Source organism: Sus scrofa, chromosome 8 (assembly GCF_000003025.6).
Source record: "Sus scrofa isolate TJ Tabasco breed Duroc chromosome 8, Sscrofa11.1, whole genome shotgun sequence".
NCBI lineage: Eukaryota > Metazoa > Chordata > Mammalia > Artiodactyla > Suidae > Sus > Sus scrofa.
Window position 1 is genome coordinate 51,519,925 of NC_010450.4, and position 72,089 is coordinate 51,592,013.

General features: G+C 38.8%; 1 protein-coding gene across 1 annotated transcript; it reads left to right on the top strand.

Annotated features, from left to right (window-relative positions):
- On the top strand, window positions 14,896–56,699 carry LOC106504658. Its single transcript, XM_021100532.1, is given in 9 exon segments — window positions 14,896–14,922; window positions 15,612–15,734; window positions 15,912–16,416; window positions 51,479–51,698; window positions 51,766–52,495; window positions 52,598–53,017; window positions 53,348–54,056; window positions 54,059–56,274; window positions 56,583–56,699. Coding segments are annotated over 9 exon segments (5,067 nt in total).

Consider the following 72,089-nt stretch of genomic DNA (forward strand, 5'->3'; position numbering starts at 1 on the left):
GACTTGGTTTTAACAGGCAACACTATATATATGCTTTCTGTTATATCATGCTGATAATATAAAATTATGTATTCACTATGTTTTGGTTGATACTAAAGATATCTTCAGCTTTATTTCCAGCAATGCTGCTCTGAATTTTCCAGTTCACATCTCTTGGTGTTATACATGCAATAGATCCTATAGGACAGGGCTGCCAATTTTCTTTAAAAGGCCAGACAATAAATAGTTTGGGCTCTGCAGCCATGTTGTCTCTGCTGCAACGACTCAATTCAGTCATGGCTAGGAACAGCAACCCTAAAGAAACTGTAAATGGATAAGCATAGCCGTGTCCTCATGAAATGTTATTTATGAAAATAGACAGATGGATTAGGCAGGAAGTATCATGTTCTATGTATGTGGTGGATTAGAATTGTTGATTTGGAATATAAGTGCATCTGCGCTTTACTGCTTGAGGACAACCATTTTCTTTTTTTTGTCTTTTTTTTATTTTTTTTTTTTTTTTTGTCTTTTTGCCATTTGCATGGCTGCTCCCATGGCATATGGAGGTTCCCAGGCTAGAAGTGATATCAGAGCTGTAGCCGCCAGCCTATACCAGAGACACAGCAACACGGGATCTGAGCCACATCTGCAACCTACACCACAGCTCACGGCAACGCCAGATCCTTAACCCACTGAGCAAGGCCAGGGATCAAACCTGCAACCACATGGTTCCTAGTTGGATTCGTTAACCACTGAGCCACAACAGGAACTCTGGACAACCCTTTTCTAAATTGTTTCTACCAATTTACACTCTCTTCAATGGTCCATTTTAGTGGCACATATTTGCTTATAGTAGACTCATGATCCTTTGCATATCTGTAGTGTCAGTTGTTAACTTTTCCTTTTTCTTTTTAGTTTGATTGATTTGAACTCTCTCCCTTTTTTCTTGATGAGTCTGTCTAAAGGTTTATCTCCTTTGTTTATCTATGGAAAACAGTATGGAGTTTCCTTAGAAAATATAGCCAGCAATCCCACCCCTGGGCATATATCCAGCAAAACTATAACTCAAAAAGATACATGAACCTTTATGTTCATTGCAGCACTATCCACAGTAGCCAACATGGAAACAACATAAATGTCCACTGAAAGATGAATGGATTAAGAAAATGTAGTACATATACACAATGGAATACTATTCAGCCATAAAAAATAATGTCATTTGAAGCAACTAGAGATTCTCATACCAAGTGAAGTAAGTCAGAAAGAGAAATATAAATACCATATGATATCGCTTATATGTAGAATCCAAAATATGGCCCAAACAAACCTATCTACAAAACAGAAACAGACTTACAGACATAGAAAACAGGCTTGTATTTACCAAGGGGAAGGATGACAGAGTGGAATGGACAGGGAGTTTGGGGTTTGGAAGATGCAAACTATTACATTTAGAATGGATAAGCAATGAAGTCCTATTGTAGAGCACAGGGAACTCTATGTAATCTCTTGACAAAGAACATGATGGAAGATAGTATGGGGAAAAATATATATATATTAGACACACTATATATATGACTGGGTCACTAGGCCAAGGGGGAAAATACTATTCTTTTCTGATAGGTAATTGCTCTAGAAAGAAAATGAAGATAGGAAAATGAATTTAAACCATTTTAAAGTTGAAATGTTTATTAAGCATCCAAAAGGAACTGGCAGATGGATCAGGAAGAGGGCTAGAATGAAGCCTCATAACTGGGTATTCTCAGTATCTAAATCCTCTGAGCATGAAATCAGTCATCCACTGAGTGGATAAAAATTAGAATGGGATATGAACTGAGTGCTAATAATTTAAAGATAAGGAATATAAAAAGGAATAACTGAAGTAGAGAAAAAGAATCATCTTGACAAGAGGAAAACAGTTTTGCTACAGAGTATTTCTTTAAGTTAAGTGAATAAAGTGAAAGTAGTGATCAAATGGTATCCTTTGGTGCTGATAAGTCAGGAAAGATGACTGAGTAAATGACAACCTAGACAAGAGCTAAATGGACTGATGGGGAAAAAAAACTAAATAGACTGAACTAAGAGAAAATTGGATAATATAAATTGATGGCAGGTATAGGCAACATATTTTCGCCAGCTTTCTGAAAGATAAAGCAAAGAGGGTAGCTGAACAGAATGGTGGGTTTTATTTTTTATCTTATGTTGAGGTCTGTTACATAGTAATATCATGCTACAGAGAATGATTTAGTAGAAAATTGTTAGAGACATGAGCTTGGTTGGAAGAGAAGGCAGGGCTTCACTAGAATATGGAGAAATCTGGCTTGTAGTGGAGAAGGAAGAACATATGTGCTCAGGTTTGGTGTTAAAAGTCTGTGGACATCCTAGACTGATTTATTTTATTTTTCCCTAGTTATATTGAGTTATAATTGACATATAGCATTGTACTAACAAGATATATAACATAATTTAATATATGCATATGTTGCAAAACAATTACCACAACAAATTTATTTAACATGCATTACCTCACATAGTTACAATTTATTTTCCTCATGATAAGAATTTTTAAGATTTACTCTCTTAGCAATTTCCAAACTGTATAGGACCACATTGTTAATTATACTCATTATGTTGTACATGATACCCCATACCTAATTTATCTTACAACTGGAAGTCTGTAGCTTGTGACTTCCTTATCCTATTCCCCCACAACCCACCCCCTGCCTCTGCAACCATCAATCTGTTTTGTTTCTATGAGTTTTATTTTTTAAGTTTGACTTGATTTATTTTACTTTATAAGTGAAATAGGTAACAATATCAATAGCTGAACCAGGATCAAATACTGGATGTATGATAAAAGAGAAGAAATATAAAAGAGAGGAGGGAGAATGCCATGGTTACAAACTGCTAACATTGTTTGACAGGCATGCTGGGTAGATCTTGAAGATCTGGCTTGATTCTACCATTTTATTAAGTCAAAGAGAGAAAAGGTCCAGAGTACTATGGGTTCACTGTCCACTAAAAAAAAAAAATTAAACAAAGTAAAAAATAAAGCACAATCTGAAAGCTGAGAGTTCAGTTTTATTTGGGGCAAAATTTGGACTTAAGCCTGTGAGACAGCTTCTCAGGTAGCTCTGAGAAAACAAGTTGGGGAGCTAGGATATATAGGGAGGTAGCAGAAAGAAAGGATTACAGAAAACCAGATATCTCAAGTTAAGGAATTCAGCTTATTTTAATAAGCTGGGCTAATTGGAATTACTCCTTTGATACGTACCTTTCTTTTATTTTATTTTATTTTATTTTCCCACTGTACAGCAAGGGGGTCAGGTTATCCTTACATGTATACATTGCAATTACAGTTTTTCCCCCACCATTTGTTCTGTTGCAACATGAGTATCTAGACATAGTTCTCAATGCTATTCAGCAGGATCTCCTTGTGATACGTACCTTTCAATGGGGCTGATATATATTTTCTTCTTTCCTGAGTTCCCTCACTGGCTGACCCTTGAGAGTGGTTGCACTCCCAGATGATTGTGACATCTTTTTGTTTTTAAAAAGAGTAGCCCAGGTGGTGGTATTTCAGATAACTCTGAAATACTGCTCTAAAGAAGCAGGGGGAAATGTTATCAGTGTATATATGATAAAGGTAAAGGGGGAGTTGCATTCGGCCATGCACATTTTAAAAGATTGCTTCTGGTCTTGTAAGGTTACTACTAGTCACAAAGAGTAGACATTACCAGGGAGGATTTTAGTGTTTTTCTAGAAATGAGGAGATGCAAGAAGTGGGCTAAAAAAATCTTCTAAAAATCTCTCTCTGAAGACCTGTTCTTCCAGTTTTCTCAGAGCAAAGTGCCTCACTCCTGATCTCCACCCTAAGCTCTTTTCAGGGTGTATTGCAAGTTGGCAGATGCAATGGCTCATGATTTAATCCATGTAGAGGCTGATGGAAACTGCCAATCTCCATTTCACATCACAAAATGGAATAATAGGGTGCATGGCCAGCACCATCTAATCTCAATAATGAGGAGAATTGAGAACATGAAGAAGTGGAGATACAGTAGAACCATGGTAATGTTGCTGAAACATGGCCTCTGTCCACTGGTGCAGAAAAGAAACAGAGACAGAGTTTGGGTGAAGGAAAAAGGAGTAATTTTATTGCTTTTCCAGGCTAAGAAGGCCACAGCAGTCTCATGCCTTAAACTCTGTGTCCTCCTTGGGGAAAAACTGAGAGATGTTTATAATCTTAAAGGGGAAAAGCAAGTCTTTAGAAACAGGGTTGGAGCAGGCACAAATTCTTTCTTTTGGGGAATTCTATCATTAGGAGCTGACATCAGGTGATTTCAGCATAGCTCTGGTGTTCTTCTAGGTTATCATATTCTGACCTTTTCTAGAACAACTATACTTGCAAAAGAGTATGTTTTGGGGGGACTATGAAAAACTGGGAACATATCAGAAAACCATCAGGTGCTTAGCATAATCTTTAATTCACAAGCAATTGTGTTCAGAGTGCAATCTATCCAGGGAAAGGCAGAGGGGAGAGATTTAAGCTCTATGTTTCTAAATGTTATAAGGGATGTAGTTTCTCTATTTTAGGTGTATAAGTTGTCTGCATCAGTCCTGGGTTGTAGTGTGCTATAACAGTCAGGTGGCTGCACTAAGTTCAGCATAAGTAAGATAGAGAATCAGAGTTCCTAGGTGGATTGATAACTGTTGGTGTCAGAATATTGGAAGTTTGAATTATAAAATAAGATGGGACTGCAGGATGGAGAGTAACCAACTGGAAGATTGCATCATGGAGGAATTATCCTTACTGGTACTGATATATTAAGTCTGACTGTAGGGATAGGTGTCTGGGGTCGGCAGGGATGGCAAATGAAGGAGAGAAACTGAGCAACTAATACATTAGATTGTTTTGTGGATACAGAAACCCTCAAGAATTATGACAGCAAAGATGTGAGATCAAAGCTTCAAAGGCCAGGAGTTCCCATCGTGGTGCAGTGGTTAACGAATCCAACTAGGAACCATGAGGTTGCGGGTTCGGTCCCTGCCCTTGCTCAGTGGGTTAATGATCCGGCATTGCCGTGAGCTGTGGTGTAGGTTGCAGATGCGGCTCGGATCCTGTGTTGCTGTGGCTCTGGCATAGGCCAGTGGCTGCAGCTCCGATTCGACCCCTAGCCTGGGAATCTCCATATGCCATGGGAGCAGCCCAAAGAAATAGCAAAAAGACAAAAAAAAAAAAAAAAAAAAGCTTCAAAGGCCGGGATATTTTCTAAAGAAGAACTGGAAAAAGCCTCAAATCATCAAAGCAAAGCCAGAAGAAGCCTGCAACACCTCCAGATACAGGAATCTGGGGAGACAAAGCCATGTGGGTGAGCTTCAGAGGGAGAGGTACCCCCCAGAGTGGGACTGTTCTAATAAGAAAGTGGGAGGAATTTCCAGAAAGATGTGGGATAGAGGGAGTGTGTGGATGCAGGGCTTGAGGTCTGGGGTACGTAAAGAGAGGATAACACAGGGCAGGGTAGGAGATTACATAGAACTACAAAAGTGTTAGCAACCTAATGGAAAGAGGCTCAGGAGAGTGGCCTTCCCGAGGTGACCCAGATAAATAGAAGAAAATGACATAATGAGAATGTCTTAAGCAGATTAGGGTGATAATATTCCCCTATGAAAATTTTAATTGATGCCATAATCACAAAAAAATTAAATTGTACTTATGATAAAATATGTCAGTGTTAGAAGAAAATTTAATTGCATTGATATTACAAATTATATGCAAATGACCATGAATAACTAATGCTCTTAATTAATTCTAAATTGAAAAATAATGTATTGAAGATTTATTAAAAAACTACAATGGCCTAAAGCTTTCCAACTAAGAATTGAAATTTGCTACATTCAATTGTATCTAAAGATTTAGATTAGAAGGCCCGTATCCCGAAACTCACTTAAAACCAGAGTGTGTAAATAAGCTCCACTGAATTATTCAGTAACTAATGCAGTGTTGCAAGCTTTGGTGATCTTGATTCTATTTATTGTTAGAATCAAGGATTTGTAAGTGTCTTGGCTCATTCAGTTACAATAACATCTTAATATTTAATGAATGTTTGAGATTCTAGTTTAGACTAAGAGAGCTCATAATGGGAATGGAGCTACCTACTCAAAAAATGCTGTAACTATAATAACAATGAAAAATGTTAATATCTCAAGGAGTGTGTTGGATGTACGGCCCTCCAAGGAACTTCACACAAAAGAGAAGCCATCAAATTGTTACCATGTGGCAGAAATAAAAGTCCAACAAAAACAACTAGCTGTTAGTTCCTTAGTGGAGCTACTGTGAAGTGTGGACCCTGACCCCTTTGCCAGTTCACTAATCACACGTTCACTGTCCAGTGGATCTCTAAACACAGTGTGGACCTTCTACTCTAGATCATTTCCAGAATTCTGAGGAATTTTTGTTTCATCATTCTATTTCAATATACTTTGTAGAAGGAGTATCCACATTTCCAGGGGAGAAAATCAGACTATACTGTCAAAAGCATTTTCTAAAAGACTGTATATTTAACCTGAGAATGAAGGTAACATCAGTTACTGTGACTATATTTGAACAGGAAAAGTCAGGTTCTGATGGCCCCCTTTGCATTTCTCTCTAACACGTGTCAACATGTCCAAAATGGAACCATTTCTGCCCACTACCAAATCTCCATATTTTGTACTGTGATAATAGGGTGAAGCCTTCAATTAGTTGGCAATCATCAGTTGATCAAGGAAACTTACACTAATAGAAAATTCATTATTTAACTGCCTCAGGAGCTATTGGTATCCTCAGAGGAAAATAAAAGACAAAACACCAAACAAAGCCACAACAACAACAACAGCAAAAAGTACCTCTATGCTTCCAAAATATAAAGGAATAAACTCTTAAATACAGAATTTTCAAAATTCTGATGAGGAGTACCTCATATATAATTTATGATACTAAGTAAGATGTTTCTTGACTTTCCGAATCTTTGTGTCTTTTTGATCATGATGAATTCATCGAAAAAAATGCACGCTCACCTTTAATTTGAGTGATGATGGCTTTCTACAAATTTGAATCCTGTAAATAGAACAGTTTAGGCATATTAATTTAGTTCAGGGAATTTTCTCACCTAGAGCTCTCACTAGATGACACTGTTTTACCACCTAGAAGTGCTTCCAATTGTATGTACACAAGACTGCTTAGGTTTTTTTCTTCCTTTCTAATAAAGGAGCTGCATATTCATCTTTATAGGTTTCAGACTGTGCTAACCTTGAGTGAAAATGCTAGTCTTTTACAAATTGGGAGAAAGAATCTTGTTGGATATATTTGTTTGCTTGTGAGTTATGAAACTTTTGGGGCCTGTTTTCACATTCTTAAAATTAATATTCTAGGCAGTATTTAGTATTTAGATTGCTGGCACATCTCAATTATCACACACCAGATACTCTCCTAAATGCTTACATATACTAAATAATATAATCCTCACAAATCCTCCAGGTTAGAAAAAAAAAAATCCAACATCAGATATCTATTTTGTGGCAAAGACATCTAATCAAGGAGCCTAGCTTGTGTGTGCAGCCTGCCATACTCAATAACTACCTATAGATCAAGAAAACTCACCCCAAATTGATTTTCTCCCAGCATAAGGAACATAAGTTCAATAAACCATTTTTCTCTTTCTTTGGTTTTAGCATCAGAAAGAATTTTAAAATCAAGTCCCACATCAATGGCATGTATATGTTGAGGAAGGGGTCAGATTACCTAGATGCAAATCTCAGCTCTGTCATTTACCAGGCTTGTAAACATGAATAAATTATTTTTCAATTTAATTTATTGTTTTATTACAGTATAGTTGCTTTATAGTATTGTGCCAATTTCTGCTGTGCAGCAAAGTGACCAGGTCATACATATAAACACATTCCCTTTCTTATATTATCTTCCATCATGGTCTATGCCAGGAGATTGGATATATTTCCTTCTACTGTACAGTAGGATGTCATTTCTTATCTATTCTATTTGTAGTTTGCATCTATCAATCCTAAACTCCCTGTCCATGCTACTGCCTCCTTTCTCCCCCTTGGCAGTCACAAGTCTATTCTCTACATCTGTGAGTATGTTTCTGTTCTATAGATAGGTTCATCTGTGCCCCATTTTAGATTCCACATATAAAAATGATATCATATATTTGTCTTTCTCGTTCTGATTTACTTCACTTAGTATGAGAATCCATAGTTGTATCCTTGTTGCTGCAAATATCATTATTTCATTCTTTTTATGGCTGAGTACTATTCCCTTGCGTATATGTACCACATCTTCTTAATCCATTCATCTGACAATGGACATTTATATTGTTTCCATGACTTGGCAACTGTGAATAATGCTGCAATAAACATAGGGGTATGTTATCTGTTTGAATTGTAGTTTTGTCCAAAAAGATATTTAACCTCCTAAAGGCTTAAGTTTAAAATTTAGATAATACCCAACTCCAGTACTTATTGAGAGTCTTTTTTTTTTTTTGTTTGTCGTTTTGCCATTTCTTGGGCTGCTCCCATGGCATATGGAGTTTCCCAGGCTAGGAGTGATATCAGAGCTGTAGCCGCCGGCCTACACCAGAGCCACAGCAACTCAGGATCCGAGCTGCATCTGCAACCTACACCATAGCTCTTGGCAATGCTGGATCCTTAACTGACTGAGCAAGGCCAGGGATCGAACCTGCAACCTCATGGTTCCTAGTCAGATCCGTTAACCACTGAGCAACAACAGGAACTCCATTATTGAGTCTTAATTGAAATAATTGATCAGCTCCTGCAGCACAGTTTATGAGATGGGATTATTATTATTTGAAATTCAGTTCAATCCAAAAGAAATTCTTTCCATGTTCCCTCCCAGATTACCTGCAAGGGATATTTTATGAGTACAGAACGAGTCGATTTGATGGTAAAGTTATATTAATTAAAATCACTTTAAATTTTCATGGGCATTTATCCACAATGATAAAAGTAGTACCTTTAAAGGAACTGAATTCTTAGTATTTACTTATGCCTTGATTGAACAGATTTGTTGAGACTTCTTATAGGAAAATTTAAATCAATTCTTCTACATATAGTCATCAAAGAAAGAAAAATCCACTCTCTTCCAAGAGAGGATTAGGACAACAATGTAAATATAATCTATCTGGTCTACAGAACTTACCTTTTTTCCAATAACATTACCCAATACTCCTTACCTCTCCCAGTGACCTCTTTCCAATGGGTCCTCTAATTTCTGCTTCACTCTGAGTTGACCCTCCAAAAGTTCACAACTCTATTGTAGATATATAGTCTATATCCCAGAATTAACTAGACTCAAATTGTTACGGCAGATACCCAGCAGCCCTGCGCTGCAGCGTATCAGCTCTGGCGACAGCCCCGTGGCTGTAGCGTACCAGCTCCAGCAGCTTTGCGTCTGCAGTGGATCAGCTCTTTTACCCGGCGAGAAACCAAGCGAGCACTTGGAGAGTTGGAGAACTCAGGTTTATTACGCCGGCGGGCTCAGAGGAGATCGCTCTCCAGAGACTAAGCCCGGAAGAAGGGTTTCACAAGGCTTTTATGGGTTATGTCTTCCGGGTCCAAGCTTGGCTGGTTGGATTGGAGTGACATCAGGCAAGGTAGTAGATGTGGAAACAAATTTACAGAAGCAGATGCATGGGGGAGGACTGGTTGGGGCAGTTGGCTAGACTTTGCTTAGTCATCATGGCCGGGGTCTCCCCTTTCTACATTTTATTGGGACATTTTCTCCTACATTCCCCCCTCTTGATGCTTTTTCACATTCTTGGAGCAAGCATCAAGCTTCCTGGTCTTCTTGGCCCAGACAGAGGCTGATATAAGTGTGGCCGGGACACCATCACCGTTTGTAGCTTTATAGTTTCTAGGCCTGAGGAGACAAACTTGACAAGACAGTTCAGGATACAGGGGCCAAATGTGAGGGCCATGAAGAGCATGAAGAGGGGCCCAGCCAAAGGCATGAGCCATGCCACCCAACTCCAGTAGTTGCCCCAAATTAACCGGGAGTTATCTAATTCTTCCCTTCTCTTTGTTATGTGTTCTTTTAGTTGTTGGACCATGCTTCTGACTATTCCAGATCTGCTGGCATAAAGACAGAATTCTTCATCAGGCAAAGTCCCCCTCTCTCAGCAGTGAATAAGTGAATAAGTCCGGTGCTCTCCTGTCTTGAAGGGCCACTTCTGCCAGAGAGTCTACCTAATCCTGTAAGGCTACTAGGGAAGGGGCTACTTGTTCCAAGTCATCTGTGAATTCTTTAGATAATTGATGATAATAAGCAGTGGATAATCCTCTCACTCCTGCTCCTGTCCCTGCTGAAATTCCCAAACCAACTAAATAAGGGGATAATTTGCATTACTGTCTTGTTCTGCCATGTGCCTCTATGGGCACCATAAGAGACTGATTCCCAGGGACAATATCTATTTGAGGAGTGACAAAGGCTAGAGTGCAGGTCCCTGTCCAATTAGCAGGGAGACACTGGTAAGCATTTGTTAATCCTGTCCCATCCCATAGGTCATCGTCCCAGTCTGTTGCCCCTGGAGTGAGCAGCAGGGTGAGTGTTAACAGAACTATGATTCCCTTAATCCTTTCCACTGACCCATTATGAACAGGGATTCTAGTATACTGACAGTCAGAAGATACATCACACAGATGAGTAGCTGGGCTCCCTGTCCCCATTCTGAAGGGGATACTGCATATAGCCCCATTCCAAATATGAGGGCTATGGCAATTTCAATTACCAATATTCCCCACCAGAGCATGAGTTCAGTTTAAGTTTGCATGGATATCCTCTGGCCTCCACTTGTACAAACCAACCAACTTCCAGTATGTGGCTGGGGCAGGGCTGTAGATTCCTCAAGCTTCTGCTATGCATAGACTGGCCAGCTTCTGGGTGTGACCAGAGCAGGGCCTGCCATCCTCTGGTGCCAAATGTCTCTGGAACTTGATCATGAGAGGGGTTCTCAGGGTGCCAGACAGCTTCCCAGGTGTCTGTGTCAGTGGCGGTAGCAGCCTTCTTTATTCTGGTGTGATGGATCCATGGGGTAATACCTGTAACCTTTATAGCAGTTGGAGTTGCTATGAGACCCTTAATTTACAAATGTTAACCAATAGCCACATCAAAGAATGTATCGAAGCCCATGTTCCTACACTGACTACCTGAGTTAATATTCTGCCTCAATCCCCGCCGCGAGTTGGAGACTCTAACTGTGGGAAAAAGGGGCGATGACTGCTCTGACTTCTTCCTGCTGAAAAGGGGCATCATTAGGGAAAGCAGTTAGGTCTCCATTCATGGGATGGTCAAGTGGGCTTTGATACATTGCTTTGGGTACCCCTTCTATCAACATTTTAAGGTTGATAGCTTTTAATCAGGATGTAATGCAGCAAGAAATACAGTTAATTATACAGGGTCTGAATAAAAGGATATGGTGAAGAAATATTTTCACCAGGAGGAGGAGGTCATCTGGTTCCACAGGGCAGCTCCAAAAGCTGGATCTGGATAGGACAGCTCATGAATCTACTGTTGAAGATCTAGCAGGGAATTAGACACATTCTGTGAACAATCAAGAATACAACATTTAGATTTTATAATAGCACAGGTAACGTATGATTTTTCTGATTTCTCTGGCTGGTTATGAAACACTTGTATGCCTTGGTCAGCATGTAATTGAAAGCTACCTTATGTCCTTGTGAGCAGTGTGATTTATGGCACCACATTACTTTTAAAGTTAACTTACTCAAATATAGACAGTCCCCACCATGCACAAAATTCTCTTCTCAGTGTCCACTTCCCACACACCTTGTATCACTTTCTGTATCCATATTAGTCTTTCCCTTATTTTCCAACCAGAGCAATCAGCTGAAGACAGACTATCTTTCTTTTGCCTTAATAAAATGCAGTTCCATCCCTCATTCCTTCTATATTGAAAGCACACACATTCTACTTTTCTAAAGCAAACATGGACTGTACTTTATAATTTCTAAAAACACATGTTTTTCTTATGGAGACCATTCAGGGTGGCACTGATCATATTGATTAATTATTCTAAATACCTTTAGTTTCTGTTTAGTAACTGACGTCTCAGTGTCTCTTTTGACTTCTGTTAAACCTAGGTACGATAAAATATTAAACCTAATGTTGACAGCTCTAATGACATGTGTGTCAATTCTAATTTAAGATATTAATTTAATACTGAATATTTCCCAGTTTACTGGAACCTAAAATTAATTCTGGTCAGTCAGTTACCTTCCATATTTTGAGAATTTATATATGCAAAGCCTTAGTCAAGGAAATGCAGAATAAAGGCATCTTTTAAATCTGATACAGTAACCCATGCTGCTGTTTCTGGAATTTGTGAAAGAAGAGTGTAGAGATTGGGCACCACTGGATGTAATGAGACCAGTGTCTCATTTATTAGATGGAGGTCTTGTACTAGGAACCAATCCCTGTTAAGTTTTTGCACTCCCAATATAGGAGTGTTACAAGGGCTGTTACATTCAATTAATAATCTGTTCTCTTATGCTTCCTATAATTGAGATAAGTCCCTGTCATGCCTTGGGTCTCAGAGGATACTGCTTTTGGCAAAGAAATAAATTGCGGTCTTTAAGACTTATTTCCACCAGTTGAGTATTCTTTTCTCTTCCTATGTTTCCTCCTATGGCCCAGACTTCTGGGTCGGTATATACTTCCATCCAAGGCAGGCATAAACCTTGATTAGGCTCCATTGCCATGTGAATTGAGGCTTTAACCTCTTACAAAATATCTCTTTCTAAAAGAGGAGTTGGACTCTCTGGAGCAATCAGAAAGCCATGAGAGAAGAAAATGGATTCCCAGTCACAACTCAAAGGTTGTGTAAGAAATTTTGTAACCAGCTTGCCAGAAATATAAATGTGGCAGATTCATGAGGGAGGGGCCCAGGATTGGAGAGGAGGACTGAAAAGTGGCTCCCGTGTTCAGGAGGAAGTCAATAGGCTGTCTTCCTACATTTAGAGTCACCCAGGGCTCCCGAGTGGTGATAAGGTCAGGAGCCATTATAGAAATGTCCTCTCAGCCTAGATCCTGGGCCTGAGGGGTCAACCCCAGAGACCTTCATCTTCAGGGGCAGTCCCTCTTCCAGTGATCTCCCCAACATATGGGGCATGGCCTAGGTGCTGTGGTCTGAGTCTTGGGGCATTCCCATTTAAAGGGTCCCTCTTTTCCACAGAGGAAACAGGCTCCGGGCATAGGTCTCTGCCCTAGTCCTCTCACCTTGGAAACTCCCAGGTTGACTCCCTGTAGTGCCATAACTAGAGCCTCAGCCTTTTCTCTGTCTCGCCTCTCATTCTCCTTTTATTCTTCCTGGCCTGGATTATAACGTACTTGAGTTGCTACTCTGAGGAGGTGCTCCAAGTCCTGATCAGGGCCAAAAGCCAATTTTTGGAGCTTTCTCCATATATCTGGCACCCATTGAGCTATGAACTTATCCTTAAGAATTATTCGGCCCGCCATTGTTTCTGGGTTCCCTGATGTATGTTTTCTCAATGCCTGGCTGAGTCTTTTTAAGAGAGCTGATGGACTCGTGTTCCCCTAGTAAACCTCTGATAGTTTTTAACGGGCTTTACTCATGAGGCTTTTAATCCCTCAACTATACAAGTAATAAAATGATTTCTATGCCAATTGTTGTTCTCTCCCTCATCAGCAGACCAATTGGGATTGCTCATAGGAACTGCCTGACACCGTGTGGGGAATCTTGTTCATTCCTCTTCTAATCTGCCTCTGGCATTTATAGCATCATTCCATTCATCTTCCCCAGCTATGAGCAGTTTTGGAGACTTTGTTTATTTTTTTTCCCCTTATAGTCCATGTCTGTTTTCATAATAACATGACGTCCTTCCAGGCTAACTCAAAGGACTGCATGAGACCCTGAAAGACCTCAATATATCTGGGTCATCAGCAAATTTTCCCAAATCTGTTTTAATTTGCCTTAAGTCCTGAAGTGAAATAAGTGTATGGACCTGTATTTGGCCCCCATTCTCTGTTTGTTACTTCTTGTAAAGGGAGTAGAGAGAGATATAACTTTGGCACAGGCTTGGGGGGAGGAGGAGCCTTGAGCAGTATTGGAGAAGGCTGATAAACTTCTGGATAATTGGAGAATGGTATTATAAGCTAGTGAGCCTTCAGATGGCTGTCACTGTCCATCTGACAGATTATATAATGGCCAAGCTTTTGTTCAAAAGAAAATTAAATGTTTCTTTTTCAGAATCTCAGGGTCAAACTTTTTCCAGTTCTTCAAGGCACATGTCAGAGGGATTGCTATTGAGTCATGTACCAGGCTTGAGGGTGTGGCTCCCATCCGAAAAGAGAAAAAAACCCAGCATCCAGTGCCTATTGTCCTTCTTTGCTACATGAGGGCATCCCCTATCTCATATGGAGCAGCTAGATACTAGTGGTCAAATGTCCCATCTGACCTCAGGCTGACTGGAATTAACCACTCTTTACCAGTGTAACCTCTCTTCCCATCATCCCTGCCCATTATCTGTCTCTGGACAGAGGTGAAGAAAACCCAGGCATACAGGCCCTGCCCTGGGTTTTTGAATCCTAAGATGCTCACTCTGACATGCCCTGTTTTAACATTAGGAAAGTTTCTAAACCACAGTTAACAGGTAAATTGGATGAACCAGCCACCAATTACTCTGACCAGGGTGAAAGTAAACAGCAAAAAGCAAAACTGACTATGCCGAGGCTCTGAGGCTAAACACTTGGCCTAAGTTGGATGAATACTAGCTATTAACTCCTTTTCCCCCACAGACCAGGTAACAACTCAGGATGGTCTTATCATCTAGAGGTCTGTTTCCTTTGCCCCCACAGCTCTATTTGAGGTAATGGCAAAGGAAATGATGAAAGATCAGGTTAGTTTTATACCATAATCTTCAGAAAATCCCTTTTTGAAATCTTTGATCACACAGTCTACAACCACAGGTTTAGACTTGGGTGAATCCATGGTGTCTTTATGTGGATCTTTTCTATGGCCTGATATTATGAGACCTTCTCTGGCCTCGTGGGTGGTATCCCCAATAGCTTTGCCTCCACCACTCTTGAAAGCAAGACAGATCCCACTCAGCTTGCTCTATGACTGGGAAGAGCACCTGCTTTGTTGTAAGTATCTCCGATCCATGGGCCCCCAGTCTCAGGAAGGCACTCTCAGACAAGTTCTAATGTTTTGGGCAAAGGACAGGGGACCTTGTACCCAATCCTCCCTATACCCTGAAATGAGCCAGGGATGACATGCTTGTCTCCTTGATTCAGATCCTGGGCCTCCATGAACTGACAAAATGGGCAGTCCCATGGCTGGTTTAGAATCTGGGCAGGGAGTTCCTGGAGGCCCAGGGGCAAAGTCCAGTTAGATTATCTCCTTGGAGGAATTTATGGCCCAAGATGGCGGATGCACAGGGGTCTCTGGCTCGTGGGTTTCTGGGTTAGGTCCCACCTCATGTGGCCACCCTGTGCCAGTGTTGCAGAGGAAACAAGGGAGGGTGCCCCCTTCTTAGAAGGTGGCCATTCAGATGTCAGCCTGACCGCCCCCCTCTCGGGAGTTTAGGTGCCTCTTAGCAATTGGCTGGTTCGTATAAACCCTGAACTTGGATTGGACTCGCAGGGAGGGACGAGAACCCTCAGAGTCCGCTACAGCCATAAGCCATATGAGGTCACCACGGAAATGCAGGTTAGGACCCACTCGGACTCTGTAGCCACTAAGACCATGGAGCCACAAACTCGAACCTGAAGCGCAAGCGAATCAGGCCGCTGATTCACTTGCACACACACTCAGAGGTTATCACAATGCCTCCCACTCCCTGGGAGTCCCTAACTAGTAGCTCGATCAAGCACAACTTTCAATCAGCTACACCCGACAGTTGCTCCACCCAAGCAAGAGGTTCCTCTGCTTCCAATCTGGAGCACTAGGACTGCTACTCTGGTCAGGCACAGCTTCCGACCGGGAGAGTCTCCTTCAGGGGGTGATCAGTCCCCTCTTCTGCCCACTGGGGCAGGACCTGACTGGGGTTGGCCCCAGGGCCTTACCTTGTCTGGATGCCTTTCTGGTGAGTTGGTCCATCTCTCCACTGAGTCTGGTCAGGGTTCAGTCACCCAGGAGTCAGGAATGCGGCTTACGAAGGAGGACCCGGAATACCATCGGGTGGCGCACTGCCTCATTCAGTTTGAGGCTCCCCAGCTCCCGGGCGGCCTTACCTCTGTTCCGGTGGCTCAAGGGGCCAGAACGGTTGGAATCTCGCTGGGGACTCCAGAAATGTTACGGCAGATACCTAGCAGCCCTGCGCTGCAGCGTATCAGCTCTGGCGACAGCCCGTGCGCTGCAGTGTTCCAGCTCCAGCAGCTTTGCGGCTGCAGTGGATCAGCTCTTTTACCCGGTGAGAAACCAAGCGAGCACTCGGAGAGTTGGAGAACTCATGTTTATTATGCCGGCGGGCTCAGAGGAGATCGCTCTCCAGAGACTAAGCCCGGAAGAAGGGTTTCACAAGGCTTTTGTGGGCTACGTCTTCCGGGTCCAAGCTTGACTAGTTGGACTGGAGTGACATCAGGCTAGGTAGTAGATGTGGAAACAAATTTACAGAAGCAGATACATGGGGGAGGACTGGTTGGGGCAGCTGGCTAGACTTTGCTTAGTCATCATGGCCGGGGTCTCCCCTTTCTACATTTCATTGGGACATTTTCTCCTACAAAATGACCAATTTTTGTGCATACTTTTAAAGTTGAAGCTATTTTTTCTTTCCTCTCATGTCTTAAATACCTTAGATACTGGAATGGAATCACCATCTTCCTGTTCAGACAAGTTTTCCTTTTTTTCTATATTTAAAAATAAAGTCTTCTTCTTTGAAACTCAGGTTATTCCCTCCCTTAACTTGTTATTAAAAACAAATAGACTTCCTGTTTACTACATTTATAAAGATGAACTGTTGCGAGACATGTTTTTATAATATTTTCTTAGCCTCTTTGCTGAAAACTCCATCTTGTCCTTCCTTACTTTGTCCCATCTTCCTGCTTGAGAAACAGTCACAGTGATGGTAAATGACAAGCTTAAGAACAAAGACCTAAAGGCATGCCTTTTTGGGAAGCACAGTGAGGATTCTCTGAAATGCTATGCATAGATAGCTAACTCAAATGCTAATGATTCTTAAATGCCTAAAGTTTAGAGTAAAAGTTTAACCACCTACCAGCTAAGTGACTTTTAAAATAATAAAAGAACTTCTAAAATAATAAAAAAAAACCTATATCCTGTACCTACAACCCCCTTTTTGCTTGATGTAATCTTCAAGAGCACAATAAAAGCAGTGTGGTTTCTTGAGGCAGGGCTCTTGGTCCCTGAGACCTTGAATCCCCCTGTTCCTATCTTTACTTAAGATAAATGTCTCTGTGTCTTGTTTTATGTTAACATTTTTTTTCCCTTAAGTATCGTAGCACCTGTTCTTCAGCTCCATCCTGCTGAGCTGCTCTCAGTAATGCGCATACCTGGCTTTCAGCATACAATTCCATACATTTGTCTTCATTCTAGATTATTTAAAACTTATCCAACAGCCTGGCTTTTCTTTAGTCACAAGCTCCCACCTCAACCTTTTCTTCTCCATATCACATCCCAAGAGTGGCAAGAAATTGTCCCAACAAACGAATCACTAAATCATAAATCCTATTCCCCACCAACAACCTTTCCTGATAACTTACCTTTATGGGATTTCCATTGTTTTATAGAATTATACATCTCTGACTCTTCAATCCACTGATTCCTCCACTTTCCTCCTATATTTTCAACATTTTCCTACATTTCTTCATTTCTTACACAAATTAGATATTTGAGGTTTATCAGTCATTGCAAACAGTACCTATTCTCTGCTATATCCAAGCTACTACTATGGAGAAAGTGTCTTTTCCCTAAGATCAAAACCTCAGTATAGTATTTCATCTCTGTTCCTAAGAACTTCTCTATCAGCTTATATAGCTTCTGTCTCTCAGCCCTCTGCTTCCTTCTTTCTATTGTATCTTTTCCATCAGCATTCAAATGGTACAGAAATGTATTTTTAAATTTTAGATTTTGTGTGTTCATGCATTTTGAAAAATTAATGTCCTATAGAGTATAAACCATAAATTTCTCATTAATGGGAAATAATAAGAAGAATAAAGAGGGAAAAATTTATAATCTTCTATTTAGATTAAAGAAAACCAGAACACTGGAGATTAGCAAGCCTCAGAGAGGGATTAATACAGTGTAGAATAAGGTATTGGAGAGCCACTAAAAATAGGTGCATACTTGTGGGAAGTTGAAATTTGGAAGGAAGAACACTGGTGATTTTCCTGCCTGGCATGCCTATTCTGTCCCATGTATGAAGGCTAAAATTTCAGTGGAAAACTTACAAGCTTATTGGCTTGAAGATTAGAGGGCAGAGTTTGAAGTATCTACAAATTGATGGAAATTGAGATTTAAAAATCCTTGAAAATTCAGAGACTGCAGAAGAGACAGAAAGCCAAACTCAAAATTTCAGTCTATTCTCAGGCTGACTCCTTAACCATTCCTTCATAAGACAGGCTCCAAAAAACTACATTTAAACAAAGAGAACTGAATTTCTAGCTGCTACCTGCTAACCGGGAGATAGAATTTTTAGATTGAGTCTCTATAGGAATAGAATGGTTTCATTTAAGGTACAACATACTATCACAATGCCTAGTATGCAATCCAAAATTGCCCAACTGTAAAATAAGGTGTGACTAATGGTCAAGAGAAAAGGCAATCAAAGCCAATGACCCCAAATAACACACATGTTGAGATTATCAGATGAGAAATTTAAAGCAGATTGTATAGCTATTCTCACGTACATGAAGGAAAAGATAAACCATCTTGTCAGAGACAAAGAAACTGTAAAGCAATGGAAATTCTAGGACTAAATGTGTTTACGCATATCATTAAACTTTCAGAAACACAATTTTAATAGCTAATATAATTTATTGCATGGATGAACTGTAATTTTTAGTCTACTTTTAGTGTGATTTTAATGATAAATAATTATTGAAATCAACATTACAGTTAGTAAAAATTGAAAGGATTAGATTTAGATGGTAAATTGAATAGATTATACCCATTTTATTTTTCACCTCTTTTTTAAAGATGTAAACTGAGGTGGATAAGAGAAATCTATATCTTATTCTAGAAGTTGTAAAATTGATGGAGGCATTGAATTGAACCTAACTGAGAAGAGCTGAAGAAGCCAAATATTAAGCCAGCAGTGGGCATAGCCGATAACCATTTTGGTGATTTTAGAGTCTCCTTAGAAAACTTGGGCACCGGCAACAACTCTTGTCTCTGGAACTGAAGTGGAGGAGAAGGTGATCAAAACAAGAACTGGATTAAAACTCTTAAAATTGGATTAAAACAAAATAGATAAAAAAATGCAGACCTGAGAATTAGGGCACAAATGACTAGAAAATTAGAGGACCTACCAGAGATTCAAACTCCAAAAACTAAATTCTAGGAAGAGGAATAAAATAGAGTTGTCAATATCATTAAAAAATAATTAATTTTATTTTTATTTTTTAAATTATTTCCCCAATACATTTTTTTTTCTACTGTACAGCATGGTGACCCAGTTACACATATATGTACACATTATTTTTTCTCACATTATCATGTTCCATCATAAGTGACTAGACATAGTTCCCAGTGATACACAGCAGGATCTCATTGCTAATCCATTCCAAAGGCAATAGTTTGCATCCATTAACCCCAAGCTCCCCATCCACCCACTCCCTCCCCCTCCCCCTTGGTAACTACAAGTCTATTCTCCAAGTCCATGAGTTTCCAGATGGAAAAGTCCTGTTAAGTACCCAATACAATGGATAAAATGGCACAAATACCAATTTTTATGTATCACTGTGAAATTTCAGAATTCTGAGCAAAGAGAAAGAAGATCCCATAGAGAGACTAAGAAAAAAAAAAATGTCAAGGAATCATATTTGTCGTCAAATTGCAGAAAACCTTGAAATACCTATGCTTTAAAACTTGCAGAATATCTCCAGCCTAGACTTCTATACAGACTAAGACAACTAACTATGCAAAATGACAGAATAGAAATGTATAGACATGCCAAGATTAAAAGGCAAATGAAGAAAGTAAACTGCCCTTATACAGAATGCAACTATAGTATTCAGGAGTAAACAATGGGATGAGTGTACTTGGCACTTTAAAAAGAGGCTCCAACCCAGGAAAGAAGCAAAAACATTTCCTAAGATAATGGTGAAGAGAGCCAAAATCTAACTGCAATAGACAAGGCTGGGGGTGGGGAAGAAATAATTGTAGTTTGCAACAGAATTAAATATTTGGAATGCAGAACCTGGCAGGGCTTTATATATTCTGCAACCCCTCTTAGTTGATAAAAGTCTGCATCTTTCCATCATCTCTTTTATTGATTAAATTGCCATCTTGATGATCTACAGTTGACTCTGAATGATGAGAAAAATTAGTATGTTTATTTTTGAAGACTGGGGCCTCTTCTTTTTTTTTTTTTTTTTATTATTATTTTCCCACTGTACAGCAAGGGGGTCAGGTCATCCTTAGATGTATACATTGCAGTTACAGTTTTTTTCCCCCACCCTTTCTTCTGTTGCGACATGAGTATCTAGACATAGTTCTCAATGCTATTCAGCAGGATCTCCTTGTAAATCTATTCTAGGTTGTGTTGGGGCCTCTTCTTGAAGCAGTATCTTGATCCTTCCAGTCCAAAACACTTTCAAAGGGGAGAAAGACACATTTGTCCAAATGAGAGTATACATCTTTGCATATGTGTAATATAAGGGAATGATACATTATAAACTATTATCAACTGAATTTGAAGAGTGGCACTACAGAATTGAGATAAAAAGTGTCCTGAAGGAGACTCTTTTCATAATGCTTACTCTTCAATTCCTTTAGAATTTAATAATTTATAAATGTATTATCTATCAGAACCAAATAAAATAAAATATATATCCTCTTAAAAAGCATCTTTTAAATATTTTGAGTATATTATGTGCTCTGAGACTTTAAGTGAAAAGTGTCTATGATCATCAACATTGTCTCAGTCCTGACATTTTGCTTCTGTCTCTGTACCTGTGACTAATTCAATGTTAGTGTTTCCTTGAACTTCAGCAAAGTCATTGACAATGAAATGCTAGACTCATTTTTTACTTCTGCATTTATATAAGAATGTAAACCACGAACATCTACATAATTTTTGTATGGTTTGTAATGAACTCAAGGTTTCTGTCTAAACTGAAATAATCTTCTTTGATCAGAATATGTTGAGAAAAATCAGTCAGCCACTACAAAATTCAAAAGAGGCTCTCCAATTTTGTCTTGGTTTCAACTTAAATTTGTGGCTTCAAAGCACTGTCTGTTTTCTTTTCTCCTCCCTGATTAACTGACTTGCTTTTTGTTCTGAAATGAACCTCAGCTTCTCATACACACTCCCTTGATCCTTGATGTGCCTTTTTGATCTTCAGCATACATATGTTTCCTGTATCTGAAACTTTCTCTCAATTTTCTTCACTAATCTTTGGCTTGTCTATTTCAGTCCCAGTATCTCTGATCCACTCTTTCTTGGCTGAGAATAAAGCACACTGAATATTCAACTTCCTGTTCATACTACTTGAAATAAGAAAACACTATTATAGGTGTTTTCTATAGGTGAAAACACTATTAGAGCACTTTTCAATCTGTGATTTCCACACACTGATATTTTTTTTCCTTCTTTTTTCAGGGGAAATGTAAAATGTCTAACTATAATTAAAACAGACTAAATTAAGTCCTCATATTGTATCTGGATATTAGACATGGACACTTATGAGATAAGCTTTTGTCTAGGTCACTCTATCCTAAATTTATATGACAAATTGTGATGAAGTAAAAACATCTGTGGTACCAAAAAAATGAAAATCTACTTGCTGCTATATGCAGCTTCAGTGGAAGCAAATTACGCTCTGACACCAGAGCCTTATAATTTATGAAGAAGAAAAAACCCTGAATTTTCCAAGTGTCATGTCACAAGAAGAAAAATTTTTGAGTATTATGTAAATTTCTCTTTACAAAATTAAAATGAAAACTTACAATTATCTCAAAAATATTTAGTCTACCCAGTGGTTTGTGTTCACATTGTATTTCATCCTCAGATGTCATGGGACTACTGTCCTACTGTCCTTTTAATGTTTTCTATCATGATAATAATGAGAAAACCCTTGCAGAGTAAATATTTGTTTAATTAATGTGATGTAGCATGCTGCCTTAAGAAAGACTGCATGCACATTTTAACAATCAATTGTTATTCACATAGGAAGAGACATTATTTTGATGACATACATATTAGAAAAGAAATTTTGCTACAAGGATTGAACAAGAATCTGCAGGAATTGTTTTTTGTTGTGTTTGTTTATTACTTTTTATACTTGTTTATTTTTTAATCATGTAAGATAATGAATCAGAATGTTAATTTACATCAGTCAGTAAATAATAAATAGGATAATAAGATGTATTCCACAAAGCTATGGTTAGTATGAAATGTGATGATATTAAATGTGGATATTAAAAGTGGATAGAAAATGATATTTGTTAGATGAGCAGGAAAACAAATTTGTAAGGCAGTATGATAAAAGGTAAGTCAGCTAGCTTATGTTTGTGTTTCAGGATTATTAAACCTGAAAGGCAATAAGATCTTAAAACATGCCTCAATACTGAATTCAAGCCAATTCTAATGGCAGTGGAAACAGGTAGAAAGTTCAAAAAGTGACCAAGCAAGGAAAGGAACAACTTCTTAGAAGGCTTGGCAGAAAAAAAAACAAAAAATGGCACATGGATGGATGGCTAATCTTTTACTTATTTTTTTATTCTTATAGCCATACCCAAGACATATGGAAATTCCAGGGCCAGGGATAGAATCTGCACCTCCACTGCAAACCACTGCACCACAGTGGGAGCTCCTAAACTTAAGTAAAGATGCAAGATTTGTTCTTACAAATATTAGTTTATTAATGTGTATGAGGAGATTGTGATATTTAAAAATGTCTCTAACGAAATCAATTTTCACAGAAAAATTTAAGTAATACCCAATCAATTCTGCCACTATGATTTTCTTAATAATATATCTGCTTGGCCAATGCATATTCCTCATTATAAATGTTATGTTTATTTTCATTCTCTGTGCTCTGCATCATTAAGACATTAAATGAGATAATGTATGTAAATGTATTTAGTTGTTGATGGGATGATGAATTAATTTAGTTACAACAGAGAGCATTTAATTAAGTCACCATCATTAACCCAGTTTTGGAGATGGAAAATGAACAATTATTTGATTTAAGAGACCTGCCCAAGATCACTCATCAGGAGCAAGGGGAACCTACACTTAGAACTTCAGAGATTTTGTTCTCAACCACTATATGACATTGCCTTCTGTGCTTCATTCATATTTACACCCCTTGGGACACAAGGAAGAAGAGAGAAGATAATGTCTTGGTGAATACAGATATGATGTGTTCACATAGAAAGCATTTGGTCTAGCAAGGGTTAAGTTCTCTGGATACAAAATTCAACCCTGATCTAAAGAAATGCAGAGCCCAAAAGAAGAGACAGAGGTATAAATGGATAATTTCATAGAGGAAGAGTATCTGTGGCCATGAGAATACCTTGTAGACCTTCAACCACAGGGAACATGAGGATGGGATCCCAGAGGCTATATTCTGAAAGCCATCATGAGTTGGCCCTGAGGCCAAGCACTCTGCAGTCTGTGTCTAGCTAGGAAGTGAATGTGTATGAAACACTAAGGAGAGTCTTCCTAATTTTTGCTTGAGAATGCCTCAGACACTCTGGGAACCTTTCTAGGGCTAGTGGCACAGTTTCTACCCAACCCCCTCTTCCTCTCTCTTTCTCTTGGGTCAGTTTTCCATCCTTAATCAGCTCCACTCTAGTTCTTTCATATGGACATTTCACTCTCTATAACCTCATATTTGGTAGCACCTTGGTATCTGCTTCTCAGAATCTGGATCAATCTAGTATTCAACTGAGAAAAGATGGGTAGAGGTGGGCTTTCTGAAGACATATGTGCCAACATTTAGGAAATATTATAACTAAACTAGAATCATCAGAGTACTTTTAGGCTCTGTAGAGCTATTATTGATAGTGGGGCTGGCCTTTGCTTAGCCTTTTCTCCCTCAATTTCTTGTATCTACAATTCCATAATCAAAGATTAATCTTGGGTTGAGAGTTGAGATTATTTTTTTAGGGCCACACCTGTGGCATATGGAAATTCCCATGCTAGGGGTCAAACTGGAGCCATTGTTACCTGCCTTCACCACAGCCATAGCAATAGCAGATCTGAGCCCCATCGGTGACCTATGCAGAGATCATGGCAATGCTGGATCCTTAACCCACTGAGTGGAGTGAGAAGTTGAACCCCCATTCTCATGGATACTAGCTGGGTTCATAACCCACTGAGCTACAATGGCAGGTCAAGGATAGAGGAAGTACCATAACATCTAGAGCTATCATCCCCCCAAAATTGGTGCTGCTATAGCACTTCTTAGGTATAGAGATTAGCCAATTTGTTTATATTTCAAACCTTCCAGTTAAACACATTGTATGACAAATTATGTATGTCTTGACTCCCAGACTTCTGGAGAATAATAAGTTTTTGTAGACTCACTCCTCCATTTAGAACTTGCCATATAATGGTTACAGGTGTTTATTTTAACATTTATTAATTTATATATGCATTTAATAAATATAGAATAGTTATCCTGTAAGAATCAGGGACTATTCTAGAAGTTGATATATCAGCAGTGAATAAAACAAATCCCTTGATACCCTGAAGCTTGCATTCTAATACAAGCAAACAGTTAATAATGAATAAACAAATAAACATGAATTATGTTATATAGTAAATGCTATTAGAAAAATAAAGTAAGGTAAAGGCTCAACATTATCTGGGACCAGGGCAGGCTTCCAATTAAATAGGAAAGTATATCAAAAGGGACAACATTTGAGTAGAGGCCCAAATAAAGCCAAGGGAAATCACCATTAGGACAGTTGGGGGAAGACAGCTCCAAGTTGAGTTGTGATTGTAAAGACACTTGGAGTGTGTCTTGGAAAGCTTAACCAGAAGGGGCCAATGTGGCTGGTTTAGAACAGTATGTGTGAGGAGGAGCAGAAAGTGAGATTGTATCTATGGCCAGGTGAATGATCAGATGGGGTTTATAGGCAATCATACAGAAAATAAGGTTATTACAAAAATGCATCCTGGTAGTCATTAGCCAGAAATTGAAGTTAATGTTAAGAAGTTTCTAGAAAATGTACCTCTTTCCCAAGTGACTATTTTTAAATGAGACTTTCCACAGTCTGCATCTGAGGCTGTCACAGTAGTAATAAACAGGACTAATCTCTACCACCTGGAGCATTCAGCTGGACCAATGTAGTATATGACAATCTGGTTTAATGTAGTCAACAGCTGTGCTCACGGTAATATCTTACCCTTGAGACAGTCTGATATTTAAAGAGTTTTAGGACATTTTTTAACTTAATTATATCTAACAAATAATTCAATAGGTTCATTGAGAGTAAGCTGGCTATTGAAGCAAATAGACTCAATTTTCAGGAAAAAAAAATTTTATTGGAGGAATGAATATATTTAGTGGATAGCTTTTTAACTCAAAGATTATTGAGGTCTCATCTAGTAATTTATATAATTGCTGATATATGCACATACAAACAAGAGAGCCTATACAAATAATTTTAAAATTTTTCTCTGAATAAAAATGCATTTAATGAATTTGCAGTTTGAATAGTACATGAAAAAATAACACAGTATGTACACAAGAAAAAAGCTAAACATAAGATTAAATCCTAGTATATCAATACCTTCAATGTACTAAAACAAAAGATAAATAAATGACATCAAAGTGTCAACTTAGAATTCATTACCCAGAGGAAATATTTTAAAAATGAAGGTGAAAATTTTTCAGACCAGCAAAAGCTGAAAGAATTCAACAACAGATTTGCACTGTAAGAAGCATTAAGAAAATTCTTCAGGGAGTTCCCATAATGGCTTAGCCTGTTGAGAACCTGACATAGTGTCTGTGAGCATATGGGTTCGATCCCTGACCTCACCCAATGGGTTAAGGATCCAGCATTTCCTGCAGCTGCAGTGTACGTCACAGATGCAGCTTGGATCCAGTGTTGCCATGGCTGTAGCATAGGTGGGCAGCTGCAGCTCCAATTAGACTTCCAGCCTGAGAATTTCCATATACTGCAGGTGCAGCTGTAAAAAGAATAAAGAAAAAAAAAAGGAAGGAAAGAAGGAAAGAAAAAAGAAAGAAAGAGAGAAAGAAAGTAAAAGAATAATCCTGCAAGCAGAAGAAAAATGGTACCAGATGCAAATAAAGCTCTATGCAAAGTAATGAGGAGAATGGGAAATGTAATGATAGGGGAATTGTTTTTCATCATTTAAATTTCCTTAAAATAATATCATTACGGTTTGTTGCTTGTTGGATAACACACAATAACCAACATTCCTGGATGTAGAAAATTGCCTGTATTGAAATAATTAAGAAAGACTAATTTTATCTCAAAATTTCTTTAGACTTCCTCTTCACAAAACTTTCTAAAATTAGTGTCAGGATAGACAGAATGGTATAAATTTGAGTCCCATCTCTAGAATCTAAAAATCTCAAGTTAAAAGAGTACTTAAACATATTCTCCAGTGTTTAATATATTTTTCTCCACTATAGAAATTAAGAACATTTTGCACTGATATGAAATTCTTATTGGCCTATAGTTTTATTCCAATTTTATCCTCGTCCTTATGCACTACTCAGTAATATGATCTGTTTACTTCTAAGAACTCTATCTTCATTCACAATGATCCCAAGAGAGCTTGAGGCAACAACATATTCACACCTATTCTGCTGAATTTCAGAAGTACATCTGAATAACAAAATACAGTTTTACTTACAACTCAATGAAAATAGGATAAATTTAATTAATTTATATGATTTTCCAAAACCCATTAAGGCACAGGCAAGCCTATGCACAACCACATGCACAAAGTTGCCATAAATTTTCTTTTGTTTCTCTGCCTCATTCTTAGGGATTCCACTCAATTCCAGTTGTCTCCATGCATCAACACAATAGATATACACATAAGCAAACTATTTTACAAAATAAACACATGAATGAGCTCTGAGTATCTCTGGGAGATGTATGTTGTTATTTTGTTGGGCCTTGACTGAAGAACTAAGTTCTGACATTTTATTTATGCCTCATCACCCAAAGGTAATAGATGTGTCTTGGTTTGAGTGGTGGAGAGTACAGAAAAGGGGAAGGATACACAACATATATTGGGCATGTCATACTTATTCTCTAGGAGTTAAATCCTAAAACAAAGAGTTTACAGAATTTGCTAACTGAAGCATGTTAAAGGCTATCATTCAGAGCATAACTTCCCAAACTTTGATGTACTTACAAATCACGAGTGGATTTTGTTAGAATGCAGATTCAGATTCAGTTCATCCAAGGTGTGATCTGAGATGCTGCATTTCTAAGTAGCTCCCAACTACCCACTTTGTCCTCAGACCACACATAGGATAGCAGTGCTCTAGAAGTGATGGCCATCAATGGTTGAGATCTTGGAAGCAGCCTGCTTTCATACACAGCCAGAACTTGGATTACCCAATTATGACTGTTTTATCAAATGACCTAGCATGCACACACACAAACACACATACACACACACACCCCTACCTTCACCATTCAGGGTCTCAAGCTCAATAGCTATAGAGTAATATACATAATAGCTGGGAGATCTTTCATCTATAATATCAAAAATAAAGACACATTTTAGGGCAATTTCAGGTACAAAGCAAAATTGAGAGGAAGGTACAGAGGTTCCCCAACTACCATCTGCCAGTCATATGCACAGCCTCTCCCATTATGAACATCCCCCACCAGAGCAGTATATTATGTTACAATAGATGAACCTAAATTGACACATCATAACCAATCAAAGTCCACAGCTTCCATTATGGTTCATTCTTGGTGTTTATATTCAATGAGTTTGGACAAATACATAAGGACATATATTCACAATCATAGTATCAAGGAGAATATTTTCACTGCTCTAAAATTCCTCTGTGCTCTATTTATCTATCTTTCTCACCCAAAACCTGGCAACCACTGATCTTTTTATTTTCTCCATAGTTTTTCCTTTCCCAGAATGGCATACACATGGAATCATATAGCCTGTAGCCCCTTCACATTGGCTTATTTCACTTAGTAATATGCAATTTATGTGATTTTTTTTTTTTACTTTTACTCCCAAGACAACTTGAAATGCTAAAATAAATTTTTATTGATTCATTACAGAGTACAAAAATATAAAAAGGCAAATTGCAGGGATGTTAAATAAACTGGCAAGAAGTATTTCCTAGCAATCAATTGTGCTTACTAAATTTTAATAAAAGGCTATGCAGGCTCTAATTGGCAGAATCTATGTTCTTGGCAAAAATAAATGGCCCTGAACTTTATTGCTTTAGTATTTTCCTGATATTCTTTCAAATTTTAACTATCAGAAAACAATATGAAATAAAAATATGCTTCCTAAATTTAAAGAACCAAGGCTAACATAGGTGGCATTTTCCAAGAGATATGTTCCCATATTCTAGGGCTACAGTTCTCCCTTTTTAAATCCATGGCTTACTATTTTCAACATAAATGTACAGCCAAGATACTCCAGTCCAAAGGCAATTGTGAAGGAGAGCACTAAAGAGTCCCAGTAATCACTTCTTCATCTTGACCTTCTTACATAAAACCAATTCTAGAGAACAGTGAATTGGTACATGTATTGGGGGCTCGTTTTCATCATGTATGGTAAAGGTACAGACATGGGGACAACTGCCTTTGAAAGAAAATGTTATTCCTTACAATTACTGAGAGAAAGGAACATACCACACAACAAATGGCCACATGGTGAAGTACCAGGTCTCTTCCAGTGCCAGAAGGAGTGAAAGAGAAAGCACAGCACAAAACCTGTATGGTGCAGCACAGTAAATTTTGAGCAAGTTTGGGATGGATAGTTTGAATACTTTGAGTGCCCACTGGGTTATAGGCATGGTCTTTGGAGGTCTGATGTCTGGCCATAGAGTGATTTATGACACAGGAAATATTGACTTCCAGTGTGAATTAGATAAAAAGGCTGCTGGGTATTTGGGCTTGAATTGCTTCGTTTGCATATGAAAGGAATGCTGGCAAGCCAGATGTTTACCATATCTAGGAAATTGCTAACACTAGGAGGGGCTGCTGAGCCTTCCCAAGCTGGCCAGCAAGACCCCCCCAAAGTCAAAGTATCATAAAATATAGTAAATAAAAAACATAGGAGTTCCCTTCATGACTCAGTAGTTAGCAAATCCGACTAGGAACCATGAGGTTGCGTGTTCCATCCCTGGCCTTGCTTAGTGGGTTAAGGATCTGGTGTTGCTGTGAGCTGTGGTGTAGGTTGCAGACGCGGCTCAGATCCTGCGTTGCTGTGACCCTGGTGTAGGCTGGCAGCTACAGCTCTGATTAGACCCCTAGCCTGGGAACCTCCATATGCCACGGGAGCGGCCCTAGAAATGGCAAAAAGACAACAAACAAAAAAACAAAACAAAACAAAAACAAACAAGCAAAAACATAATTAAGAGAGACCCCATTGTGGCTCAGTGGATTAAGGACACAACATAGTCTCTGTGAGGATGTGAGTTCCATGCTTGGCCTCACTTTGTGGGCTAAGGATCTGGCATTGCTGTGGCTGTGGCAAAGGCTGGCAGCTGCAGCTCCAATTTGACCCCTAGCCTGGGAAATTCCATGTGCCACAGGTGCAGCTGTTAAATCTTGCCTAACCTTAGTTAATTTTGCCTGAATATCAGCAGAACTGATTGTGACCACAGAAACTCCTTCATTCAGCGGTTATTTTGCAGCTGTAAGACCCAACATTAACTTTCCCCATAGTAGGTTTTATCCCTTTATATCCTAAGCAAATTATTATTTTCTCTGAAAAAATAAAAATAAGAATCTGTGTTACTTTCCTAGCCCTTGTCTTCATATCTCTACCAGAATAGTAAATGGTACTTTTCAGCTTGTGTGACTATTTCCTAGAATAAACTTAAGTTCAAAAGATAGAAAGAAAAAATAGCCGTCCTTTAAAAAGCAATCCTTTTATTGTACCCCAAATGTTTTCATAGGAAAAATCTTTTGTGACCAGCACTAGATCCTAAAAGAAAATGTATCTTTGTTCCCTATTTGAGCTCTGAGTAACTCAAAAGAGACCAATGTTGATAGAAATGAAAGCTGCTTCAATCAGGAGGCCAGGAATCTGGGGAGATGGTGGACTCAGTGCCTCCAAAACCAACGCTGAAGATTCTGTTCAACCGTCAAAGTTTTTAAAGACAAAAGGGAAGTCATCTCAGTTAATCATGGAGATGGGGGGGTCAGAATCATCATCTTTCCCCCACTGCATGTCCAGTGATCTCTGTTAACCCTGCTAATCTGGTAAAAGATTTCCTTCCATAGGCTTAAGAAATCACCAGCAAAGAAGAAAAAAAAAATACGGCAACAAAAGGGGAATTTTGACCTCACCACCTCACAAATACGGTTTAGACCTAATTTTTAAAAAAGGCATAAAAATGCCTATACTGTCTGTTGAAGCACTATTGCTACTACTCCAACCTATATACTCTTTAACTCAGTGGCCTCCTGAAAAAAATGGTTTTATGGGGGAAACACCATTTTTGGAATGTTTCAGCTACAAAGGTTTAAAGGAAATATATTACATGATTGTCAGGGTCTTACTGAAAACTTAAAAGAAAAAAAAAAGAGGGTAACTAACTCCTTTCACAACAAGCTCCCAGAAGATGAAGCCCTGGAGGATCATGGATTACAACCTAGAGATTTTGCTCATTGGAAAGGACATCAAATAAAAGATGCTTTGCAGCCAGGATGGAAAGACCTTTATCAGGCTTTATTAACACTTCCATGTGCAGCCAAACTGAAAACTGTATATTTAAGGATTCATATTGCTCATTTAAAAAAGTCTCTTTGCCAGAATGGACTTCAAGAAACAGTTGGCTTCAACTAAGTCAAGTATCATCATTCTAGGATGAGAAGATGACAGCAGTAGTAGAGCTATAACCCAAGTGTCAGGACCCAGACTTTAAGACCCATTTTACTAGTTCAACTGTACTGATTACCAAATGAATCTAATATAATTGAAAATTATTGTTTTACTTCTAGGTATGTTTTTGCTGGAGTTTAAGATAAAAGGAAATTGCTTTGGTACAGTTCTCATGAAGTATATCTACTGGAGACACTTTAATTGATTCTGTAATATATTCCTTACTCAGTACAGGCCAATATAGGCATCTATCTATTCCTCCTATCACCGACTTTTCAGATACTCCTGAGGCGACCACTTACTTAGATCAACCTCCCTCTGGCCTAAAATTTAAGGTTCAAATTTTTCAATATATTAATACATCCATCCCTTTTCTGATAATGTGCCTGGTCCTTATAGGACAGAAGAAACCTACCCTTACTTTAGGGCCCCCATCCTCTATTCTTTACCTAATTAACAAATGTCTTGAAGAGGAAAACACAAATACCTTGTGCCAGCAACTCTACTAAGTCAAACACTATACAGTTGGCTTTTGTAAAGCTTTCAAGAGAAGTGACTCGTGGTTTAATATTTTGTTAACAAAACTTCCAAAAACTTTACTATGTTTTTGTTGTTGTTATTTGTCTTTTTATAGCTGCATCCATGGCTTATGGATGTTCCCAGGCTAGGGGTCAAATTGGAGCTGCAGCTGCCAGCTTATGACACAGCCACAGCAACACAGGATCCGAGCTGCATCTGCAACCTACACTGCAGCTTGTGGCAATGCCAGATCCTTAACCCACTTAGCAAGGCCAGGGATCAAACCTGTGTCCTCATGGCTACTAGTCAGGTTCATTACCACTGAGCCACAATAGGACCTCCCCAAAAGAGTTTAAATGTAAAATTTTGGAGTTGCCATCCTAGCTCAGCAGAAATGAATCTGACTAGTATCCACAAGGATGCAGGTTCAATCCCTGGCCTTGCTCAGTGGGTTAAGGATCTGGTGTTGCTGTGAACTGTGGTGTAAGTCGCAGATGCAGCTCAGATCCTGAGTTGCTGTGGCTGTGGCATAGGCCAACAGCCACAGCTCCAATTTGACCTCTAACCTGGGAAGCTCCATATGCCGTAAGTGCAGCCCTAAAAAGACAAAAAAAAAAAAAATAAAAATTCTTTGTGTCTTTTTGAGCCTCTACCTTCTCTCCCTAATGTAATATGCATCTGCATTACACATTAACCAGAGCTCCTCAAAGATGAGAATGCCTGCTTAACAGTAAAGATCTTATTTTTCCAACTTTTTTCTGACACTGGCAATGTAACTTCTTAGAAATGTAGTGTTCTTTCCCAGTGCTGTAGGGGGTTGTGGTGATGTGCTGTGGGCTTTGTATGTGATTAGCTGGACTATGTATTGCTGGTGAACTTTATGTAAAATGTCAGTATGTCATTTTGATGTACAATCCTTTGTCTTAAAAATGTATGTATCTGTGCCTTCAACTTCTACCAGGTGGAAGGATTCTCAAGCTTTCTCAGAGTCTGTCTCTTAGCTTACTATCCTCAGTTGGGCTTAAATAAAATTAAATAAAATATATATATATTCTTTTTAACTTAACTTGATTATTAATTGAATTTCCCCTGACAAATCACTAAAGGTAAATTCCCCAAATAATGCCTCTTAATATCTTCCAATAATTTCATTTTCTTTGTTCTGCTTATCACTGACACAAGTGGTTTTACATTTGCATTGCTAATAAGCATGCTTAATAAAATGACATTTTAAGGTATTTATTAATAGTACATCTCTCTGCTTCTATAAAGATTTATAAGATGAACTAAAGTTTGTTCTACAGAGCCTTTAACTAATTTTTGGTGTATTATTTCCATTAAAACTAAAACTCTAAATCATATGAATTCCAAGAGCAAAAATGGAAGAAAAATTGCAATTGACAATTGTTAAATGTAACAAATTAATAATATTGGCTTTTCCTATCCAAGAATTTGACATGCCTGTGCATTTATTGAAGTCATTTTTAAATACAAATCAGTAGAATTTCAATATTTTTATTTTATAGTTTTTTTGTTTATTTTATTCCTTTACTTACTTATTTTTATTATACTTATTTACTTTATATTGCTAATATAAATGGAGTCAATTCTTCCAAGTCATCATGGAACTAGTCATCAGGTAAAAGATTTCATTAAAATACAAATATTACAGAAGCTAATATTAATTATGTTATTTATGAATTAAAAGCTCCCAAACCTGAATGAGATCAGCATAAATTAAATGGAAATTTTTTTCATCTAAGGTGAATTTAGGTTGTTTCTTCTTATTATTATTAATAGTTTACTTGTTTTACTTACAAACTTTCTTATTTATAAAACAAATCTAGATAAATTTTCAGCATAAAATTAATGATTTCCTCTAACTTTATGGCTACATTAGCAATAGACAGTATTTTCAAAATAGCATAAAACATTCCACTTTATTACCTAATCATGGTGTCAACAGAGAAAATTGTTTTTAGTGTGTTTTTTTATGATCAAATTTCATGGAATTACACACAAACATAAAATGCAAAATCATTGTATGCTCTGTGAAGTATACCAACATTGATTTCCTAGTTTGGATGTTGTTCCATAGTTAAGCAAGATGTTACCATTGGGAAAAGCTGGATTAAGAGTAAACAGGATCTCCTTGTACTTTTTTAAAAAATATTTTTCTGTGAAGCTGTAATTACTTCAAATAAAAAAACTAAAAGTATTATACCAATTAAACAAATCTGTATTGTTTGAATAATTTTAGTTATGAGTAGGTTATAGTATTACTGAAGAAAATGTGTAAGTATAATTTAAGAGAAAAAACTAGGAAATGATTTCATTTTGCTTAGGGATTTTAGTTATCTCAATAATCTAGTGTTAGAACCATGGCTTTACAAGTTAACAATATGTAAAGCTGACAAAGACTTTCTCACCCGTACTTTCGAGTTTGGTAATGAGACCCAGCTTGACCACCATCAGTAGCTGAGGATTCTAAAGCAAGGAGAAATGAGACTCATCCACAGCACACAGAGAAATTTAGTCAAGGGGGGGATTACATGTTTGCAAACCCTATGTGAACAAACACTGCATACTCATGGAATAGGAAGAAAGTCAGAGCTATGTGGCTCAAATTTAGTAATCAATCTGAGAAAAGTACAAGATAAGGTAAACAAACAAGGTAGACTCAATTTACATAGAACCTTATTGTCCAAGAAAATGAAATGATCTGAAGAAAGAAAAAAAGAGCTAGAAGGTTTTAAAGCAGAATGAGTGTCATCTTGTTTATGTTTTAAACTATCACTCCACATACTCTGTGGAAAATGAGTTGCAAATGGCAAGAAAAGAAGAAGAGAAACAGAAGTGTAGACTCCTAATTCAGGAGAACAAAATTGCTGGATTAGGTGTGGTAGCAGTTAGGATGGAGAGAATTGGACAGATCAGGGGTACATTTTGAAGATGGAATTAGGAACACCAACCATCCTTGTTTGCCCAAGTCTAAAGAGCTTCCTGGGATATAGGATGTTAAAACCGGGAAAGACCTGGACAAACAGCAGAAGTGGATTCACTCTAGATGGAACAAAAGGGTCTTATATGAGAGGTTAATTGTAAAAAGGGGAATAAACAACAGATCCAAATGCATGGTATTTGCTCACATAAGTGTTGTCCAAGAGTGTGAAAGAAACAGGGATGGAGATTAAAATGGGATCAGATTTAAACACCAGCCACATTGAATTTTAGATTTATATTAGAAAAACAAACTCAGAAGTACATTAAGCATTTAGACCCATGACCATGGAACATAGTAAAGGAATCTCAGCTGGAGATGAAAATCATTGCCTTATGGATAACAAATCCATAGAGCTTACGTATTTTAGGGAACAGATTATGAAAATGTCACTGAAAAAAATGACTTAAAGAAAGACCAAAAGGACATAAAGTGAAAACTAAGAATACAAATAATATGTTAGGAGTTTTACCTTAAATGGGACAGAAAAAAGGGAAGAATCTGGAAGATGATATGGGGCCAAAGGAGGGCTTATTTTTGTGAGAATAACTATATTAAAGGCATTTTATGATAATCCAACTCAGTAAAGAGGAAAAGTAATGAAATATAAGTGTGGGGAATATAAGGAGCAAAGTGTTTGAGCAGAAGTAGATTTATGAGGAGAGAGGGCAAGTTATGAATAAGTTTGGACATTGGGAGAGTGGATTAATTATGGAATAAAACAGATTTGGCTAAAAGCTCTGAGTACACATTTGATGCCTTTGAACATAAATTTAAAATGATACCTATCATCATAGTTTCATGTTTTCCTCCAATAACATTCAGCTTTTTCAAATTAGTCACGGGGATGTGTGAATGAGTTGGCATGGAGGATAAATTCATTGAGATGATAAGATAAAGAACTAAAAATCAGGACTGCTAGCGAGATCACCTATAGGCATTTTATAATCACAAAGTATGGTGAGATGAATTCTTTAATGGTGGAGGGACAAAATATAATCCATAACATACAATTTTAAGAAGTAAATAAAATGCATAGATGAATGCATTGAAAAGTGATATGAAATGGTGAGTAGAAATTTTTTTTTTTTTACTTGGTAATGAATACTTTCTTTTTGTTTGTTTGATTTTTTCCCACTGTACAGCAAGGGGGTCAGGTTATCCTTACATGTATACATTACAATTACATTTTTTTCCCCACCCTTTGTTCTGTTGCAACAGGAGTATCTAGACAAAGTTCTCAATGCTACTCAGCAGGATCTCCTTGAAAATCTATTCTAAGTTGTGTCCGAAGCCCAAGCACCTGATCCCTCCCACTCCCTCCCTCTCCCATAAGGCAGCCACAAGTCTTTTCTCCAAGTCCATGATTTTCTTTTCTGAGGAGATGTTCATTTGTGCTGGATATTAGATTCCAGTTATAAGTGATATCATATGGTATTTGTCTTTGTCTTTCTGGCTCATTTCACTCAGGATGAGATTCTCTAGTTCCATCCATGTTGCTTCAAATGGCATTATGTCACTCTTTTTTATGGCTGAGTAGTATTCCATCGTGTATATATACCACTTCTTCTGAATCCAATCATCTGTTGATGGACATTTGGGTTGTGTCCATGTCGTGGCTATTGTGAATAATGCTGCAATGAACATGCGGGTGCATGTGTCTCTTTTAAGTAGAGTTTTGTCCGGATAGATGCCCAAGAGTGGGATTGCAGGGTCATATGGAAGTTCTATGTATAGATTTCTAAGGTATCTCCAAACTGTTCTCCATAGTGGCTGTACCAGTTTACATTCCCACCAGCAGTGCAGGAGGGTTCCCTTTTCTCCACACCCCCTCCAGCACTTGTTCTTTGTGGATTTATTAATGATGGCCATTCTGACTGGTGTGAGGTGGTATCTTGTGGTAGTTTTGATTTGCATTTCTCTTATAATCAGCAATGTTGAGCATTTTCTTATGGGTTTGCTGGCCATCTATATATCTTCTTTGGAGAACAGTCTATTCAGGTGTTTTGCCCATTTTTCCATTGATTGATTGGCTTTTTTGCTGTTGGGTTGTTTAAGTTGTTTATATATTCTAGAGATTAAGCCCTTGTCAGTTGCATCATTTGAAACTATTTTCTCCCATTCTGTAAGTTGTCTTTTTGTTTTCTTTTGGGTTTCCTTTGCTGTGCAAAAGCTTTGCAGTTTGATGAGGTCCCATGGGTTTATTTTTGCTCTAATTTCTATTGCTTTGGGAGACTGACCTGAGAAAATATTCATGATGTTGATGTCAGAGAGTGTTTTGCCTATGTTTTCTTCTAGGAGTTTGAGGGTGTCCTGTCGTATATTTAAGTCTTTCAGCCATTTTGAGTTTATTTTTGCACACGGTGTGAGGGTGTGTTCTATTTCATTGCTTTGCATGCAGCTGTCCAGGTTTCCCAGCAATGCTTGCTGAATAGACTTTCTTTTTCCCATTTTATGTTCTTGCCTCCCTTGTCAAAGATTAATTGACCATAGGTGTCAGGGTTTATTTCCGGGTTCTCTATTCTGTTCCATTGTTCTGTCTGTCTGTTTTGATACCAGTACCACACTGTTTCGATGACTGTGGCTTTGTAATATTGCTTGAAGTCTGGGAGAGTTATGCCTCCTGCTTGGTTTTTGTTCCTCAGGATTGCTTTGGCAATTCTGGGTCTTTTGTGTTCCATATAAATGTTTGGATTGTTTGTTCTAGTTCTGTGAAAAATGTCATGGGTATTTTGATAGGGATTGCATTGAATCTGTAGATTGCTTTGGGTAGTATGGCCATTTTCACAATATTGATTTTTTCCAATCCAGGTACATGGAATATCTTTCCATTTCTTTACATCTTCATTGATTTCTTTGATTAAAGTTTTATAGTTCTCGGCATATAGGTCCTTTACCTCTTTGGTCAGGTGTATTCCAAGCTATTTGATTTTGTGAGGTGCAATTTTAAAAGGTATCGTGTTTTTGTATTCCTTTTCTAATATTTCATTGTTAGTATACAGAAATGCAACTGACTTCTGAATGTTAATCCTATATCCTGCCACTTTGCTAAATTTATTAATCAGTTCAAGGAGTTTTGGGGTTGAGTCCTTAGGGTTTTCTAGGTATAGTATCATGTCATCTGCATACAGTTACAGTTTTATCTCTTCTCTTCCTAAATGGATGCCTTTTATTTCTCTTGTTTGTCTGATTGCTGTGGCTAGGACTTCCAAAACTATGTTGAAGAGCAGTGGTGAGAGTGGGCATCCCTGTCTTGTTCCAGATTTGAGTGAGAAGGCTTTCAGTTTTTCCCCATTGAGGATTATATTTGCTGTGGGTTTATCATAAAGGGCTTTGATTATATTCAGGAATGTTCCCTCTATACCCACTTTGGCGAGGGACTTGATCATGAATGGATGTTGGACTTTGTCAAATGCTTTTTCTGCGTCTATTGAGATGATCATATGATTTTTGACTTTTTTTGTTAATGTGGTGTATGATGTTGATTTATTTGCATATGTTGCACCATCCTTGTGAAACTGGGATGAACCCTACCTGGTCATGGTGTATGATTTTTTTGATATGTTGTTGGATTCGGTTGGGTAAGATTTTGTTGAGAATTTTTGCATCTATATTCATCAAAGATATTGGGCGATAGTTTTCTTTTTTGGTGGTATCTCTGTCTGGTTTTGGAATGAGGGTGATGGTGGCCTCATAGAATGTCTTTGGGAGTATTCCTTCTTCTTCAACCTTTTGAAAGAGTTTAAGGAGGATGGGCACCAATTCCTCTTTATATGTTTGATAGAATTCGCCTGTGAAGCCATCTGGTCTGGACTTTATTTGTAGGGAGTGTTTTTATGACATCTTCAATTTCATTTCTAGTGATCGGTCTGTTCAGTTGGTCTGTTTCTTCTTGATTCAGTTTTGGCAGGCTGTAAGATTCTAGAAAATTGTCCATTTCTTCCAGATTGTCAAACTTGTTGCCATATAGTTGTTCACAGTATTCTCTTATGGTTTTTTGTATTTCTGCAGTATCTGTTGTGCAGTATCTCCTTTTTCATTTATAATTTTGTTTATTTGAGTTCTTTCTCTCCTCTTTTTAGTGAGTCTGGCCAGGGGTTTGTCAATTTTGTTCACCTTTTCAAAGAACCAGCTCTTGGTTTTATTAATTTTCTCTATTGTTTTTTGAGTCTCTATTTTATTGATTTCTTCTTTGATCTTTATAATTTCCTTCCTTCTGCTGACTTTAGGACTTTTTTGTTCTTCTTTTTCTAGTTCGTTTAGGTGGAGGGTTAAATTATCAATTTGGGATCTTTCTTCTTTTTTGAGAAAGGCCTGTATTGCTATAAATTTCCCTCTGAGCACTGCTTTTGCAGCATCCCATAGATTTTGAGAGGTTGTGTCTTCATTATCATTTGTTTCATGGTATTTTTTAATTTTCTTCTTGATTTCCTCATTGACCCATTGGTTTTTTAGTAGCATGTTGCTTAGTCTCCATGTAGTAGGTTTTTTCTCTTTCCTTTTCCCTTGGTTGGTTTCTAATTTCATGTCATTGTGGTCAGAGAAGATACTTGAGATAATTTCTATTCTCCTAAATTTATTGAGGTTAGATTTGTGTCCCAATATGTGGTCAATTCTTGAGAATGTTCCATGTGCACTTGAGAAGAATGTGTATTCTCATTTTTTTGGATGTAGTGTCCTGAAGATATCAATTAAGTCTAACTTTTCTATTGTTTCCTTTAGGATCTCTGTTGCTTTATTGGTTTTCTGTCTAGAGGATCTGACCATTGATGTGAGGGGGTATTGAGGTCTCCTACTATGATTGTATTCTCATCAATATCTCCCTTTATGTCTGTTAATATTTGTTGTATGTATCTGGATGCTCCTATATTTGGGGCATATATGTTGACGATAGTAATATCCTCTCCTTGCATGTATCCCTTAAGCATTAAGTAGTGTCCTTCTTTGTCTTTCTTTATGTCTTTTGTTTTAAAGTCTATTTTGTCTGATATGAGTGTTGCAACACCTGCTTTTCTGTCATGTCTATTGGCATGAAATATTTTTCCCCACCCTTTCACTTTCAATCTATATGTATCCTTTGTTCTAAGGTGAGTTTCTTGTAGGCAGCATATTGAAAGTTTTTGCCTTTTTATCCACTCAGCCACTCTGTGTCTTTTGATTGGGGCGTTCAGTCCATTGACATTTAAGGTGATAATTGATAGATGATTATTTATTGCCATTTTGAACCTCATGTTCCAGTTGATTCTATGGTTCTCCATTCTTCCTTTCTTTTTCTTTTTTTTTTTTTTTGGTTGGACTGTCTGCTGTTATTACCTGCTTGAGTTTTTTTTTTTTTTTTCATTTTTTGCGAATGCAATAATTGGTTTTGGTTTGTGGTTGCCCTGTTTTTTAAGTATGCTAACCCCTTCCTATACTTGTGTTTTAGCCTGATGGTCCTGTAGGTTCAAACACTTCATTACTATATTAAAATTAAGAAGAGAAACATACAAACAAACAAAAAGGGTTATTTACCTCCTAACATCCCTTGCCCACATTTTATGATTTTGATGACACTTTCTTATTTTTTCTTTTTAATTTCATTTTGTTTGAAACATGTTCATGATTAAATCTGTATGCTGGCTTATTTGAGTGACTGCTCTCTGATTGCGGTTTCCTCAGTCCTAGTTCTTCCTCTTCTTTTTTTTTTTCTTTTCTTTTTTCTTCCCTTTCCTTCCTTTCTTTTTGGTTTAGAGAAGCCCTTTCTGTATTTCTTTTAGCCTGGTTTTTGTGTTGCTGTATTCTCTAAGTTTTTGTTTGTTGGAAAAAGTTTTCATTTCCCCTTCTATTTTAAATGATATTCTTGCTGGATAGAGTATTCTAGGTTGCATATTTTTTTTCCTTTTAGCACTTTAAATATCTCTTGACATTCCCCCCTGGCCTGTAGAGTTTCTGTGGAGAAATCAGCTGATAATCTTATGGGGGTTCCCTTGTAGGTAACATTCTGCTTTTCTCTTGCTGCCTTTAAGATCCTCTCTTTATCACTAACTTTTGCCATTTTTATTATAATGTGTCTTGGTGTGGGCCTATTTGGGTTCAATTTGTTTGGGGCCCTCTGTGCTTCCTGTATCTTGAGCTCAGTATCCTTTAGATTTGGGAAGTTTCCAGTAATAACTTCTTCAAATGTATTTTCCATTCCCTTATCTTTTTCTACTCCTTCTGGAATTCCTATTATGCATAGATTGGCTTGCTTTATATTATCCCATAGGTCTCTTATATTGCTTTCCAGTTTTTTGATTTGGTTTTCTGTCTGCTGACCTGATTGGGTGATTTCCATTATTTTATCTTGTATATCACTGATTCATTCTTCTGCATTATTCATTCTGGTTTTTACTGCCCTTAGTTCAGTTTGTATCTCTGCAAGTGAATGTTCTAGTTTTTCTTGGCTCTTCCTTATATTTTATAGTTCCTTTCTGAGGGTATCTGCATTACTGTTCATATCTTCTCTTAATTCCTTCAGTATTTTCACTATTTCTCTTTTGAACTCCAGGTCTGTCTGACTGCAGAGATCTATTTCATTGTTGACTATTTTGGGTGGGTTCTCCTGTTGGTTTGACTGGAGGTGGTTTCTCAGCTTCTTCATCTTGCTTGTTGTTTTCTTTCTCCTGAGGGAGTTGTAGTCTCTGTGACTGGACAGTGTTTGCCTTGTTACTGCCATGGAATATTTCCTGAGGGCTGGTGTTGTTGGTCAGTCTTTTTTGGGGCAGTGTGGTTTTTCTGGAGTGTTGATGAGGCTAACAGGGTCTCTTTGAAGCAAAGGAGGACTTCCTGAGGGCAGACAGGACTGGGAGGTCCACACCACGATGGTAGCAGATTTCACTCGGTCAGGCAAAGCTTGCTCTGGTGTTTTTAGGCTGTGGGGTTCTTGCAGGGGGTTGGTTGTGTTGGACAGCTTTTCCTCAGGAGTGCAGCACACCCTGAGGGCTGGAGCTGCTATCTGGGTCACTGAGAACCCAAGAGGCTCTTCTCTAGGGCAGCCCAATTCAGAAGGACGGGCTGAGAATGTCGGCAGATCTTTTCACAGTCAGGCCAAGCTTGTTGTAGCTTTTCTGGGCTGCAGGGGGTCCTGCAGGGAGCTGGCAGTCCTTACAGCTGTTCTGCAGGAGTGCGGCTCCCCCTGAGGGCTGGAGCAGCTAGCTGGGCTGCTGAAAACCCAAGAGGCTCTTCCCCAGGGCAGCCTGACTCAGAAAGACTGTCCAAGAATTAGGCTGATCTTTTCACGGCCCAGCAAGGCTTGTTGTAGCTTTTCTGGGCTTCAGAGGGTCCTGCCTGGAGCTGGCAGTCCTATGCAGCTGATCCACGAGAGCTCAGCACCCCCCTGAGGGCTTGGGCGGCTAGCTGGGCCACTGCCAACCCAAGAGGCTCTTCCCCAGGGCTAGACGACTCGAAAAGACTGTCCAAGAATTAGGCAGATCTTTCCATGGCCTGGCTAGGCTTGTTCTAGATTTTCTGGGCTGTAGGCCTTTTCTTGGGGGCTGGTGGTGTTTGGTGCTGTTCTGTGGAAGTGTAGCCTCTCCAAAGGGCAAGCAGGCCTGTGCAGGGACAGCCCCTGTGGTGGTAGGCTTCAGGCAATTGTTGAGGCCAGCCCTCCTGGATGGCAGGCAGCCCCAGGTCCGGTGAGAGCGTAGGGGGTGGCAGGGGTGGGGGGAAGGGATGCACTGGGAAGCACAGCTTTCAGCTAGCTAGCGGGCCAGTAAGCTTGCTGTGGTGTGGGGAGTATTCTATGGGGACCCACCCCTTCTTCTCTCCCCTCCCCAGCACAGGCGCAGACCAGGCTCTTCTCCCAGGTTCCCTCTGATGTGGCTTTCCACTTCCCCGCCCCTAGAGTATTGCTCCCTTCCTCTGCGACAGCTTTGTTTTCTAGTCTCCCAGGCAGTCTCTGCCCTGTAAAACTTGACAGACCAGTTTCTAGACCTCCCAAGCAGTCTCTGTTCCACCCTGCCCCCCCAGCCCTTTCCCAGGGACTAACCTCTGGAGCCGAGGTCTCAGTGCCCAGCCCCCACCCAGGAGTCTCAATTTTTGGTGACTGTGCCTGTAGTTCAGATGGTCCATTTGGTTCTCGATCTGCTTTTCAGAACTCCAACTTACTGCTACACTCTTCTCTGCATCTGGAGATTCCTCCAGTTCATTTGATCTTTCCCCTGAGTAGGTGACTTTCCGGGGTGCGGGATCCCTTTCTCCTCCTCAGTTCCCTTTCAGGAGTGCCCATCCATCTCGGAATCACCTTCTCTCACTCTCCTTTTTTTTCTTGTTTTACCTAGTAATGTCATGAACTTCTTGCCATTATTGGAGTTTAGGTTCTTCTGCCAGTGATTGGTTGCTGTTCTCTGTGAGTCATTTATCCTGTAGATGTGTTTTTTTTTTTTGTGTTTGTGGGAGACAGCGAGCGTGTCCCCCTACTCTTCTGCCATCTTGTCTCTGGTGAGTGGAAATATTAAGCTGTGCATTTCAAATGATTATCTATCTATCTATCAACAAAGAATGTCTTGACTTGACAGTGAGGAACACAAAGAACCACCCTAACCTACCTCTGGTCTCATCAATATGGGAGCAATGGAGGAAAAACAATTTTCTACCCAATGAAGCATTGAGCTCAAGAAAAAATCTATTTCCCTATAAAACTAAGATAATGAGCTCCTAAAGGTAAGAAGGAAGACACTGAAGCACTGAAAATGTTTGTGATTTATCTAATTATATATAAAGCAGAGCCATAGGCAAATAAACTTTAAAGGCTTGGTTTTGTGATGACTATAACAAAGAGTATGATAAATCACTCAAAAGGAATCAGATACACATAAAAAAAAATGCTCAACATCACTAATTATTAGAGAAATGCAAATAAAAACTACAATGAATTATCACTTCACATCTGTCAGGATAGCCATCATTAGTAAGTTTACAAATAACAAATGCTAGAGTGGGTGTACAGAAAAGGGAACCATCCTAACTGTTAGTGGGAGTGTAAACTGGTACAACCACTGTGGAAAACAGTATGGAATTTCCTCAGAAAACTGAACATAGACTTACCATGTGATTTAGCTATCCCACTCCTGGGCATATATCTAGACAAAACTATAATTCAAAAAGACATATGCATCCCTATGTTTATAGCAGCACTATTCAAAATTGCCAAGACATGAAAACAATATAAATGTCCATCAACATATGAATGAATTAAGACGTGTTACATATATACAGTGGAATACTACTCAGCCATAAAAATAATGAAATAATGACATTTGCAGCAATATGGATGAAATTAGAGATTCTCATACTATGTGAAATAAGTCAAAGAGAGAAAGAAAATACCATATGATATCACATACATAAGTAATCTAAAATATGGCACAGATGAACATATCTACAGAACAGAAACAGACTCACAGACATAGAGAACAGACTTGTTGTTGCCAAGGGTATTGGGGAGGGAGTGGAATGGATGGAGACTTTGGGGTTAATAGTTGCAAACTATTACATTTAGAATGAATAAACAATGAAGTATTACTGTATAGCATAAGAAAATATATCCAATCTCCTGAGGTAGACCATAATGGAAGATAGTATGAGGAAACGAATGTATATGTGCATATAAGATAGATGATAGATAGATAGATAGATAGATAGATAGATAGATAGTAGATAGATATAACTGGGTCATACAGCAGAAATTGGCACAACATTGTTAGTCACCTATAATAAAAAAAATGAAAAATAAAAGTTGGGGGAAAAAAGGAGCTAGACAAAGAATTCTAAGTACAGCTTTTCTCTTGAGACTGGTTTCAGGAATGGGCTCAGTAGGATCTAGTTTATATCTGCCTTTGGGGAAGTCTGGTCCAGAAGCTGCTAGAACTCTGTCATCATTCCCAACCTTCACTTCAGCCCTAACTTGACCAAGGTCAATGTCCAGAGTATGGAGACATACTCCCCCCCACTTCAATCCTGCTTTCTCCACTCAAGACTAATTAAGAAGAAGTTTTAAATTTTCAGGATATTCATTTTTTTAATTTTATAATATTTATATATTAATTTCCATTTTTTTTACAATTTAATTAGTGATCATTTCCTATATTATTTTGTAGTACTATTTGGACCTGGTGAGGGTCTTCTTAGAAATGTCCAATGGTATTTGAGAACAAGACATTTTACTGTTTTCTGGGCATTAATTTAAATATAATTCATATCACATCACAGCTAAGGCTATGTAGTTTTTCAGTATTACATTTTTTCACTTGTCATGTATCAAGAGTGATTTTGATTTATCATGTACTAAGAGTGAAGTAAAGGCTCTTTTTAGCACTAAGTTTCTGTTTCTATCAATGTATATCCTCTATAGACTAAAATTTATGAATATTGATACTCTGTTATTTAAAGCATGGATATTTATAACCTTTGTGCATTGGTATCCTGCATTAAGATGTGCTCATTTTTGTTTTATTTAATTTTCTTGAATTCACCTTTGACAAATATTCAGGTTTGCACCATCTAATCTTTTTATTTGCATTTGCTAAATAGACTTGTCCAGATAGTTAATCATCCTGAGTCACTATATTTTAAGTAATGAATGTCTCTTGTCAGATCCTAAATATTGGTGTCACCCTAAAGTGTCTCTTCTTGGTTAAAGGATTATTTCAGGCTAGTTATTTTTAAGAAACAAAAGACTCAGGAAGTTTTTATTTTTACCTCTCCCTTGGCTGCCTGAAAGAATTTAGACAGAGGGCCTATTCCAGGAAAAGAACTGTCACCAGAGGTAATAACAAAGCATATGATTGAGGTGTGCTGAGCTGGATGACCTCAGCACAGCCTGAAAATCAGTTCCTCCTGGTGTCTCTGTATGGCCAGCAAACATTGGTCACCAAATATTTGCCCTTCCCATCTTCCTCTGAATCATCTTCCTCTCCTTTGAGGTCCCAGATCCCTGCCCTCTTGTTCTTAGCTCAGAAGGGCATATAAGCTTAAATTTCATGGCTGTATGTAGGTCTCATATTCTTACGGGACCCATGTACACATAAAATTAAAAGTTTTTCTCCTTTTCTCTCTTATGAAAATTTGATTTTTAAATCAGCCAAAGAACCAAAAGAGTGGAAGAAAAAAACTTTCTTCCCCAAAGTTGGATTTGGCTTTGAGATAAATATGAAAATCTTTTTAACATTACATTTATATTTATTTACAATTAAATATATGGGATTCTAGAATTCTAATCACAGCACTATTTACAATAGCCAAGACATGGAAACAACCTAAATGTCCATCGACAGAGGAGTGGATCCAGAAGATGTGGTACATATACACAATGGAATATTACTCAGCCATTAAAAAGAATGAAATACCAGCATTTTTTGCAACATGGATGGACCTAGAAACTATCATGCTAAGTGAAGTCAGCCATACAATGAGACACCAACATCAAATGCTTTCATTGACATGTGGAATCTGAAAAAAGGACAGACTGAACTTCTTTGCAGAACAGATGCTAACTCACAGACATTGAAAAACTTATGGTCTCTGGAGGAGACAGTTTGGGGGGTGGGGGGATGTGCCTGGACTGTGGGATGGAAATCCTGTGAAATCAGATTGTTATGATCATTATACAACTACAGATGTGAAAAAAAATAGAATATTTAAAAAAATAGAATTTTAATCATATTTTATTTTACAGTATATCTTGATTTTTAATTACTCATGAAATTACCTGCATTTTTATTTTCACATTTACTTTTCTGATAATTTATGTTTTTATACTTTAAAATTTGTAAAATGAAAGTTATTTATAGCTATAACTTTTAATACACATTTTAAATTTCATTTTTTTTTTTTTGTTTTAGATTTACAGAGCAACAGGAAAGAGAAGACAAGGAGTCACTGTGTACCTCGTATCCAGCTCTTTAATTAGCATCTTAAATCACTATGGCACACTGGTCAAAACTAATAAACCAATAGAGCTCATACTCAAATTTCTTCAGTTCTACTCTAATGCTATTGTCCATTTCAAAACCTCATTACATACACATTATATCTAGTCATCATGACTTCATTGGTCACTCTCACAAGTGAGAATTTGAAACCTTTCTTATTTTGGATGACCTTGACATTTTTTAGGTTAATTATTCAGGTATTTTAAATAATGTCCCTGAATTGGAATTTGTCTGATGTTATTCTCATAATTTTACTTGATTTATGAATTTGAGGGAGGAAAATCACAGAGTAAATTGCCATTTACATTGAATCTTATCAAGGGTACATATGATAGCACATCATCATGATTAATCTTGATCTCATGATTAAAGTAATGTTTGTCCTCTACCTCCAAAATAAGTTTAAGCCTTTGGAAAAAATCAATGCCTATGCTCAAACTCCTCCAAAAAAAAAAAAAAAAAAAAAAAAAAAAAGAAAGAAAGCAATAGGAGAGAATACCCCCAAACTTAAATTACCAGGCCAGCATTCCTCTGATACCAAAGCCAGATAAGGACACAAGAAAAGACCAACATGCTTAATACATGTAAATACAAATATTTTCAATAAATTAGCCATCCAAAGTTAATAATACATCAAAAAGATTATACCCTATGACCAAGTGGGATTTATCCCCAGATGTAAGTATGGCTCAACATGCACAAATCAATACATGGAATACAGGAATTCCTGTCACAGCTCAGTGGTCACAAAACCAACTAGTATCCATGAGTACATGGTTTTGATCTCTAGCCTCACTCAGTGGGTTAAGGATCTGGCATTGCAGTGAGCTGTGGTGTAAGCCACAAATGTGGCTCAGATCTCCCATTAGTGTGGCTGTGGTGTAGGTCAGCAGTTACAGTTATGATTCTACCCCTAACCTGGGAAATTTCATAGCTAGGTGCAGCCCTAAAAAGACACACACACACAAATACATAGGATACATATCAATAGAATGAAAGATAAAAGTAATATAATTATCTCAATAGCTGAAGTAAACACTTTTAAAAAAATACAACAATTTTATGATAAAAATACTGAAAAATGGGTATAGAAGGAACATACCACAACACAATAAAAGGCATATATAACAAGCCCTCAACTGACATCATACTCAGTGTTGAAATGCTAGAAGTTATCTAAGGTCAGGAATAAGTAAAATGTGCCCACTCTCACCATTCCTATTCAACATGGTATAGTAAATCTAACCAGAGCAATCAGGAAAAAAAAAAAAAGAGAGATAGAGAAAAGAAACAAAAGGTACCCAAAATGGAAAGCAAGGAGTAAAATTGTCTTACAATCTGTAACCTACACCACAGCTCACAGCAATGCCTTTTCACATGCAATCAATTAATATTTGATAAGGGAGCCAAGAATACTCAATGGTGTTGGAAAATCTGAATAATCACCCATGGAAGAATAAAATTAAAACCCTAACTTATGCCACTCACACACACACACACACACAAACTCAAAATTGATAAAAGACTTAAATATAATACCTAAAACCATAAAATTCCTAGAAGAAAACCTCAGATAAGTGATTCATGACATTAGTCTTAAAAAAAATTTTTGGGTAGGACATCAAAATTACAAATCAATAAGTGAGATAACATCAAACCAAAAAGCTTTTTACAACAAAAGAAAGAATCAACAAACTAAAAGGCAACATATGAAATAGGAGACAATATATTAAAAAAAAAAAAAAAAAGGCAGTAGGACTTAATAGATGTGTTTCCAAAGAAGACATACAAATTGTCAGTAGGTACATGAAAAGATGCTTGTTTTAAAGTGGCAAAGAGCTTAGCTGAATTTTATTCATGCCCTAGTGTTTTGTAAAAAGTGAACTTGCTTTCTAAGTCCTAAGGATCAAGTTTAAAAGGGTATGGATTCAGTTGGCTTTAGGCAATATTACGAAGCCACAGTAATCAAGAGTGTAGTACTTGTACCAAAACAGACAGACCAATGGAAAAAAGTAGAGAACCCGGAAATAAACCCAAGATGTTTGGTCAATTAATCTTTGACAAAGGAGGCAAGAATATAAAATTGGAAAAAGGCAGTCTTTTCAGCAAGTATTGCTGGGAAACCTGGACAGCTGCATGCAAATCAATGAAACTAGAACACACCCTCACACCATGCACAAAAATAAACTCAAAATGGCTGAAAGACTTAAATATAAGACAAGACGTCATCAAACTTCTGGAAGAGAACATATGCAAAACATTATCTGACATCAACCTTACAAATGTTTTCTCAGGTCAGTCTCCCAAAGCAACATAAATAAAAGCAAAAATAAACAAATGGGACCTAATCAAACTGATAAGATTTTGCACATCAAAGGAAACCAAAAGAAAAAAAAAAAAAACTTACAGAATGGGAGAAAATAGTTTCAAATGAATCAACTGACAAGGGCCTAATCTCTAAAATATACAAACAACTTATACAACTCAACAGCAAAAAAGCCAACAACCCAATGGAAAAATAGGCAAAAGATCTGAATAGACATTTCTCCAAGGAAGATATACAAATGGCCAACAAGCACTTGAAACAATGCTCAACATCCCTGATTATTTGAGAAATGCAAATCAAAACTACCATGAGATACCACCTCACACAAGTCAGGATGGCCATCATTAATAAGTCCACGAATAACAAGTGCTGGAGGGGGTGTGGAGAAAAGGGAACCCTCTTGCACTGTTGGTGGGAATGCAAGCTGGTACAACCACTATGGAGAACTGTATGGAGGTATCTTAGAAATCTATTCGCAGAACTACTATATGACTCAGCAATCCCATTCTTTGGCATATATCCAGACAAAACTTTCCTTAAAAGAGACACATGCACCCGAATGTTCTTTGCAGCAATATTCACAATAGCCAAGACATGGAATCAACTCCAATGTCCACTGATAGATGACTGGATTCAAAGATGTGGTAAATATGCACAATGGAATACTACTCAGCCATAAAAAAGAACAAAATAATGCCATTTGCATCAACATGAATGGAAGTAGAAACTGTCATCCTGAGTCAAGTAAGTCATAAAGACAAAGACAAATACCATACAGTATCACTTATATCTGGAATCTAATATATGACACAAAGGAATCTTTCCACAGAAAAGAAAATCATGGACTTGCAGAATAGACTTGTGGTTGCCAAGGGGGAAGGGGAAGGACTGGGAGGGACTGTGAGCTTAGGGTAAATAGATGCAGAATGTTGCCTTTGGGATGGATTAGCAATGGGATCCCTCTGTGTAGCACTGGAAACTCTGTCTAGTCACTTAAGATGGAGCATGATAATGTGAGAAAATAGAATGTGTACATGTATGTGTAACTGGGTCACCATGCTGTACTGTAGAAAAATATATGTATAAATAAATGAGAAAAAATAAATAAATAAATAAATAAATAAACAAACTGTATGAAGAGACTCTCCTTCAGGCAAAGGGACTGTAAGTATGCAAAACAGTATTAGGGGAGGAGACACAAACAATCCTCCTCATTCTACAAAATGCATTATATTCTGGATGTTCACATATGAAATTTCCTTCATTCTAGAAGTCGTTGTTACCATCAGCATTTAAGATGACAATGCCTATAGATGTATATTCAGCTTATTAGAGCAATGAATGACTTCACACTTCTCTAGATGAAGACTTACTATTGCTTAGCCAACAATAATATAGATACATTTTTCTTTTGCAGTAATAGTTCACAATTAAAAGAGGTTTTTCATTGAGAAAGTCCTTATTTCTTAAGTCTGTGCCTCTCAAATTCATTCTCTTTCTTAAAAATGTATTATTTGTTATTCAACTCTAGAATAGCATCTAAGGGATTAAGACAAATGAAAATTCAAAAGCCATGTAAATGGGATGAGAGTGAAAGGATGAAAATGCAACCTGACTCTCCCAGAACCCAGGAAGTTAATAAGAAGCTCTAAATGCCCTCGAATTCCAGACCCTGTTCCCTATAGGTAAAAGATCATACTTTTTGCTGTTTTAGGGCTTGCTTTCTGCTCTGTACAAAACTTTGTGGAAGGGGAAAAACAGGCCCCTGAGTATGTGCCTCTATGCTTGAAACTTCTTGAAACTGCTCCTAACTGCTTGTTTGGCTTCTGTAAACCTGCTTGCATAAGACAAAAAGAGGAGAAGTCAATCGCCTAACCGACCCCAGTAAGATCGGGCGTGCCACAAAATGTTGAAAATCCTGATAAATATATCTTGGTGACAATATGTCTCCCCCACCCAGAGACAGGCACAAACATGTAACTCCAGAACAACTTAAAATTAATTGGTCCACAAAGCGCGGGCTCTCGAAGTTTTGAATTGACTGGTTTGCGATATTTTAAAATGATTAGTTTGTAAAAGCGCGGGCTTTGTTATGAACCCCATAAAAGCTGTCCCGACTCCACACTCGGGGCCACAGTCCTCTACCCCTGCGTGGCGTACGACTGTGGGCCCCAGCGCGCTCGGAATAAAAATCCTCTTGCTGTTTGCATCAAGACCGCTTCTCGTGAGTGATTTGGGGTGTCGCCTCTTCCGAGTCAGGACAAGAGGGATTTTAACTTGACTGGCCTTTCAATTTGGTGCGTTGGCCGGGAAACCCGCGACTACCCCTCACACCCGAGAACCGACTTGGAGGTAAAGGGATCCCCTTTGGAACGTGTGAGTGTGTGTGTCGGCTGGCGTCTCTGTTCTGAGTGTCTGTTTTCGGTGATGCGCGCTTTCGGTTTGCAGCTGTCCTCTCAGACCGTAAGGACTGGGGGACTGTGATCAGCAGACGTGCTAGGAGGATCACAGGCTGCCACCCTGGGGGACGCCCCGGGAGGTGGGGAGAGCCAGGGACGCCTGGTGGTCTCCTTCCGTCGGTCAGAGGACCGAGTTCTGTTGTTGAAGCGAAAGCTTCCCCCTCCGCGGCCGTCCGACTCTTTTGCCTGCCTGTGGAAGACGCGGACGGGTCGCGTGTGTCTGGATCTGTTGGTTTCTGTTTTGTGTGTCTTTGTCTTGTGCGTCCTTGTCTACAGTTTTAATATGGGACAGACGGTGATGACCCCTCTTAGTTTGACTCTTGACCATTGGACTGAAGTTAAATCCAGGGCTCATAATTTGTCAGTTCAGGTTAAGAAGGGACCTTGGCAGACTTTCTGTGTCTCTGAATGGCCGACATTCGATGTTGGATGGCCATCAGAGGGGACCTTTAATTCTGAGATTATCCTGGCTGTTAAAGCAATTATTTTTCAGACTGGACCCGGCTCTCATCCCGATCAGGAGCCCTATATCCTTACGTGGCAAGATTTGGCAGAGGATCCTCCGCCATGGGTTAAACCATGGCTGAATAAGCCAAGAAAGCCAGGTCCCCGAATTCTGGCTCTTGGAGAGAAAAACAAACACTCGGCTGAAAAAGTCAAGCCCTCTCCTCATATCTACCCCGAGATTGAGGAGCCGCCGGCTTGGCCGGAACCCCAATCTGTTCCCCCACCCCCTTATCCGGCACAGGGTGCTGCGAGGGGACCCTCTGCCCCTCCTGGAGCTCCGGCGGTGGAGGGACCTGCTGCAGGGACTCGGAGCTGGAGGGGCGCCACCCCGGAGCGGACAGACGAGATCGCGACATTACCGCTGCGCACGTACGGCCCTCCCATACCGGGGGGCCAATTGCAGCCCCTCCAGTATTGGCCCTTTTCTTCTGCAGATCTCTATAATTGGAAAACTAACCACCCCCCTTTCTCGGAGGATCCCCAACGCCTCACGGGGTTGGTGGAGTCCCTTATGTTCTCTCACCAGCCTACTTGGGATGATTGTCAACAGCTGCTGCAGACACTCTTCACAACCGAGGAGCGAGAGAGAATTCTGTTAGAGGCTAGAAAAAATGTTCCTGGGGCCGACGGGCGACCCACGCAGTTGCAAAATGAGATTGACATGGGATTTCCCTTGACTCGCCCCGGTTGGGACTACAACACGGCTGAAGGTAGGGAGAGCTTGAAAATCTATCGCCAGGCTCTGGTGGCGGGTCTCCAGGGCGCCTCAAGACGGCCCACTAACTTGGCTAAGGTAAGAGAGGTGATGCAGGGACCGAATGAACCTCCCTCAGTTTTTCTTGAGAGGCTCATGGAAGCCTTCAGGCGGTTCACCCCTTTTGATCCTACCTCGGAGGCCCAGAAAGCCTCAGTGGCCCTGGCCTTCATAGGACAGTCAGCCCTGGATATCGGAAAGAAGCTTCAGAGACTGGAAGGGTTACAGGAGGCTGAGTTACGTGATCTAGTGAAGGAGGCAGAGAAAGTGTATTACAAAAGGGAGACAGAAGAAGAAAGGGAACAAAGAAAAGAGAGAGAAAGAGAGGAAAGGGAGGAAAGACGTAATAAACGGCAAGAGAAGAATCTGACTAAGATCTTGGCTGCAGTGGTTGAAGGGAAAAGCAATAGGGAAAGAGAGAGAGATTTTAGGAAAATTAGGTCAGGCCCTAGACAGTCAGGGAACCTGGGCAATAGGACCCCACTCGACAAGGACCAATGTGCATATTGTAAAGAAAAAGGACACTGGGCAAGGGACTGCCCCAAGAAGGGAAACAAAGGACTGAAGGTCTTAGCTCTGGAAGAAGATAAAGACTAGGGAAGACGGGGTTCGGACCCCCTCCCCGAGCCCAGGGTAACTTTAAAGGTGGAGGGGCAACCAGTTGAGTTTCTGGTTGATACCGGAGCGAAACATTCAGTGCTACTACAGCCATTAGGAAAACTAAAAGATAAAAAATCCTGGGTGATGGGTGCCACAGGGCAACAACAGTATCCATGGACTACCCGAAGAACAGTTGACTTAGGAGTGGGACGGGTAACCCACTCGTTTCTGGTCATACCTGAGTGCCCAGCACCCCTCTTAGGTAGAGACTTACTGACCAAGATGGGAGCACAAATTTCTTTTGAACAAGGGAAACCAGAAGTGTCTGCAAATAACAAACCTATCACTGTGTTGACCCTCCAATTAGATGACGAATATCGACTATATTCTCCCCTAGTAAAGCCTGATCAAAATATACAATTCTGGTTGGAACAGTTTCCCCAAGCCTGGGCAGAAACCGCAGGGATGGGTTTGGCAAAGCAAGTTCCCCCACAGGTTATTCAACTGAAGGCCAGTGCTACACCAGTGTCAGTCAGACAGTACCCCTTGAGTAAAGAAGCTCGAGAAGGAATTCGGCCGCATGTTCAAAGATTAATCCAACAGGGCATCCTAGTTCCTGTCCAATCTCCCTGGAATACTCCCCTGCTACCGGTTAGAAAGCCTGGGACTAATGACTATCGACCAGTACAGGACTTGAGAGAGGTCAATAACGGGTGCAGGATATACACCCAACAGTCCCGAACCCTTATAACCTCTTGTGTGCTCTCCCACCCCAACGGAGCTGGTATACAGTATTGGACTTAAAGGATGCCTTCTTCTGCCTGAGACTACATCCCACTAGCCAACCACTTTTTGCCTTCGAATGGAGAGATCCAGGTGCGGGAAGAACCAGGCAGCTCACTTGGACCCGACTGCCCCAAGGGTTCAAAAACTCCCCGACCATCTTTGATGAAGCCCTACACAGAGACCTGGCCAACTTCAGGATCCAACACCCCCAGGTGACCCTCCTCCAGTACGTGGATGACCTGCTTCTGGCGGGAGCCACCAAACAGGACTGCTTAGAAGGTACGAAGGCACTACTGCTGGAATTGTCTGACCTAGGCTACAGAGCCTCCGCTAAGAAGGCCCAGATTTGCAGGAGAGAGGTAACATACTTGGGGTACAGTTTGCGGGGCGGGCAGCGATGGCTGACGGAGGCACGGAAGAGAACTGTAGTCCAGATACCGGCCCCAACCACAGCCAAACAAGTGAGAGAGTTTTTGGGGACAGCTGGATTTTGCAGACTGTGGATCCCGGGGTTTGCGACCTTAGCAGCCCCACTCTACCCACTAACCAAAGAAAAAAGGGAATTCTCCTGGGCTCCTGAGCACCAGAAGGCATTTGATGCTATCAAAAAGGCCCTGCTGAGCGCACCTGCTCTGGCCCTCCCTGACGTGACTAAACCCTTTACCCTTTATGTGGATGAGCGTAAGGGAGTAGCCCGGGGAGTTTTAACCCAAACCCTAGGACCATGGAGGAGACCTGTTGCCTACCTGTCAAAGAAGCTCGATCCTGTAGCCAGTGGTTGGCCCGTATGCCTGAAGGCTATCGCAGCTGTGGCCATACTGGTCAAGGACGCTGACAAATTGACTTTGGGACAGAATATAACTGTAATAGCCCCCCATGCGTTGGAGAACATCGTTCGGCAGCCCCCAGACCGATGGATGACCAACGCCCGCATGACCCACTATCAAAGCCTGCTTCTCACAGAGAGGGTCACGTTCGCTCCACCAGCCGCTCTCAACCCTGCCACTCTTCTGCCTGAAGAGACTGATGAACCAGTGACTCATGATTGCCATCAACTATTGATTGAGGAGACTGGGGTCCGCAAGGACCTTACAGACATACCGCTGACTGGAGAAGTGCTAACCTGGTTCACTGACGGAAGCAGCTATGTGGTGGAAGGTAAGAGGATGGCTGGGGCGGCGGTGGTGGACGGGACCCACACGATCTGGGCCAGCAGCCTGCCGGAAGGAACTTCAGCACAAAAGGCTGAGCTCATGGCCCTCACGCAAGCTTTGTGGCTGGCCGAAGGGAAATCCATAAACATTTATACAGACAGCAGGTATGCCTTTGCGACTGCACACGTACACGGGGCCATCTATAAGCAAAGGGTGTTGCTTACCTCAGCAGGGAGGGAAATAAAGAACAAAGAGGAAATTCTAAGCCTATTAGAAGCCTTACATTTGCCAAAAAGGCTAGCTATTATACACTGTCCTGGACATCAGAAAGCCAAAGATCCCATATCCAGAGGGAACCAGATGGCTGACCGGGTTGCCAAGCAGGCAGCCCAGGGTGTTAACCTTCTGCCTATAATAGAAACACCCAAAGCCCCAGAACCCGGACGACCGTACACCCTAGAAGACTGGCAAGAGATAAAAAAGATAGACCAGTTCTCTGAAACTCCGGAGGGGACCTGCTATACCTCAGATGGGAAGGAAATCCTGCCCCACAAAGAAGGGTTAGAATATGTCCAACAGATACATCGTCTAACCCACCTAGGAACTAAACACCTGCAGCACTTGGTCAGAACATCCCCTTATCATGTTCTGAGGCTACCAGGAGTGGCTGACTCAGTGGTCAAACATTGTGTGCCCTGCCAGCTGGTTAATGCTAATCCTTCCAGAATACCTCCAGGAAAGAGACTAAGGGGGAGCCACCCAGGCGCTTACTGGGAAGTGGACTTCACTGAGGTAAAGCCAGCTAAATACGGAAACAAATACCTATTGGTTTTTGTAGACACCTTTTCAGGATGGGTAGAGGCTTATCCTACTAAGAAAGAGACTTCAACCGTGGTGGCTAAGAAAATACTGGAGGAAGTTTTTCCAAGATTTGGAATACCTAAGGTAATAGGGTCAGACAATGGTCCAGCTTTCGTTGCCCAGGTAAGTCAGGGACTGGCCAAGATATTGGGGATTGATTGGAAACTGCATTGTGCATACAGACCCCAAAGCTCAGGACAGGTAGAGAGGATGAATAGAACCATTAAAGAGACCCTTACCAAATTGACCACAGAGACTGGCATTAATGATTGGATAGCTCTCCTGCCCTTTGTGCTTTTTAGGGTTAGGAACACCCCTGGACAGTTTGGGCTGACCCCCTATGAATTGCTCTACGGGGGACCCCCCCCATTGGCAGAAATTGCCTTTGCACATAGTGCTGATGTGCTGCTTTCCCAGTCTTTGTTCTCTAGGCTCAAGGCGCTCGAGTGGGTGAGGCAGCGAGCGTGGAAGCAGCTCCGGGAGGCCTACTCAGGAGGAGACTTGCAAGTTCCACATCGCTTCCAAGTTGGAGATTCAGTCTATGTTAGACGCCACCGTGCAGGAAACCTCGAGACTCGGTGGAAGGGCCCTTATCTCGTACTTTTGACCACACCAACGGCTGTGAAAGTCGAAGGAATCCCCACCTGGATCCATGCATCCCACGTTAAGCCAGCGCCACCTCCCGATTCGGGGTGGAAAGCCGAAAAGACTGAAAATCCCCTTAAGCTTCGCCTCCATCGCGTGGTTCCTTACTCTGTCAATAACTCCTCAAGTTAATGGTAAATGCCTTGTGGACAGCCTGAACTCCCATAAACCCTTATCTCTCACCTGGTTACTTACTGACTCCGGTACAGGTATTAATATTAACAGCACTCAAGGGGAGGCTCCCTTAGGGACCTGGTGGCATGAGTTATATGTCTGCCTTCGATCAGTAATCCCTGGCCTCAATGACCAGGCCACACCCCCCGATGTACTCCGTGCTTACGGGTTTTATGTTTGCCCAGGACCCCCAAATAATGAAGAATATTGTGGAAATCCTCAGGATTTCTTTCGCAAGCAATGGAGCTGCGTAACTTCTAATGATGGGAATTGGAAATGGCCAGTCTCTCAGCAAGACAGAGTAAGTTACTCTTTTGTTAACAATCCTACCAGTTATAATCAATTTAATTATGGCCATGGGAGATGGAAAGATTGGCAACAGCGGGTACAAAAAGATGTACGAAATAAGCAAATAAGCTGTCATTCGTTAGACCTAGATTACTTAAAAATAAGTTTCACTGAAAAAGGAAAACAAGAAAATATTCAAAAGTGGGTAAATGGTATGTCTTGGGGAATAGTGTACTATGGAGGCTCTGGGAGAAAGAAAGGATCTGTTCTGACTATTCGCCTCAGAATAGAAACTCAGATGGAACCTCCGGTTGCTATAGGACCAAATAAGGGTTTGGCCGAACAAGGACCTCCAATCCAAGAACAGAGGCCATCTCCTAACCCCTCTGATTACAATACAACCTCTGGATCAGTCCCCACTGAGCCTAACATCACTATTAAAACAGGGGCGAAACTTTTTAGCCTCATCCAGGGAGCTTTTCAAGCCCTTAACTCCACGACTCCAGAGGCTACCTCTTCTTGTTGGCTTTGCTTAGCTTCGGGCCCACCTTACTATGAGGGAATGGCTAGAGGAGGGAAATTCAATGTGACAAAGGAACATAGAGACCAATGTACATGGGGATCCCAAAATAAGCTTACCCTTACTGAGGTTTCTGGAAAAGGCACCTGCATAGGGAGGGTTCCCCCATCCCACCAACACCTTTGTAACCACACTGAAGCCTTTAATCGAACCTCTGAGAGTCAGTATCTGGTACCTGGTTATGACAGGTGGTGGGCATGTAATACTGGATTAACCCCTTGTGTTTCCACCTTGGTTTTCAACCAAACTAAAGACTTTTGCTTTATGGTCCAAATTGTCCCCCGGGTGTACTACTATCCCGAAAAAGCAGTCCTTGATGAATATGACTATAGATATAATCGGCCAAAAAGAGAGCCCATATCCCTGACACTAGCTGTAATGCTTGGATTGGGAGTGGCTGCAGGCGTGGGAACAGGAACGGCTGCCCTAATCACAGGACCACAACAGCTGGAGAAAGGACTTAGTAACCTACATCGAATTGTAACGGAAGATCTCCAAGCCCTAGAAAAATCTGTCAGTAACCTGGAGGAATCCCTAACCTCCTTATCTGAAGTGGTTCTACAGAACAGAAGGGGGTTAGATCTGTTATTTCTAAAAGAAGGAGGGTTATGTGTAGCCTTAAAAGAGGAATGCTGCTTTTATGTGGATCATTCAGGAGCTATCAGGGACTCCATGAGCAAGCTCAGAGAAAGGTTAGAAAAACGTCACAAAGAAAAAGAGGCTGGCCAAGGATGGTTTGAGGGATGGTTCAACAAGTCCCCATGGGTGACCACCCTGCTTTCTGCTCTAACAGGACCCCTAGTAATACTGCTCCTGTTGCTTACAGTTGGGCCTTGCTTAATTAATCGGTTTGTTGCCTTTGTTAGAGAACAAGTGAGTGCAGTTCGGATCATGGTACTTAGACAGCAGTACCAAGGCCTTCCAAGCTAAGGAGAAACTGACCTTTAGCCTTCCTAGTTCTAAGATTAGAACTATTAACAAGAGAAGAAGTGGGGAATGAAAGGATGAAAATGCAACCTGACTCTCCCAGAACCCAGGAAGTTAATAAGAAGCTCTAAATGCCCTCGAATTCCAGACCCTGTTCCCTATAGGTAAAAGATCATACTTTTTGCTGTTTTAGGGCTTGCTTTCTGCTCTGTACAAAACTTTGTGGAAGGGGAAAAACAGGCCCCTGAGTATGTGCCTCTATGCTTGAAACTTCTTGAAACTGCTCCTAACTGCTTGTTTGGCTTCTGTAAACCTGCTTGCATAAGACAAAAAGAGGAGAAGTCAATCGCCTAACCGACCCCAGTAAGATCGGGCGTGCCACAAAATGTTGAAAATCCTGATAAATATATCTTGGTGACAATATGTCTCCCCCACCCAGAGACAGGCACAAACATGTAACTCCAGAACAACTTAAAATTAATTGGTCCACAAAGCGCGGGCTCTCGAAGTTTTGAATTGACTGGTTTGCGATATTTTAAAATGATTAGTTTGTAAAAGCGCGGGCTTTGTTATGAACCCCATAAAAGCTGTCCCGACTCCACACTCGGGGCCGCAGTCCTCTACCCCTGCGTGGCGTACGACTGTGGGCCCCAGCGCGCTCGGAATAAAAATCCTCTTGCTGTTTGCATCAAGACCGCTTCTCGTGAGTGATTTGGGGTGTCGCCTCTTCCGAGTCAGGACAAGAGGGATTTTAACTCGACTGGCCTTTCAAGAGAAGATATTCTTTATGAGAAAATTGTGCTCCATTTGTTTTGCTGGGCATTTCCACCTTGGCTGTAAATTTAACCATCAAAACTGCTTTGAAATATAGATAAAATGATCTCTACTTAAACAATAACAAACTCAATGGCAGTAATTTGAAGTAATTTGGAAGATGTTACCTAGCTGATCAGAAACAAAGCAGGATTTAAACCTAACATTTTTTCTCTTTCCAAACTTGGACTACTCCCTAAAATGTACGTTTACATAAAATAAAGCACCATTGTTTCAAACTATCTGAAATAGTGTAATTGCTTGTTTCTTGTTTCTTCATTTATAAAGAAGAAATCAAAAGAAAATAGAATATCTCCATGGAATTTTAAGCACCTTCAGGATAATCTATCTATAAATAAACCTAAGCAAAACACATTATTGTGAACTTGTTGCCGAAACTCAGTCTCTCTCCACTGGGTACCAACTAGAAATGCAGAGACAAAGTTTTGTGTGAAGGAGAAAAAAAAAACTTTACTGCTTTGCCAGGCAAAGGAGGGTCACAGCCAGCTAATGCCCTAAAGACTGTGCCCCCCTTGGGAGAGAATAGGAGGTGGTTTTATAGTTTATAGAGTTTATAGAGTTTATAGGTTTTATAGTTTATAGAGAGTGAAAAATAGGGCCACAGAAAAGGATTAGAGTAGATGCAAGCTTTCATTTTTTTTTTTTTCAAAGCTGGTGATCTTTCTAGAATGAAGAATGCGTCATAAATATCTTCCATTTGTTGAGGGTTTTAGTTCTGGGAAGAAATCAAAGATATTGTTATGTATATTCTCAAAGAGAAATCAGGCCCCTGCCCCAAGGCTGTACTATTGTGTCTTGACTGCTCTCCCTTGTCTCTACCTCCCCCCCCTTCTCTGACTAGCAACTATTTAAACCTGCCCTTTGGAACACAGGGATGGTCATGAAGGCTGAAGCTTATTCCCTAAAAATAAGAAATTGTGGACACAGAAATTCTGCATGCCCAGGATACCCATGGGGCCCTGCTCAGTTTCAAAAAGTCACAGTATCAAAAGAAGGACTAACATGGAAAGTCTCAAAGACTACCTTGCAAAAAACAAAATAGAAATCTTTCCATGTTAAGAATATCCTTAAAATAACAGAAATCCCCACCCCCCTTCATTTCTTTCTCTAAAATAAAGTGATAAACAGTACATGTACAATACATGTAAAGAACATATACTCTTTATCACTTTATTTTCTAATTCTGGCCTAATGGAAATTTACTGGCATTATTATTTAAGACTATAGCTGAAGAATATTCATTACAAATACCAATATTTTACCCAATGCTGGCTGTCTGTACTAGCAAGACTGTCACTGTCTAGACAATGACACTTTGATAAATCAGTATTGCATTACAACCCAATCAGAATTTATTTGAACCACTAAGCTCTTCAAAACACAGTGATTGGGAGAATAAATAAGGTAGGTTTTTTTTATATTTTCCTAAAGACTTTCTTCTTTCTCTTTGTTGAGACGGATTTTTTTCAAGTCTTTATATTCATTATCTTAATTGTATGAAAGCTTTTGTCACTAACCAGCTAAGCTTTTTGCATTTTTAAATGCTTAATAGCACTTGATGAATGTCTAACACATAGTGAGTAATTCCTCAGGGAGCAATACTTTATTTCATGTCATTGCTCAGTCTTTTGTGTCAGAGAACAAAAAGTAATAAAAGAATTTGAAAGGAAAATAAATTAATAAAATACAGGTTTTTTTTTAAAGGTCTACTTTTTGTTGCAAATGACACATCTCTAAGACATTTGCCTGAGACGACAATACCATCAGGACAAGAGGTCTGTAATATGTTTTAAATTAAAATGAATAATAAATTGTAGGCAGTCCCTTTTAAGAACACTTATTAAAATAAAAGAATGTAGTTAGTCTATTTCATGAAGTTTGTATTTTTAAATTCTCTAGGAGCTAAGAAATGCTTGACATACACCTGATTGTTCTGAGTTAACCACATTGATTTAGCATCAGAGAGCATTTACCAATGATTATGATGATTGTCTTAATTGAAGACCTTCAGCCAGTGAGTGAATTTCTCAGAAATGTTTTAGGATATTAAAAAATCATTTTCCCTTTTTTGTTATTCATAATTTCTCCAAAATGAAGAAATAAAAAAGAAAAGGAAGGAAGCAAGGAAGGAAAGAAAGATAAAAGAGTATGCGCCGTGAAAATTTCAAGAGCCAGTAAGCCAGTATACCATGAGATATTAATGGATAACTAATTTCTAAACAGTTCAGTGTAATGTGAAACATCAAAACAAAGAAATAAACAATAGACAGATTAAGAATGATAAGACCAAAGCCTACCATTTTTTTAGTATGATTTGGAAACTACCAAATATCTCTCCTGTTTTACATGTGATTTGTTAAATGACTCAATTTGAAACTTTATCACAAACTTTTGAAATTTATGAGGTATTGAGGGAATAATACATATACTATTATTTAAGAAAAAATAATAAAAATAATGTGAGTGAAAAAATAAGACAAAGGAAAGCATAATGATGTAAGGGAGAGAGAGGCAAAGAAAAGAAAAGAATGAAAGAGAAGAGAAAGAATGAAAGCAAAGTGAATGACTTTTTCTTCCATGGATAATTTGAGCTAGTTAGATGAATTAGATTAATTCTATATTCTCTCACTTTTCTAATTCTATCTCAAAGCAAGACATTCGCCTTGTAATTGTGCCTCCTCTTTCTTCTCCTGCCTCTCTAACCTACATTATAGCTGTTGCTGTTAGTAGACATATTAATAATCTTTGTACCATGACTTCACTGCCTTGGGATTTTTTGGCAGCTTTAAAATTAAGTATCTTGGTGTTCCCATCATGGCACAGTAGAAATGAATCCAACAAGGAACCATGAGGTTCTGGGTTTGATACCTGGCCTCACTCAGTGGGTTAAGGATCCGGCATTGCTGTGAGCTCTAGTGTAGGCCAGTGGCTGTAGCTCCAATTAGACTACTAGCCTGGGAACCTCCATATGCCACAAGTGTGGCCCTAAAAAAAGGCAAAAGACAAAATTATAATAATAAAATAAATTTAAGTCACTCAAATTTAACCCCCTCTGACAATTTTTACCTCATGCTAAAATCTGATAACCAAATAGTCCATTAATGAGATGCCCTGAGAATTATGGTTTGATATGTTGACATAATTTTCACCTAGAAGACACACCCACATGAAATTTTGGAAGGCAAGAGTAAACACTTTGAATTGGAGACAGATTTCAGGTAACAAATATGGAAATGGATATATTTCCCTCTGTGGTAACTGCAGCAGGGGACCCAGTGCCTGATTCTTGGTGTTGTTTATGTCAAGAAGTAGATGTGGGCCATGAATCATTATGATGCAGGTGACGGCAGGAACAATTTTGTTCTGGAGCCAGAAGCTGTGCTACAAATTCCTCATGTACAGATCACAGTACAGATTAATTTTAAAAACTCAGGTATCGAAGGATGCAAAGCGGATGCACTTTTTTGAAAATATAAAAATATTAATCCTGATATCACTTCCTATATACAGGAAGACAACATAATAAATGAAGGTACAGTGATAGAGAAAATGGTTGAAAATTGTATTATTGGTGTTTTCTGACTTTTTTGTTGTCTTTCCTTCTGTGTTACTGTTTTTAGCAAAATCCTATGAGAGGAAGACAGAGGCAGAACCAGGGTATTTCTCCTAACTGAAACAAGGAATTTTTCCCCCAAAAAAGCCAAGGATCTGTGCAATTTCTGCCAAGTGATGTCTATTATAGCTAGAAAGAAATCATTGATCAATTTCTACATTTATATTTATTATATAATTTATTTAATATATTTATTTTACATTTCTATACCATAAAAAGTCAAATCTGAGCTGGATAAACAGAACTGTTTAGCGCCTAGAGAACTTCAATACTGGGCTGAATAAAGTTGCTTAAAGAGTTATAATGTTGGTTTGAGTAAGAATTATGAGGTTTCCTTGGAAGATAAAGAATATATTGCAGGTATGAAATTCTTGCAGTTGACTTTGGCTATCCTAATAATCATTTCTTTTCTTGTTGCTTGACAATAAGACCCTGATTTTTAGCAAGGTTTGTGGCCACTGTGAGTAAACATGTTTCCAAGCCTGTCTTGCAGCTAGATGGGGCATGTGACAAATTCTGGCCAATAATATAGATGGAAAAGCATGTGTCCAACATGCTAGAAGCTAGAAATATCCTGAGTCACTCATTGCCCTTTGTCCCTCCTTCTTTCATTACAGTTGAATTAAGGTGTCATGACTGGGTGACATCAGCAAAAAAAATGTAGTAGGAACTTCTGAGTTCAACACAGAGAATATAGCCAACATTTTACAATAATTTTATATGAAGTATAATTACTATGCTGCACAACTAAAATAATGTAATATTGTAGTCAACTACGATTTCATCAAAAATAACCTCTGAAAATTTGCCTTTCCATAAAACACTGAAAAACAACTTGCAAATTTTCAGAACAAAATTTTTCAGAATTCAGGAAATTAACCAATAGCTCTCAAAAACCTGGGAAACATTTACTCAAAATTATGGCAGAATATCAGTAAGAACAGTAATTATATCATTTACATGTGGAATTTAAAAAAAAATGATAAAGATGAGCTTCTTTACAAAACAAAAACAGACTCACAGACTTTGAAAACACCTATGGTTACCAAAGAGGAAGAGTGGGTGGGAAGGAAGGAATAGGAGCTTGGGATGGCATATGCATTATTGTATATGGAATAGATGCTTAGCAGGGACCTGCTATATAGCATAGGGAACTTTATTCAATATTCTGTGATAATCTATATGGGTATAGGTATGTGCATACGTATAACTGAATAACTTTGCTTACAGTGGAAATTAACACAACATTGTAAATCAATTATACTTCCATAAAATTTTTAAAAAATCACAGCTGATTTATCATCAGAGACTATGAGGGTATAAGGCCATAAGTTATAACATACTCGAAGTCTTGAAATTGAAAAAAAAATCTTTCTACTAAAAATACTAGACTTAGGAAGGCCATCCTTAAAAAAATGAAAGAGAAATCAACACAATCACTGACTTTAAAAAAAAAAAAAAACTGAAATTATGCCTGTAGTAGACCTGCCCTACAAACACATTAAGGTGATTTTTTTCATGCTGAAATGAAAGACCACTAAATAACTCAGCATCATCTCAAGAAATACAGAACATCAAGAGAGGCAACTGCATAAGTATAAAAGGTAGCATAATTAGGGAGCTCTCTTTGTGGCTCAGCAAGTTAAGAACCCAACATATTGTCCATGAGGATGCACTTTTCAATCCCTGGCCTTGCTCAGTGGGTTGAGGATCCCGTTGCCACAGTTGGAGCATAAGTCACAGATGCAGCTTGGATCTAGTAGCAGAGGCAGATGTGGATCAGATCTTGTGTTGCTGTGGCTATGGCATACATATGTTGACACCTGCAGCTCCAATTCTACCCCTAGCCTGAGAACATCCATATAACATAGATGCAGCTCTAAGAAGCAGGGAAAAAAAAGGTGTAAGTCAATTTTCCATTTGCAAGTTTTTATTTTTTCAAAAATAGAATAAACAATAATTATGTTTACCTCTGAATTTGTGATAATGAGGGTATAAAAAATTGGATGCTATGGTGCAGTTTTTTATACTAAGTTGATACAAATCCAAAGATGTCGCAGCTGCGTGATATGAAAGGATAAGGTGAGTGGTAGAGTGGTACAATAGAGTAAATTTTGTCCTTGACAACTGAAAATCAACATAAATTAACCTCTGTTTCTTGCCTTGGATTCTTTATCATGAGAATACTCTTTTTAAATCAATTGTTATTTTCAGTTTTCCTGTTTCTTGTTGTGAAATTTAATATTAGAGGTCCCTACCAATTGTCACATATTGAGAGAGTCAGTTATTTGGTTAGTGCTCAAAGTGTCATGTTAACAAAAGTATCCTAAGCATATCAGACCCAATTTCTAAGCCAAGTCACCGTGCCCCATAGCAGGGCCAGCACTTCTTTATTTCTTTTATCAGAGGCCAGACTTCCTCCTTGGTCTCCATTTCCTTCCAGTTTGTGTCAGAAGCAGAGATTTATTCTTCCCCAACTTTATTCTATTTTGAAGCCCCACTCACAGGAACAGTAGTCCATTTGTTTTGTTTTATTTAGGGAAATATGGTTTAGAATTTAAACATAGGTGTGCCCAGTTCAAACTGAGTGGTACAAAGTCATTGTTCTTGGTCTTAGTTGCAATGCTCGGAGATTTAGAAACATGGTGACATCAACTTTTTTTTCTAACTTCTATGTATCAGAAGAGTAGAATCAGAGGTAGAACTTTAATAAATCCCTTAAAAATAGAAATAGTTATGTTCATAGATATCACTACTAATTCTTTTCTAGTATAGTATAAAAAGTGAAAAGTATAATTGTATACTTTTTTAAAAGATGTTTTGCCTTTGTCAAGATGCTTAACTTCGTCAATATTATTACCCTTGTCAAGATATCCATGAAGAAAGGGACATTTAAACTGGGAGGAGAGAGGAAAATGCTAATGCCTCAAAAGTGCACAATCTTCCATGAAAAACTGTTTGTAGGACACCTCGCATCAACTGAAAGAATGATTTGTCAACTTTTCCAGTCTCTTTGGGGATCAGTGAAAATTTACAATTTTTTTTTTTTGTCTTTTTTTTTTTTGCTATTTCTTGGGCCGCTCCCACGGCATATGGAGATTCCCAGGCTAGGGGTTGAGTCAGAGCTGCAACTGTTGGCCTACACCACAGCCACAGCAACACAAGATCCAAGCCATTTGTGACCTATACCATGGTTCACAGAAATGCCAGATTCCTAACCCACTGAGCAAGGCCAGGAATCAAACTCACATCCTCACAGATACTAGTCAGGTTCATAACCCACTGAGCCACAACAGGAACTCAACAAACTGTTACGTTTAGAATGGATGAGCAATGAGCTCCTACTGTACAGTGTAGGGAACTATATACATTCTCTTGGACAGACCATGATGGAAGAGAACATAAGAAAAGAAATGTATACACATGTCTGACTGTGTCACTTTGCTGCACAGCAGAAATTGGCACATTATAAATCAACTATGCTTTAATAAAAAAAAGTGTGCTTTTATGATGAATGATATTTGCTCCTCCTTCTTTAGCAGTATTAGCTAGGTTAAACATCCTTTAACTATCTTTGCATTCTTAGAAGTTGATGATGCTTGGATTTATGCTTATTTATGGGCTTAATTCAAGGACAGTGAAGGATACTTTAAACTCAATAAAAATTGTATTATAAAATAGTACATAATTTAGCAGGAAAAGATAAATCAAACTTTCTAAAAACCATGTGCAATTTTGAAATTTAATCCAGTCTTAATACACCCACATGGCAATCCTTGAAAACTTCTACAGTTAATGAATTTTGCCAATATAACTCTAGAAGAAAAAAGACACAGCTTGTTTATTATAGCAACTAAGAAGAAAAAAAAAAAAACCCTAAAACTTCTGTCTGTGAAACAAGTAATTTAAATTTAAGAATCAACAGATAAATGATTTAAAGCAGTCAATCTGGACAATTGCTATGATAGTTCAATTTGCTTATTTTAAATGGCAATCTGTAAACACCATATGTCATTTATTGTACTTCTCAAGAGTTAAAAAAAAAAATTTAAGCCTAGAAATATCTTATAGCTCTTGCACAAAAGATTCTTAAATTTCAAAAATCACAAAGTGAATAGATTAAAATAATTTCATATGTTTTAAGAGAAAGTAGAAGCAACTTTTGGCACCAAAAAGCTCTTTGCAAGAAAGGTCTCTGCAGGAAGTCCTTTTTTGTCTTAACACTTTAGCAAAACTATATTGTAACTAACTTCAAGCCAGGCACACCAAGGCTCTACTCATCTACGGCCCAAGGGCACCTTTCAAATCTCTTGATCACACAAATCTTTGCCTAACCAACTACTTCTTTCCATAGATCCAAGGAAAAAAATGAAGAATAAACAATTGACAGTAACTCTATCTCATTTCTAGCTTCCCCTTCAGAACCTCAAAAACAAACTTCATGAACAAGACAGCATTAAAAGAAAGATCACAAGGAATTGACAAGTCTGTGCATCTATGCATTGGGGTTGGGTGGGTGGGTAGTGGCAGGGAGAGATGGCTATGACTCTGACCCCCTTTCTCAATGATTAACTGAGGTGATTTCCCTTTAAAAACTTTCATGGTGGAGCAGAATCTTTGGAGTTGGTGTTGGGGACATGATTCTTCTCTCCAGATTGCTAGCTTTTCTGATTAAAGCAATTATCTTTTCTACCAACACTCACTTTAGTATTGATTTTCAAGTGGCAAGCAACTGTATCTGAGTTCAGTAACAAAAGTGCAAAAGTTCTTTTTAAATCTGACATGTCATTTAATATGTCCTCTCAAGATGAAAAGGTGGAAAAACAAAAACATAATGATGAAGACTAGCTTTAAAAAATGGTTGTGCTTTTTGAGGATAATTGCTTATGCTTTGACCTTTGTCACCTAATATAAATTTTATCACAAACACTATCTGTAAAACCATTCCAGTAAGTAGATACTTTATAAAAATAAAGCTTGTTTTTCACTGTGCTTTCAAAAATTTTATTCCACAACACAAACTTAGATAAGATCATTGATGATAAAACATATGCTGAGTTGTCCAGAATAGCTTTAAAATAACAGTAAAGATCATTTTTTTTACCTAAGCACTGAACTCTTACAAGTGTTCTTTAATATTCTCAAAATACATTTTCAAATGAGATAGTATTGCCTCTTTTTTACAGGTGAGGATACTAATATTCAAGTCATAGAATATACTAGTCCATCATTCAGATTTTTATTAACAGATCCCTGTTTAAAACTTAGGTTTGACTGACTCTAAAGGGTGTATCCTAGACATATCATAATGCAGCCACCCATGATATATGCAACATTCAATAGGTGTGGCAAATTTACACTTCACTGTCACCAATACAACTAAAAATAGCTGAGATGTATAAGTGGATAAACACAATGTATTTTTAACTATTCATAAAATATAAATATTTATTATACTGAATTATACTAAGAGATATTATGGGTTAGGTTTCAGACTACTGCAATAAAGTGAATATCACAATGATGCTAGTCAAATTTTTTTTTTTTTTTTGGTTTTCCAGTGCATAGAAAAAAAATTACTACATTATACTTTATTAAGCATTATGTCTAAAAATCAATGTACATATCTTAATTTTAAAATACTCAAGTAGGAGTTCCTGTGGTGGCGCAGTGGTTAATGAATCCAACTAGGAACCATGAGGTTGCGGGTTCGGTCCCTGCCCTTGTTCTGTGGGTTAACGATCCGGCGTTGCCGTGAGCTGTGGGGTAGGTTGCAGATGTGGCTCGGATCCAGCGTTGCTGTGGCTCTGGCATAGGCCAGTGGCTACAGCTCCGACTGGACCCCTAGCCTGGGAACCTCCATATGCCGCGGGAGCAGCCCAAGAAATAGCAAAAAGACAAAAAAAAAAAAAAAAAAGAAAATACTCAAGTAAAAAATAATTGTTAAAAATTTCTAATCATAATCAAAGTATTCAGCAAAGTAGTAATCTTCTTGCTATTGGAGGGTCTTGCCTTGATGTTGGTGGCTGCTGACTGATCAGGTGGCGGCTGCTGAAGGTTGGAATGGCTGTTGAGTTTTCTAAAATAAGACAACAATGAAGTTTGCCACATTGATTTACTTTTCCTTTCATGAAAAAATTTCTCAGTAGCATCCAATGCTGTTTGATACTATTTTATCCAAAGAACATCTTTCAAAATTGGAGTCAGTCCTCTCACACATTTCTGCCACTTTATCAGATAAGTTCATGTCATATTCAAAATCCTTTGTTGTCATTTCAAGAATCTTCACAGCATTACCAGGAATAGATTCCATCTCAAAACAGTTTCTATGTTCATCTGTAAGAAGTAACTCTTCATCTATTAAAATTTATCATGTGATTGCAGCAATTTAGTCACATCTTCAGGCTCCACTTCTCATTATGGTTCTCTTGCTGTTTCCACTACATTTGCTGAAGTCTTGAACCCATCAAAGTCATCCATGAGAGTTGGAATCAACTTCTTCAAAATGGCTAATGTTTATGTTTTGACCTCTTCCCATGAATCACAAAGGTTCTTCATGATATATAAAATTGTTCAAAGGGTTAAGAAACCAACTAGTAACAATGAGGATGTGAGTTTGATCGCTGTCCTCACTCAGTGGGTTAAGGATCCAGCATTGCTGCAAGCTGCATTGTAGGTTGCAGAAGTGGCTCAGATCTGGTGTTGCTGTGGCTGTGGCATAGGCCTCAGCTGCAGCTCCGATTTGACGCATAGCCTAGGAACTTCCATATGCTGCAGGTGTGGCCCTAAAAAGGAAAATAAAATAAAAAGGCAAATATTTTCCAGAAGAATTTCAATTTGTGTTGCTTAGATCCATCAGAAAATTTACTACCTGTATCAGCTATAGCCTTATGAAATGTGTTTAATAAATAATAAGACTTGAAATAAGTTCTTGATCCATGGGCTACAGAATAAATCATATTATATAAGCAGGCATGAAAACAAAATGAATCTCATTGTCCATCTCCATCAGAGATCTTGGATGACATGGTGCATTGTCAATGAATGATAATATTTTGAAAGGAATATATTTTTCTGATGAGTAGTTTTCAACAGCAGGCTTAAAATAGTCAGTAAGCCATGCTCTAAACATATGTGTTATAATCCAGGCTTTGCCATTCACTTATAGAGCACAGGAAGAGTAGATTTAGCATCATTATTAAGGGCCCTAAGATTTTCAGATGGTAAATGAGCACTGGCTTCAACTGAAAGTCGTAAGATACATTAGCTCCAAGCAAGAGAGTTGGTCCCTTCTTTGAAGCTGTGAAGTCAGGCATTGGCATCTCCTCTCTCACTATAAAAGTCCTAGGTGGCATCATCTTCCAATAGAAGGCTGTTTGGTCTGTTGTTTGGTGTAGCAAACTTCATGATTATCTTAGCTAGATCTTCTGGATAACTTGCTGCAGCTTCTACATCAGACCTTGCTGCTTCCTCTTGCACCTTTATCTTACAGAGAAGACTTCTTACCTTGAATCTCATGAACCATCCTCTTCTGTCTTCAGACTTTCCTTCTGCAGCTTTCTCACCTCTCAGCTTTCATGGATTTGAGGAGACTTGGGGCCTTGCTCTGGCTTAGGCTTTGGCTGAAAGGAATATCATGACTTATTTGGTCTTTTATCCAGACCATTGAAACTTTCTCCACCTCAGCACTGAGGCTGTTTCCATCTATTATCATTTGTGTGTTCACTGGAGTAATTTTCATTCACTTTAAGAGCTTATGCTTTTCATTCACAACTTGGTTGTTTGGTACAAGAGGCCTAGCTAGCTATCAGCCTATCTCAGCTTTCGATTATTTTACTTAGCTTAACACCCTCCAATTTAGCAGAACCTTGTTTCTCATCTTTTGGCTCAGAAATACATCAGTCTTGCCCCATCTTCGGGCTTTTATACTTATTCTTCTCTGTACTGGAATATTCTCTCCCTAGTTTTTCATGTAGTCATTTTCTTCAGCCAGCAGTTCAAATTTCAACTCTTCAGAGATATCTTCTTGGACAAAATCAATTGTAGCAGCTATTCCCTAAAACTTGGTAATGTTAAAGCACATTTTCTTCTTGTTTTTGTAGGACTTACCATGATTGAAAACTATTTTATTAATTTTTAGTTTTCCATCACATCTACCACTAGAGTGCTAGCTTGATGAGAATAAGCCCTGGAATTCTCATATTTATCTTTACATTTTTAATGTCTAAAGTAGCTATTAGAAGACCTGAAAAGAAACAAATACTTGATAAACTAATGAAATAGTAGAAAATACATATGTCTTATATAGATTGAAAAATATACTTGTGGCATATTTTAGGTAGTACATATGTCCATTTGTTTTGATCTCCTATTGTTAAATTTAATGAGCTGGTAAATAAATGACAAACATAAGTCTTGTTGCTTTCAATATGGTATCTTGGAAAGCACATAAGGTAGGTTACAATTGTTTAAACTCCTTAAAGATGAGGAAACTTATGACACCAGCATTGTTTCCTTCACTATTTTTAGTTCAACGACAGACTTGAAAATTTTGTACAATTTCAAGTCAAAGGCCTTTATCTTCACTCTGTCTCATGCAGTTGTAAAATTAATTGGATATAATTCTTTATCCTCTGAAAGTCATAGAAACCTCATAAAAATTTTTTTCAACCTAAGCATAGATATATACTTAAAATTTTTTCAAGGTTCGGGACAGTTTATTCCTGTAATATTCCACCTCATGTTGTGTTATCCTAAATTCTTTATTATAAACACCTCAGCTCTAAAATTGTTTTTTATTTAAATATAACTTACTGAACTGAGACTTACTTAGACTCCCAATCTCCAAAAATTTTGTTTTATAAACTTAGATTTAAT